Here is a 72,089-nt window from a genome sequence, read left to right as displayed (position 1 = left end):
CTGTGTGAAAATGTCTGAACGGATTCTCAAGCCTGACATCATAAAATGCCCCTAGCGATTAGGCCTTTCAAGTTCTAAAACGTATTTTCCCCCATTTGAAATTAGTGAGATAGACCAGCGGCACATATGGAGGATGCATTCAAGGTAATATCAGGGCGGCTGGTAGCCTAGCGGTTAAGAGCGTTGGGCCAGGAACCAAAAGATCACTGGTTTGAATCTCAGAGCCAACTAGGTGAAAAATATGTTGATGTGTCCCTGAGCAAGGCACTTAACCCTAATTGCTCCTGTAAGTTTCTCTGGATGAGAGTGTATTGTAAATGTAACATTAAATGTTGATGGAAAAGAAATGCATTATGATGACCATGCATACAACACTTTTGCACTTTCTGTGACTTGCCCTACATTTCATACTCTATAAATATGACTGTAGTGCATGATTTATGGCCTGTAGAGGGGGGGTCATTCTTATAACTTATGACATATGACATATGACATATGGGTGCAGTGAGATACCCGATGGGTTGAACGTCAATCATCTTGAAAAAACGTTTACTTAAAACTAGAAATCAACCAATCCTCCATTGTCAACACAATGGAAAGGTCAAATGCTTTATTGTCTAAATGTTGAAAGTGCGTGGGCGACGGATAGAAACAAAATGGTGCAGTTTGAGGCCATGTGGCGGAGAATGATGCGGGCACTGGTGATGGTGGTGTGAGCTGGATCTGGGCAGGTGTGATGTCGTTGATGTTTGTGTGCATCTGTATGTTGTTAGTATGTGTATGTTTTGTTAAAATATATATATGTTTAAAGTCATTCAAAAAAATACCAGAGATTTTCACATGGCCCCTTATATTAGGTAATCAGTACCACAGGAAGAGTCATAATACCCAAATAACCCTGTACATCTCTCTAGGATRAGTTGACTTTTATTAATATATGATTTATCGCCTCTATTTACCCCCCAAAAATGAAATGCAAATTAGCTGCTGATGTGGCTATCATAAAGAACTACAAATGCCATAATGATCTGGATGAGGACTGCCGAATCGAGGCAAAAATAAGAATCTCTGCATTAACTTTCTAATGTTAGCTAAATGTAATAATGAATAAATTACCAAAATGTCTTTAAATTGACAAGTTTGTGAACTGTTTTGTGCAAAGTTTTATATTGACACAATACCTGTTAGCAAAGGTGTCAGCTAGAGATGACGTGCAGGAGCTTGCAGGGATTTGTACTTTTGTTTGATTTTACTTTGACGCTAATTAGCATTTTTCGATTCTGAGAGTAAATAGAGACGATTATATATTGATAAAAGTCACCTTGTCCGAGAGAGAATTACATGGTTATCAAAACATCACGCCATGGTAAGCCTACACGAAACACAGCCCTTATTTAAGTGTTTCTAAAATCCCCTATGGGAAAATGAATGGTGGAAAAACAATTAGAACCATTTCCCTGTTTGACCACTAGGTTTTATGAGTATTATGACACCTCCACCGTGGGACTCTATTGGGCTACATCAGCCAATAGGGTAGACGTAGTTTGAAAGACAAATTAAAATAGGAGACCGGACACTTACTTGACCTGAGCAACGTTTTACAACTTTTAGGAGTGGGATGATTTGCAGATAAATGTGTTATCAATATATTTTTCTATGAATGTCGGAACCTAAACTATAGCCTATCATACAGTATTTAGGAAGTTAATTGAATTGCTTCTCTGCCCATGCTTGCATAGCCTACAGGCTTTTTAATTGAGACCACACATAGGCACATTTCTGGCTGTTAAACAGCCATCACTGGCACAGTGAGGCTGCTGCCTACATACAGACTTGAAATCATTGGCCACTTTAATAAATGGAACACTAGTCACTTTAATAATGCCACTTTAATAATATTTACATACCTTGCATTACTCATCTCATATGTATATACTGTATTCTATACTATCTATTGCATCTTAGCCTATGCCGCTCTGACATTGCTCATCTATATATTTATATTTATATATTCTTATTCCATTCCTTACTTAGATTTGTGTGTATTAGGTATTTGTTGTGGAATTGTTAGATTACTTGTTAGATATTGCTGCACTATCGGAACTAGAAGCACAAACATTTCGCTACACTCACAATAACATCTGCTAACCATGTGTATGTGACCAATATAATTGTATTTTATTTTACTTCATCTCACATGCTCACCAAGTTTAGGTAGGCTACTGAACTTGAAGCAGAATGATCCTATGAGAGTTTGTGATAGCGCGACAAAGAGGTGTTTTTATAACAACACATTCAAAACAGAAAGACCGTTCAAAATAATCTGCGGGACAAAATATTTTCATCCCAAAGTTATCTGTCTGACCGCCCGCTCCCGCCCGTAGCATGAAAATGAAAAATGCAGACTGAGCCACATCTCAGGTCCCACGGGATGCATCTCTCTACTTGAAACCACAACACATAGCCAAATGCTTCCTCAGACATTCACCGATATTTTTTTTATTTTTTTTACCTAGGCAAGTCAGTTAAGAACAAATTCTTATTTTCAATGACGTCCTATGAACAGTGGGTTAACTGCCTTGTTCTGGGGCAGAACGACAGATTTTTACCTTGTTAGCTCAGGGATTTGATCTTGCAACCTTCCGGTTACTAGTCCAACACTCTAACCACTAGGCTACCTGCACCCCAAAGATCTACACAGTCAAAGTGTAATGTAGCCTACAGTTGAAGATTGATTTCTGAAAGTCTGAAGTCTTTGAGTGGATGGACCACTTTAACTACTATAAGTCCTGCACCACTCAGCCCCTTCCAATACCCTTTACTCTCCCCACCACCCCTTTACAGCACCCCTAACTCCTGTTCCATACTACAGTTACCCCTTCTCCCTACTCCTGCACCCCTCCTCCCATCACCTACCCCCTCCACTGGACCCCTAATAGCCTGCTCTTAAAATGTCCCATATGTTTATATTTTAACAAGTTGTCCAGCCCTCGTTAGGCACAAGTAGTCCTGGCATTAATCATCCTCCACTCTCTCAGCACCCTGGCGAGGTAAAGTTGTCCCTCTGCTGCTAAGCTGTAATGTGTCTTGATGACATCTGGAAACCAATTCCACAGGACAGATCGGATTTATGGCAAAACATTGTTACTGCCAAAAGCTGACAATGGCAGTGCACTGCCAATAGACCGCCATTACTGCCAATAGTAATGTCAATGTAATATACTGGTAATGTCTCTCATTTGCTAGGTATAACCCAAGGTAGATGCCAAGAACCACTCATGTCCTACTTCCTAGCTCCCGTCCCTTGTTTGCATCTCTCTCGTCTCTCTCTGCTTCTTGGCCTATGTCTTTCCCTTCTCCTCTCTTGCCTCACTCCTCCTATGTCTCCTCTCTCTCTCCTCTCTTACTCTCCCCCTCTTCTCCTGCCCTCTCCCTCCTCTGCCCTCTCTTGCCATCTCTCCTCTCCTCTCCTGTCCTCTCCTCTTGTCACTGAAAGACATGCTCAAGTCTCAGATGGGCATTTGACTTTGGAGTGGCGGTGGAAAAAGCTGCCTATTCTTCTGGAGCCAACTAAGAGCGCGTGGTGACAACCTTGGGAAAACATGACTCCATGCCTGGACCTGTCCCCATCCCCGACACTAAACTCACACTCTGTAAATGAAAGCTATACAAATACACACATACACACACAAACAGACACAAACACACGCACGGAAACACACACAACCCACACCCTAAAACTGTATATTAACTCCTACACACCAGGTATGAGGAAAAGCGAGGTCCTTAATTCTCCATGAAAGGCACAGTTGGGCAGTAAAGCCATGTAGAGGCCGAACACAGACGACAATGGCTCATACAGGACACCCATGGGACGGATCGTACTACACTGTACTACACTGTAGTAACTACAGCGTTCAAATTAAACACGACAGTGGGAAAAAGATCTAGGTCTAGTCACAGTCAAACTCTCTGTGTTTCTGCTTCTGTCTAATAACCTTGTCTCTCTCTCTCAGATTGGTTGGCTAAGTAGGTTAGTTGTAACTCATGTCACCCTATACACATTTGACAGTTTATACAGTGCATTTGGAAAGTATTCAGACCCCTTGACTTTTTCCATATTTTGTTATGTTACAGCCTTATTCTAAAATGTATTCAATTGTTTTTTTCCCTCGTCAATCTACCCAAAATACTGCATAATGACAAATCAAAAACTGGTGTTTAGACATTTTCGCAAATTAATCATAAAAAATAAATAATGAAATATCACCTTTACATAAGTATTCAGACCATTTACTCAGTACTATGTTGAAGCAGCTTTGGCAGTGATTACAGCCTCGAGTCTTCTTGGGTATGACGCTGCAAGCTTGGCACACCTGTATTTGGGGAGTTTCTCCCATTTTTCTCTGCAGATCATCTCAAGCTTTGTCAGGTTGTATGGGGAGCGTCGCTGCAGAGCAATTTTCAGGTCTCTCCAGAGATGTTCTATCAGGTTCAAGTCTGGGCTCTGGCTGGGCCACTCAAGGACATTCAGAGACTTGTCCTGAAGACACTCATGCGTTGTCTTGGCTGTGTGCTTAGGGTCATTGTCCTGTTGGAAGGTGAGTGAGAGATTTACCAACAACTATGWGACAGTCTACAGGGAGGAGGTGAGGGCTCTGGATGTCTGGAAGCCTTGGTGTTCCAAACTTATCCCATTCCAGAATAATGGAGWCCACTGTGTTCTTGGGGACCTTCAATGCTGCAGACATTTGTTGGTACCCTTCCCCAGATCTGTGCCTCGACACAATCCTGTCTCGGAGCTCTACGGACAATTCCTTCAACCTCATGACTTGGTTTTTGCTCTGACATGCACTGTCAACTGTGGGACATTATATAGAGCAGTGTGTGCCTTTCCAAATCATATCCAATCAATTGAATTTACCACAGGTGGACTCCAATTGAGTTGTAGATGATCAATGGAAACAGGATGTATCTGGGCTCAATTCTGAGTCTCATAGCAAAGGGTCTGAATACTTTTGCGCTGTATAATACACACACAGCTGCAGACATATTTGAGAAAAGCTCACTGAAAAGCCMGTGGAATTTGTGAAAAGCTCATTTTGTGAAAAGCGCCAGTAACTGGATTGGATTGATTCATTGATTGATTCGTACATTGTAGCAAAGCTGGACATATCTTAGTCTCTCCTCTCTAACTCTCTAGTCTGTATCAGAGACTCTGGCTGGGTGATAGATTCGCTCACATGGAGCTCACCTTGAGATGAGAGAAGCAAGATGAGTGCTCCATCATTCACTGTCAACGTAGATGCAAGCACACACATACTCTAGCGAACTACAAGATACACGCACGCACGCACGCACGCACGCACGCACGCACGCACGCACGCACGCACGCACGCACGCACGCACGCACGCACGCACACACACACACACACACACACACACACACACACACACACACACACACACACACACACACACACACACACACACAATGACGCCACATACACACAACCACAGATATATGAGAACATAGAAAATCGATGTCCACACACACACAAACACTGCCTGTGTGTGTACTGGGGCCCACCCTCCTCTCACAGGAAGCAGCTTGCCTCAAGTTTGTGTAAATTTAGTCAGGGAAGAGGCCTGAGTGCTGGCAACTCACACACACACACATATGCACGCAAACATTCAGGCACACCAGCATTACCGCACTGCTGCATGTGAGGCTACGGCTACTCTCTACAAAGAGGAGAGAAAGAGGGAGTGACAGCAGATAAATGACCAGACATGGGAAAGAGGGAGAGAATGGAGATGTAACAGGAGAGATAGATAGATCACGTCTTTTGTTTTATTTCACTAACTAACATGTAACTCAATAATGAACCTCACAAGGATAAAAATCCCACGTTCATTAATGGGTATAAAGCATCTGAAAATAAGGGAAGGGAGATTTACATATTCTTAACTTTGTCTGCGAGTTTGATGCTTGAATTGTCCCTGTCTGTTTGTCCAGGTGGCTATTGTCTGAATCAAAGTGGAGTGGTATTTTGGGGCAAAGTGAGCATTTCTCATTTCTATTCACCGAGACAAATCAAGTGGCACGGCTTCAAAGCTTCTCCGGGACTAAGAACATTTGCACAGAACCGCTCAGAACACAGCCACATAAACTCATGCACGGACGCACGCACGCACGCACGCACGCACACACACAGACATGAAGTGTCCAGGACTTCTGAGGGAATCCAAGTTTAGCTTACAAACTGACTTAGCTCACAGGTTTGGGCTTATTCCAAATGACTTCCAGTTCATAGCAAAGGAAAACTGTTCTGAGCCACAATCAAACAAGTCGCCAAGTATAAAATGAAAACCAAATGAGGGAAATATAGAGAGGAAATTGATTCCATATGATGATGACTATCATAATGTGTATGATTACAGTACATTACACTTGATTCACTCTATGGTGCAAGTGTTCCAAACTATTATCTCACAGTTCGAAGGCTAGTTCACCCTTACATTGCCTACACAGAAAATTGGCCAGTGTTGCCTAGTGTTGATTTTTCAGTGAAACATTTCTAGTGTTGATTCAGGTGTTAAATTAAATCTGTAAGTGTTAAATTAACACTCATTGGTGTAAAAGAACCCCAGTGTTGGTGTTAATAACCAGTAATAAACCATAACCACGAGCATCATTATCATATTTCCCAGCATGTTCTATTGCAGGTTGATTTTTTAACCTTTTTTTTTTCAATAACTATGTTTTTGCATGTAAACTGATTGATGAATTAATCTTATGCTACTCAAATATAAGTAACATACATTTTGTTAAACTAATCCAATGTGTTACTTTGACTTATTGCACCCGTTACGGAAATGGTTCCAGTTTAGATGCTTTAGGTAGTCTCATTTCTTAGTCTTTCCAATCTGGCAGTCATTCTGAATGCAGGTTGCTGGTGAATAAAAATGTCAAATGTTGGATATCTCCACGCTGGATGGATTCCAATAGGAATTATATATCGCTTTGCAAGTCTGCACAATGTGACTTGCGGGCCTTATGTTGCCTGTAAACCATGAGATTCAGGCTGATTTATTAGGGTAAACTATGCCCTCGAAATAAGGCCTTGTGAAATACACTACATGACCAAAAGGATGTGGACACCTGTTTGTCGAACATCTCATTCCAAAATTATTGGCATTAATATGAAATTGGTCCCCCCTTTGCTGCTATAACAACCTCCACTCTTCTGGGAAGGCTTTCCACTGGATGTTGGAACATTGCTGCGGGGACTTGCTTCCATTCAGCCACAAGAACATTAGTGAGGTCGAGCACTGATGTTGGGCGATTAGGCCTGGCTCGCAGTCTGCGTTCCAATTCATCCCAAAGGTTTTTGATGGGGTTGAGGTCAGGGYTCTGTGCAGGTCAGTCAAGTTCTTCCACACCGATCTCAACAATCCATTTCTGTACGGACCTCGCTTTGTGCATGGGGGCATTGTCATGCTGAAAAAAGGAAAAGGCTTTCCCCAAACTGTTGCAACAAAATTGGAAGCACAGAATCGTCTACAATTTCATTGTATGCTATAGCTTTAAGATTTCCCTTCAGTGGAACTAAGAGGCCTAGCTCGAACCATGAAAAACAGCCCAGACCATTATTTGTCCTCCACTAAACTTTAGAGTTGGCACTATGGTAGCATTCTCCTGGCATCTGCCAAACCCAGATTCGTTCGTCGGACTGCCAGATGGTGACACGTGATTCCTCACTCCAAAGAACTGGTTTCCACTGCTCCAGAGTCCAACGGCTGCGAGCTTTACACCACTCCAGACGACGCTTGGCATTGCGCATGGTGATCTTAGGCTTGTGTGCGGCTGCTCGGCCATGGAAACACATTTCATGAAGCTCCCGATGAACAGTTCTTGTGCTGACATTGCTTCCAAAGGCAGTTTGGAACTAGGTAGTGAGTGTTGCAACTGAGTAGAGATGATTTTTACACGCTATGCACTTAAGCACTCAGCAGTCCTGTTCTGTGAGCTTGTGTGGCCTATCACTTCGCGGCTGAGCCGTTGTTGCTTCCTAGACATTTCCACTTCACAATAACAGCACTTGCAGTTGACGAGGGAAGTTCTAGCAGGACAGAAATTTACGGAACTGAATTGTTGGAAAGGTGGCATCCTATGACGGTGCCACGTTGAAAGTCACTGAGCTCTTCAGTACGGGCCATTCTACTGACAATGTTTCTCTATGGAGATTGCATGGCTGTGTGCTCGATTTTATACACCTGTCAGCAACGGGTGTAGCTGAAATAGCCAAATCCACTCATTTGAAGGGATGTCCACATACTTTTGTATATATAGTGTATGTGCTAAACCTAACCCTAACCCTGAACACTGATCTGAGGTCAGTTCTGTGTCTTTTACCCTTAAATGGTTAGAGTAAGTAATTGGGGAGGGTATGCTGATCCTAAACCAGTGCTAGGCCAGACATGCTAGGTTATACCGTATGCTGCAGCAGCACTGTAGATATGTGTTTACATTAGAGTGAATGGAGTCTCCAAACATTACCAACCTCTCTGGATGTGTGTAAACATAAACACACGCACACATGCACACACAGTGATGCAACAATAAACCATGCATGAGAGCACCAGCRGTTCCGTATGACTGTCTGAGCTCGCTCTCCTTAGTCGATGTGAGTAGGACCTTTAAACAGGTTAATATTCACAAGGCCGCTAGGCCATATGGASTACCAGGACGCGTACTCAGAGCATGCACTGATCAGCTGGCAAGTTCAATCTCTCCCTGACCCAGTCTGTAATACCTACATGTTTCAAGCAGACCACCATAGTCCCTGTGCCCAAGAACGCCAAGATAACCTGACTGTCGCCCCGTAGCACTCACATCTGTAGCTATGAAATGCTTTGAAAGGCTGGTCATGGCCTACATCAACACGATTATCCCAGAAACCCAGGACCCACTCCAATTCGCATACTGCCCCAACAGATCCACAGATGATGCAATCTCTATTGCATTCCACACTGTCCTTTCCCACCTAGACAAAAGGAACACCTATGTGAGAATGCTATTCACTGACTACAGCTCAGCGTTCAAAACCATAGTGCCCTCAAAGCTCATCACTAAGCTAAGGACCCTAGGACTAAACACCTCCCTCTGCAACTGGATCCTGGACTTCCCAACGGGCCACCCCCAGGTGGTAAGGGTAGGTAACAATACATCCGCCACGCTGATCCCCAACACGGGGGCTCCTCAAGGGTGCGTGCTCAGTCCCCTCCTTTACTACCTGTTCACTCATGACTGCATGGCCTGGCATGACTCCAACACCATCATTAAGTTTTCCGATGCCACAACATTGGTAGGCCTGATAACCGACAATGATGAGACAGCCTATAGGGAGGAGGTCAGAGACCTGGCTGTGTGGTGCCAGGATAACAACCTCTCCCTCAACATAATCAAAACAAAGGAGATGATTGTGGACTACAGGAAAAGGAGGACCGAGCACGCCCCCATTCACATCGACGGGGCTGTAGTGGAGCAGGTTGAGAGCTGTTCCTTGGTGTCCACATCACCAACAAACTATCATGGTCCAAACACACCAAGACAGTCGTGAAGAGGACACGACAAAGCCTATTCCCCGTCAGGAGACTGAAAAGATTTGTCATGTGTCCTCAGATCCTCAAAAAGTTCTACAGCTGCACCATCGAGAGCATCGTGACCAGTTGCATCACTGCCTGGTATTGCAACTGCTCGGCCTCCGACTGCAAGGCACTAAGGAAGGTAGTGCGTACGGCCCAGTACATCACTGGGGCCAAGCTTCCTGCCATCCAGAACCTCTATACCAGGCGGTGTCAGAGGAAGGCCCAAAAAATGGTCAAAGACTCCAGCCACGCTAGTTATAGACTGTTCTCTCTGCTACCACATGGCAAGTGGCAAGTCTAAGTCCAAAAGGCTTCTTAACAGCTTCTACCCCCAAGCCATAAGACTCCTGAACAGCTAATCAAATGGCTACCCAGACTATTTGCATTGCCCCCCCCCTCCCTCTTTTACAATGTTGCTACTCTCTGTTTATTATCTATGCATAGTCACTTTAACTCTACCTACATGTACATATTACCTCTATTACCTCAATTACCTCGACTAACTGGTGCCCCCACACATTGACTCTGTACCGGTACCCCCTGTATATAGCCTCTCTATTGTTATTTTACTACTGCTCTTTAAGTATTTGTTACTTTTATTTTTTATTTATCTATTTTTTATTTAACATGTCTTTTTCTTCAAACTGCATTGTTGGTTAAGGGCTTGTAAGTTGTATTTGGCACATGTGACAAATAATATTTGATTTGTTTTTAAGRCAGGACCCACTAATTTCATTCATACTGACAAATAAGAAATGCCACATTATCCCTGTCAATAGTTGGGAGAAGAATGATTGCAGAGCACTCTGCCTCAGACTGTCAGGATGTTCATTTTCTAGCTCACAAACTACATTCCTTTGCTGTGATGATTTCTTTCATTCATTCTTGCCTGTCACTTTTGTCTTACATGATCTATTTAGTGCTCCTGTGTCCTGCTCCTAGAGATCAAGCAGTGGTGGAAAAAGTACCCAATTGTCATACTTGAGTAAAAGTAAAGATTACTTAAAAGAAAATGAAAGTCACCCTGTAAAATACTACTTGATTAAAAGTCTAAACGTATTTGGTTTTAAATATACTTAAGTATCAAAAGTAAATGTAATCGCTAAAATATACTTAAGTATCAAAATCCAAAGTAAAAGTATAAATCCTTTCAAATTCCTTATATTAAGCAAACCAGACGGCACGATTTTCTTGTTTTTTTTTATTTACRGATAGCCAGGGGCACACTTAGACAGTCAGACATAATTTACAAACGACGCATTTGTGTTTAGTGAGTCTGCCAGATCAGAGGCAGTAGAGATGACCAGGGATGTTGATAAGTGTGTGAATTAGACAATTTTCCTGTCCTGCTAAGAATTCAAAATGTAATGAGTACTTTTGGGTGTCAGGGAAAATGTAAGGACTAAAAAGTACATTATTTTCTTTAGGAATATAGTAGAGTAAAAGTAAAAGTTGTCAAAAATATAAATAGTAAAGTAAAGTACAGATACTGCCAAAAAACTACTTACGTAGTACTTTAAAGTATTTTTACTTAAGGAATTTACACCACTGCAACCAAGTGCTATTCACCAAGCATTGGCTGATTCACTCACCTGTGAGGAAAACCATCCTACTCTAGTTTGAACTAGCACTGCAGTCACTATTTGGACATTGGGAACACATTTGCATTTGCCTGTTGTCTTTTCTTTGTGGGTTTTGTCTTAAACAGTCCTGTGCATTTTAGAGTTGAAGAACACCAACTACAGATAGACGTGCTTGTTTGAGCATCTCAAAGACTAAATTAAATGTAGAATCAGTGTAACAGGTGACAAACAGATTATTTTACTATTGTAACTAGCAGTGGGGAGAATTATATTGTCCCTGTCAAGAGCCCAGGCTTTTGCCAAAGATGGTASAGTTCTCGTCTCTGGACCACAAAAGCTTTAGATTGCATTCTGTTAAGGCACTTGTCTCTCTCTACATCGGTCAGCTACCTTGGTGACCAGAGTGGGATCCTTTCGATACGCCTATGGGGCCTGGGCACACAAATGCTCCTAGAGAGAAGGGGGAATACTGAAGCATGCGTTGATGACAGCTATACAGTCTCCATCAGAGGCCCAGGCTTTTGGCATAGATGGTAAAGCTCTCATTTCTGTACTGCAACACTGTACGATTGTGCCCTCTACGGCACTTGATATACATTGATTGGTAGGTTATACTATACTTAGATACTACAAATACTGCCTGAGACACCTTTGCTATTTGTCTCACTAATCAACAAATACTATTTGATATGGAGTACTTTGTTTGTATGTACAGTATATGCATGAAATGTACATTTTGGGAAAAATGTCTCACACTCAGTTAAAAAGGTTCTGACTCTTTTTTTAAATTTTCGCCTAAAATGGCTTACTCAAATCTAATTGCCTGTAGCTCAGGACCTGAAGCAAGGATGTGCATATTCTTAATACCATTTGAAAGGAAACACTTTGAAGTTTGTGGAAATGCGAAAGTAATGTAGGAGAATATGACACATTAAATCTGGTAAAAGATAATACAAAGAAAAAAAACGTGATTTTTTTTTTCATCTTTGAAATGCAAGAGAAAGGCCATAATGTATTATTCCAGGTTAGGTGCAATTTAGATTTTGGCCACTAGACGGCAGGAGTGTGTGTGCAAAGTTTTAGACTGATCCAATGAACCATCGCATTTATGTTCAAAATGTTGTATCAAGTCTGCCCAAATGTGCCTAATTGGTTTATTGATAYATTTTCAAGTGCATAACTGTGCACTCTCCTCAAGCATGGTATTATTTCACTGTAATAGCTACTGTAAATTGAACAACAATAATTTAAGCTTTCTGCCCGTATCAGATATGTCTATGTCCTGGGAAATGTTATTGTTACTTACAACCTCATGCTAATCACATTAGCCTATGTTACCTCAATCGTCCCGCGGGGAGGACACCAATCCCGTAGAGCAGGTATTCCCAAAGTGTCGGGAGTACGCCAAATAAAAATGTGATTCACAGCCTCTCGGGTGGCGCAGTGGTCTAAGGCACTGCATCGCAGTGCTAGCTGTGCCACCAGAGACTCTGGGTTTGAGCCCAGGCTCTGTTGCAGCTGGCTGTGACCGGGAGGTCCATGGGGTGACGCACAATTGGCCTAGCGTCGTCTGGGTTAGGGAGGGTTTGGCCGGTAGGGATATCCTTGTCTCATTGCGCACTAGCGACTCCTGTGGTGGGCCAAGTGCAGTGCACGCTGACCAGGTCACTAGGTGTACAGTGTTTCCTCTGCCACATTGGTGCGGCTGGCTTCCGGGTTAGATGCGCGCTGTGTTAAGAAGCAGTGGTTGGTTGGGTTGTGTTTCAGAGGATGCATGGCTCTTGACCTTTGTCTCTCCTGAGCTCGTATGGGAGTTGTAGCGATGAGACAAGACAGTAGCTACCATAAAAAAGGGGGTAAAATATATGTGATTCACATTATTTATTTTTAAGGAAAAAAWWAWAATAATAATAATAATAAATTCCTTCACATTTTCAAACAATACATTTATATTTTCCAACGGGGCTATACATTTGGGTGAGTTTTTTTTCTTGCCTGAGCAGCCTCGTTTCACTGCCAAAAATAAAGCGAAATAACAACACAATGTCAAATACAGGTAGCCTAGTCAAATAATTAACATCCAATCACATTAACTCTCGCGGGAAACCTTCACTCTTGCACAGACATTTAGAAACAAAACATGACAATGACAATTTGAAAAAAAAGCCAGTTTTTTGAGTGAGAATAAAGACGATTTTCGAGTAGTAAGACATGTATAAAAGCAACATATACCATTAATAAGAAGGGGCTAGAAGCGTCTTATATGGTGAGCTACCGAGTGGCTAGGACAGGCAAGCCCCATAGCACTGTGGAGGACTTAATTCTTCCTTCTGCCGCGGATATGGCTGGGACAATGCTGGGGGAAAAGGGCCAAAAAAGTATACAGACAATGCCTTCATCAAACAACACTGTTTCAAACGCATCAGTGACATGGCAGGAGATGTTTTGAAACAATTACTGCTTCGCATACAAGCCAGTGAATTATATGCGTTACAGCTGGATGAGTCAACAGACGTGGCAGGTCTGGCACAGCTCCTGGTATACAGTTGAAGTCGGAAGTTTACATACACCTTAGCCAAATACAATTAAACTCAGTTTTTCACAATTCCTGACATTTAATCCAAGTAAAAATTCCATGTCTCACCACTTTATTTTAAGAATGTGAAATGTCAGAATAATAGTAGAGAGAATGATTTATTTCAGCTTTTATTTCTTTCATCACATACCCAGTGAGTCAGAAGTGTACATACACTCAATTAGTATTTGGTAGCATTGCCTTTAAATTGCTTAACTTGGGTCAAACGTTTCTGGTAGCCTTCCACAAGCTTCCCACAATAATTTGGGTGAATATTGGCCGATTCCTCCTGACAGAGCTGGTGTATCTGAGTTATGTTTGTAGGCCTCCTTGCTCGCACACGCTTTTTCAGTTCTGTCCACAAATGTTCTATAGGATTGTGGTCAGGGCTTTGTGATGGCCATTTCCGCAATTACTTGACTTTGTTGTCCTTAAGCCATTTTGCCACAATTTTGGAAGTAGCTTGGGGTCATTGTCCATTTGGAAGACCCATTTGCGACCAAGCTTTAACTTCCTGACTGATGTCTTGAGATTTTGCTTCAATTATATCCACATAATTTTCCTACCTCATGATGCCATCATTTTTGTGAAGTGCACCAGTCCCCCTGCAGCAAAGCACCACCACAAGATGATGCTGCCACCCCCGTGCTTCACAGTTGGGATGGTTTTCTTCGGCTTGCAAGCCTCCCCCTTTTTCCTCCAAACATAACGATGGTCATTTTAGCCAAACAGTTCTATTTTTTGTTCATCAGACCAGAGGACATTTCTCCAAAACAACTTGTTCTGGGATTAATTGCACTTTTCTCACCAAAGTACGTTTATCTCTAGGAGACAGAACGCGTCTCCTTCCTCAGCGGTGCGACGCTGCGTGGTCCTATGGTTTTTAGACTTTGCGTACTATTGTTTGTACATGAACGTGGTACCTTCAGCGGTTTGGAAATTGCTCCCAAGGATGAACCAGACTTGTGAAGGTCTACAATTTTCTTTCTGAGGTCTTGGCTTATTTCTTTTGATTTTCCCATGATGTCATGCAAAGAGGCATGTCATGCAAAGAGGAGTTTGAAGTAGGCCTTGAAATACATCCACAGGTACACTCCAATTGACTCAAATGATGTCAATTAGTCAATCAGAGCTTCTAAAGCCGTGACATCATTTTCTGGAATTTTCCAAGCTGTTTAAAGGCACAGTCAACTTAGTGTATGTAAACTTCTGACCCATTGGAATTGTGATACAGTGAATTATAAGTGAAATAATCTGTCTGTAAACAATTGTTGGAAAAATTACTTGTGTCATGCATAAAGTAGATGTCCTAWCCGACTTGCCAAAACTATAGTTTGTTAACAAGAAACTTGTGGAGTGGTTGAAAAACTAGTTTTAATGACTCCAACCTTAGTGTATGTAAACTTCCGACTTCAACTATATGTCCGTTATGTTTATAGGGGGGGTCAATAAAGGAAGACATCCTCTTCTGCAAACCATTGGAAACCATGACAACATGAGAGGATATTTTTATAGTACTGGACAGCTTTGTGACATCAAATGAACTTTGGTGGTCAAGATGTGTTGGCATCTGTACTGATGGCGCAAAAGCAAAGACAGRGAGACATAGTGGAGTGGTAACATGCATGCAAGCATTTGCTCCCGATGCCACTTGGGTACACTGCAGCATCCACTGAGAGGCTCTTGCTACCAAGGGAATGCCTGACAGCTTGAAAGACGTTTTGGACACTACAGTGATAATGCTTAACTTTGTTAAAGCAAGGCCCCTGAACTCTCGTGTATTTTCTGCATTATGCAATGATATGGGCAGCGACCATGTAACGCTTTTGCAACATATAGAAGTGAGCTTGTTATCAAGGGGCACAGTATTGACCCATTTTTTTWAATTGAGAGACAAGCTTAAAGTTTTCTTTACTGACTATAATTTTCACTTGTCTGACCGCTTGCATGATGATGAGTTTCTCACACGACTGGCCTATCTGGGTGATGTTTTTTCTCGCCTGAGTGATCTGAATCTAGGATTAGAGGGACTCTCCTCAACTATATTTAATGTGCGGGACAAAATTGAGGCTATGATTAAGAAGTTGGAGCTCTTTTCTGTCTGCATTAACAAGGACAACACACAGGTCTTTCCATCATTGTATTATTTTTTGTGTGCAAATGAACTCAAGCTTACGGACAATGTCAAATGTGATATAGCGAAGCACCTGAGTGAGCTGGGTGTGCAATTTGAGTTTGAGTTTATTTTATTTTTACAGGTACAGTGCACATTAATCAACGTTTCAGTAAAAGTGCCGGTTTTARACAGCCGGACAATTTTCAACCGCAGTCCCTGGGCAGGTAATTACGCAGGTACTTTCCTGCGTAATTTGGATTTGTTATCCCTTTCATGCCCTACCTCCAGTCCACTTACCAATATCTGAACATGGGAGCCTCATCAAAATTGCAACAAGCGGTTCTGTGAAATTTTTATTTAATCAGAAGCCACTGCCACATTTCTGGATAGGGCTGCGCTCAGAGTTTCTTGCTTTGGCTAATTGTGCTGTTAAGACACGGATGCCCTTTGCAACCACGTACCTATGTGAGAGTGGATTCTCGGCCCTCACTAGCATGAAAACTAAATACAGGCACAGACTGTGTGTGGAACATTATTTAAGACTGAGACTCTCTCCAATACAACCCAACATTGCAGAGTTATGTGCATCCTTCAAGCACACCCTTCTCATTAACCTGTGGTGAGTTATTCACAATGTTTGATGAACAAATAAGGTTTTATATGTAAGATAGCTAAATAAAGAGCAACATTTTTGATTATTATAATATTATTATTTGTGCCCTGGTCCTATAAGAACTCTTTGTCACTTCCCACGAGCCGGGTTGAGACAAAAACTCACATTCACTCTTATATTTAATAAATGTATCGTATAGTGTTTGTGTGTGCAGGCTTACAAACAACACCCTGGTGCTAGAGGGGGTACGCAGCTGGATGTTGAATGTTTGAAGGGGTACGGGACTATAAAAAGTTTGGGAATCACTGTCGTAGAGGTTAATAGAATAATGAACGTATTGGCAAGATTTTGGCACCATCAACTTTTATCTTAGTAGGAAAGGTAATAATTTAAACCATCCTAAAGATACTCACATTGACTGAACATTTATCTATATTCCTACAGGCTCTTTATCATTTTCCATACCTTACATTCCAATGCATCCAACATTATGCATGTCCACCATGGTATTGGGCAGCTGCTATTCGAGAACTCTTCTGCTTAAGAAATCAAACTCTGATTATCTTATTGCAGAGCACATTGTACAACTGTTTTTAGATAATATTTTATTACAATGTATGCTATACAGTGAGCTCCAAAAGTATTGGGATAGTGAATTTGTTTGTTTGTTGTTTTGGCTCTGTACTCCAGCACGTTCGATTTGAAATGATATAATGACTATGAGGTTAAAGTGCAGACTGTCAGCTTTAATTTGAGGGTATTTAAGTCCATATCGGGCGAACCATTGAGAAATTACAGCACTTTTTGGGGACCAAAAGTATTGGGAATAATTCACTTATATGTGTATTAAAGTAGTAAAAAGTTAAGTATTTGGTCCCATATTCCTAGCACGCAATGACTATATTAAGCTTGTGACTGTACAAACTTGTTGGATGCATTTGCTGTTTGTTTTGGTTGTGTTTCAGATGATTTTGTGCCCAATAGAAATTAATGGTAAATAATGTATTGTGTAATTTTGGAGTGACTTTTATTGTAAATAAGAATAGAATATGTTTCCAAACCCTTCTACATTAATGTGGATGCTACCGTGATAATGGATACCCCTGAATGAATCATGAATAATGATTAGTTAGTTACAGACGCACAAATGTCATACCCCCAAGACAATCTAACCTCTCACCATTACAATAAAAGGGGAGGTTAGCATTTTTGGGGGGTATGAAATGTATGCCTCTGTAACTTTTGGTTCCCTAATATAGAGGGACTATGTACAAAAAAGTGCTGTAATTTCTAAACGGTTTACCTGATATGGACGAAAATACTGAGTCTGCACTTTAACCTCATAGTCACTATTTAATTTCAAATCCAAAGTGCTGGAATACAGAGCCAAAACAACAAAAAATGTGTCACTGTCCCAATATTTTTGGAGCTCACTGTACTTTTTATGAGAAAATGTGCAAGAATAGAAGGTGCCAACAAATGTTATAGTCATCATAAGAATGGTTTACTGCCATATACAAAAAATCAGCTCCCCCTCGACGGGGATCGATCAACGTCATCATGTTTTAAGGCCCTTGTGGGTGGAGGACAGCCGCAGGGACCCGGGAATCCCTCCTTATGTCACCTCCTTCAGTTCCCACAATTTGCGAGCACAGTATCCCTTTCTTTGTCATATAGTATATCAATGCAATCTCACCATCCAGTACATTCTATCCTCTCCAACTCTCCATCCTTTTTCTATCCTTATCCCTTTACATGCTCTCTATGCTCCTACTTCATTCCATATCTTATAGAGAACCTAGAGCAGACACACACACACACACACACACACACACCAAAAACTGCCACAGACCAGCAGACTACGCCTCACGTATTCTCTCAGTCAGTCCATAGCATAGCATCGCTAAAGGCATGACAACCAGGCCATGACAACTTCAAGAATTAGTGACAATAACAAGCTGTCTCTAGACTCTATGTGGCTTTGGGGTCATGTGCATTAGTGTTATAACTATGTTTCTTTTTCAGCACGTACAGTATTCTCTAAAGAAAAGTAAATTGTCTTTGTCAATTTTACTTGAAGTTCTGCTTTTAAACTGCTCATAACAGTTATAAACAAGTTAGTGAACCACAAAAATAGGTAAAAAGTTATGAGGTTTATAAGTAGTTTATAAGCAGTCTTTTCCAGTTTTAGCCTAAAGTCTACTCTACACCTTAGAGAAGCCTTACCTGAGCAGATGTTAGTGTGAGCAGTGACATGGGCCTCCTCTTCCTCAGCTCCATACACTTCCTCAGCTTACAGATCTGGTGTCCAGTCCTGCGGTTCAGACAGCAGCTACACTGGCCACAGTTGATCTTCCTCAGGCACGGCTCACACCCTCCACAACTACTCCTCTTTTTCCTCTCCCTCCTCTGGTTGACTCGTGGGGGTCGGGGCAGAGATGTGCCCTCCTCCAGGGGTCTCGGGCCCAGGCTAGGGTGTCCAGGGGGGCTAGGGGCCCCATAGCCTTGCTCTGACTCTGTGTCGAAGGAGTAGGAGGATTGGGTGCTCTCCGAGCTGCAGGAGAACTTGGAGGTAGAACTCTCCTGGTTAGGGATGGAGGAGGTCTTTGGCACTGAACCCAGATCAGATACAGAGACCGATGCAATGTCTGTGTTTGGTTCAGATCCAGTGTTTGTGTATGGGAGTGATGGTGGTGGCTCGTCTTGGTTGTTCTTGTTGTGAGTCTTTGGTACAGAACCTAGGTCAGATACAGAGACACACACGGTGTCTTTGTCTGGTGCAGATCCAGTGTTGAAGAGGTCTATCTTTGTGTATGGGAGTGATGATGATGATGGTGGCTCTTCTGGGTTGTTGTTGTAGTTCTTTGGCACTGGACTTAGGTCTGGTACAGACACAGTGATATTAACGTCGGTGTTTGATTGAGACAGAGTGGTGGGAACCTCCGCGTTCGTGTTCAGGTGTGACGAAGATGATGCAGATGATGAAGATGACATATATTTTGTGTTACTGTGATTGGATGACTCTTTGGTCTCTTCGTCCACTGGTCTGAGAAGTTGTCTAGCCTCCAGAGAGATAGGGATCTCTAGGCTCTGACTGGGTATTGGTTTCGCTGGGGTTACACACAGGGCCTTGTGGGGTTCACTAAGGAAGGCAACTGAGAGACTTAGTGATACTGGATGTATTGGGCTCGCCTGTGATGTCTCATGGCAAGTAGTTGGGCCTTTTAAAGGTTTATGGATTTCAACAGTTTGGGTAGGTTGGATTGGTTTAACACCTTGGTTCAGAACCTTCATACCATGTGACACTGTGGGGTGAGGCGGAGAGGGCAGATGAAGGAGAGGGGGTGATGCCAGATCTGAGGTAGCTGGTTCAGAGACAGGTGAGGCATGGACAGGTGATTGCATCATCAACGCGTCATCCTGCGGAATAGGCTTTTGGGGCTGAGCGACAGACATAATGGTGCTTGTGTCTGAAGGTCTGCTGATAACCTCTCCCTCCTTCTGTCTCTCATTTTTCTCTTTTCTTTGCTCCGTCTCATTCACCTTGACTCTCTCCACTCTCTGCTTACCGTCTGCTTCCTTCTTTTCTTCATCTCTCTCATCTTCCTGCTTCACTGTTTCCTCTCCTTCCTTCTCCAACCTYTCCCCTCCTCTCTGCTCTCCTGCATGGGTATCTCTCTCTCTTTGCTCCATCTCAATCTGCACAGCTCCGAGGTTTATCTTGGCGTTGTCTTCACATTTAGGGCCAACTGACTCTTCCTGCCTGTCATCACTGGTAGAGTCACCAAGCTCATGGCTCAGGTTGAAAGAATTGCCCTCAGCAATATTGTTGATTAGCTTTTCCTGTTGTTGTTCAACACTGGTGGGCTCATCGAGCTCATAGTGGTTGCCCTCACCACTATGGCTGAYAGGCTTATCGTGTGAGTCAGTCCCAAACGTTTCACCATTATGGGCAACTAACTCTTCCTGTTTGTCATCACTAGCCGAATCATCAGTCCTCAGGCTACGAGGTTTGCACTCACTAGCATGGCCGACTCCCAGCTCCTGCTGGTCAACACAGGTAGTTACATCAAGTTCAGTCCTCAGGTTAGGAGGTTTGCCCTTACCAACATGGCCAACTACATTATTCCCTTGGTTAATCTCACTTGGGTCTATACTAACAGTGTCAGACTCCTCAGATCCTTGCTCAATCCCGCTCTTGCTCCCYCTCTGACCCACCGCTCCCCTCCCTCCCCTCCCCCTTGCTGTCTTCCCTCCTGTTCTAGGCTTTATTGCCAGGGGAGGAAACTGCTTGGCGCCCCCCATGCCCCTTAAGGATATCCTGCGCCCAGGGGGGTCCTCTCCCACACCATGCTGGAGCAGAGGATTACCCCAGCTCCTTAGCCTCACTGATCCTGTTATACACACAGGGGCATGGTTAACCCTAACAGGGGATGCCCCCGGACTCTGACCGCCAAGCCTGCCAACCGCACTCCTCCCTGGGCTTCTGGCCAGCTGGGCCTGGGTCCTGGTTGTGGATCTTCGGGGTGGCTCTAAAGTTGACTGTGGACTCTCAAAGGCTTTTCCTCTGGGCTTGCTGGAGTTCAGTCTCTTGGCGGTGGAGGTGGCGGTTGTTGTGGGTATCACCTTGCGGCCATTCCTTGTCAGTGGTGGGGGTTGTCTCTTAGGGGGTTTGGGGGTAGGAGGCATAGTGGATGATATGAGAGGGCGGAGATGGGGCAGTCGGCATGGGAACCAGGTGAATGGTTGTTAGCCCTGCTCCAACTTTCACTTTTTTCTGTCTCTTCTTAATTTTTTTTAGACACCATAATTCTGAGTTATTTTCCCACCATGTTGAAAAAGCCGTACAAGTACCTGGAGGGAATTGACAAAGAAAATAAAAATATGTTAAAATAATTGGTTCCACCTCTAGTGCCTGCACGTCCATGTTTGATTGACAACATAACTTTTTTTATTTCCTGAAAACATGCACGTTTTAGTTTTTTTAATGTACTGTGTACAATAGCACCAAATTGTATAATTTGTAGCAAATGTTTGGAAATCTTAAATTGCATGTTGTTGCATTAGGGAATTAAGTGTGTGACTATTCAAATAGGAAATGTATGAGGTATCGGGTGTGACAATACGGGTTAGTTGGTTAGCTTGTCGAGTTACCAGCCATGTATTTCACTTTTAATTTATAATTTTCAATAAACAGGCCTTGTGAACCCACTCACTTCCTTAACGGAAGGAATGGCGCGGGTCTGCCATGCCAAATAGAGTCAATTTTTGGCTAGGCACACACCGTCACAAGTTCACAACCTTCAAGACCTTGTCAAAGCAATTATCCGTGAAGTAAACACATGCAAGAGATTACACAATTTCCTATAAATAAATTGTTAATTGCAATATATATAGCTTTTATTATTCATCAATATATATGCTAAAGATCCTACTTCCGTCTGGCGGTGGTATTTATTTTCTAATTAAGCTAAGTCCTTTAACAGTTAAAACGCAGAGGTGAAGCTCTTTAAAAAGTATAGGTTGCTACACGGCACCGGACCTGGCTAGCTGGCTAGTTCTTTTCCGCACGAGTTTCGGACGGAAGCGTAATGACAATGTTGTAACCAGCTTGAGTAGATTAGATCGAGTAGATTTTCTTGCAGTTGACCGAATGTCCGAAAAATATCGAGTATTTGACACTCGTGGCATTGGATGGCTGACTAAGCTATTCGTGAATGTCACCAAGAACATAGCCTAATTACGTGATGTTGGTGTGGATTTTATTTACACGTTGACTTTAAAAGGCAGCTCAAATATTTTACATACCAGAGACAGTTGCACTGTCTGAATCGCTAATAATACTCCACTTCTGTTAGACACTGACGATCATTGTATTGGTTTCCCTCKGAAAATATGTCTGGTTCTTCTTTACCACACTGATACATTGACACAATCTAGCAATACTGTTTATATCAAGCGGCTTTTGATAGTGTAAAACATGCATGTAGCCATACTGGATACAACACAATTTAAAGCGTAAATCCTTCTTGTGTCAATCCCTTCAGGGCAGCCCTCTCTCCCTCCTCTCCCAGATGCAACCTATGGTCTCGAGTCAACTCAGCTCTGGAGTAAAGAGTTATCGGGAAAACATGGAATGGAATTCACGTTTGTSCACTTTCTCTAATTAGTATAAGTATCAAACTTCTATCAAACTACTTCAAACCCTAGACAACCCTTAAACAAGCTGATGTTCTGCTTCATAGTCTGTATTAAAGTTAATAACTGTTTTACAACTGTGTAATAATAACACCTTTAAAAACACTAACCTGCTCCACACAAGTGCTATATGACCCGATATTTAGCAAATGATAAAGTGTTTGGGCAGTAGTTGACATGTTATTATTAATTGACACGTTTATGGTTTTATTGTGCACTTTTATTTTATTTTATCAGTGACGTCATTGACATGCGCCGGTGCAACTCTCGATCTGTGCACGATGAAGGGCACTAGTGGTTGGTGATCATAAAAACACGTGCCTTCACCCTTCATACATTTAACCCAAGTAGCAAACTGGTTTTGTTGCTGTTTTTCTAATAACTTTTGGCTATTAATTAGCTACGGATGACTCTCAAAAACAGGGACCAAAAACTGAACTCACAGACTTGTCGCTCGGTGAAGTTGTCTCCGCGAGCGCCCGCTAAGCATGTTTGTTTACTTGGGGAATCCGGAAGGGCCTGAGGCTGCCTGCAAATGCTAACGCGCCCGCTAGCTCCATTGTGCAACGTTCGTTCATCTGACAGTGTTGACCTTGCAGCGGGTAAGATGGCTAATATACGTTATCAATACAGCAACAGTCGATTGAACTGTGAGTAACTGTTTGAACAGTCCATTCAATGGGGGATTGAAAATTGTATTTAGCTAGCTAGTTAAAAGTTAATCTGCTAACGGTAACACGATAACGGTTAGGTCGACTTCAGTGATAGCTAACGTTAGCTACGTTCAATGACAGTTACTACTAGCTACTAGTGCTAGTTTTGTTTTGATACGTGACTAGCCGGCTAGTAGCTACTTAGCTAGCCAAACCACACCATGTCTTGATTTATACTTTGTTTCAGTGATCAACTGACGTTAACGTTACATACAATGTTATGCCTCATCATCATTATGTGCCTCCCCGGCAAGGYAATAATGTCTTATTGGCTGTCCAATTGTGATGTCGAGTGATATCCTTTTTAATTGTGGGTGAAAAGGTAATTATATATCTGTTGTTTTTTATTCCTTCCATAGTTATGGATGCATTAGGGTCCTGATTGAACACACACATCATGGCAACTGAGGCTGCAGTCTCCACCCCTGGTCGTCCTGCAATCCCCAACCACTCTCAGGGGGACTATCACTTTGTCCGCTCCTTCGTAGCTGGAGGTAAGTGTGGCTGCAGACTTAACTAGTGATTATAATACAGAAATGCAATACAGAACATATAGTAGTACACATCCAGTGACACAAACCCTGGTTCTGATGAGCTGCATGGCGTGCAGGCTTTTTGTCCAGCAATAACAGACTACTATAATCTAAATCAGGGATGGGCAACACCACCACATCGAGAGCAAAACATTTTAGCAGCCCCCCTCTTGAAGGAAGAGATTTTTTTGTTTTTGTTAATGTTGTGCAATTCTAGACATTTTGCCATGGTGCATAGAGACAATTTTGGATTTTTAAAGCAAGTTTTCTGCAATTCTACACATTTCAACATGTGTTGGAGAGGAAAATTGGCTGTTTTACAGCTAATTTCCTGTAATCCTACACATTTTGCCATAGAGTGGAGAGAAATGTTTGCAGTTTTTAATATTATATCTGAGTGAGACTGACTAACAAAATCAATGTGGTCCCCCCGGCCGATTATTCAACCATGAATACTAMGTTTAGATAGCTGGCCACTAGACTAATTTACCAATCTAAAAAGGTTAGCTGACATGGGCTAATTGAGTGTCTATCAGTGACTGACATAACAAGAGAGAAACTGCTGTTGCACAACCAAATTTCAAAATTGCACCCTGTGTATTTTTGGGCCTTCCGTGGGCCACCAGTAGCCAATCCCTGATTTAAAATAATGGTTTAACCTCACCAGAGATCCAGAAAAGAAATAGGTACAGTCTAAGGTTGAATAACTGGAACAGGGTTATGAAGATTCACAGATATTTCCTGACAAAACCCACTCCCTTTTCCTGGAGTAAATAACTGCGTCAAGCCGGTATATTATAATTCTTTATTTGAACAGTGTAACAGTATAGCTTCCGTCCCTCTCCTCGCCCCTACCTGGGCTCGAACCAGGGACCCTCTGCACACATCTACAACTGCCTCCCATGAAGCATCGTTACCCATCGCTCCACAAAAGCCGCAGCCCTTGCAGAGCAAGGGGAACAACTACTTCAAGGTCTCAGAGCGAGTGACGTCACCGATTGAAACGCTATTAGCGCGCACCTCGCTAACTAGCTAGCCATTTCACACCGGTTACAACAGCATGACGTGAAATGGAACTGTTCAATTATATGGAGTGGCTATGGATACAGAGTTTCTCTATCTCAATTTGCCCAGACWAAAAATATGGATATTTCTGTGCATGTGTAGGATTTTTATTTTTACTTRGCCGATTTCCCACTCCGGTGCCTACTTAGCTGCAGTGCTGAGTGCTCCACAGCCGCTACCACCTCCTTGATCGTTTTTGTCTGGTCACTGATGTAGCCTACAAACTTCATGTTGTACACACAACTGTTCGACCTATTGCATTCCATGCCTCAGTAAGCATAGGCACTATTTCATGTTATATTTTCAGGAGTTCTTACAAACTTTGTTGTCAGTGTTACAAACATAAGTACGACACAAACAGGCAGTCTAGTGATTACATCTTCTTAGCTGCTGAGTTACATGCAGCTATTTACTCTCGCCACGATATCAGCATATATGGCATAACTATGGCACAGGGCGACGCACAACGAACTTGCCAATTGTCAGACTCTTTTTAGGCAGACAGGCAGTCAAGTAATGTTCTTTTTTCAGGAACTGATATATGGCAGCAGCTATAAAGATGATCTTACAGCATCACACAAAATGTGTCAATCGTGTAGGGACTGCGTCCTGCTTGTGCAACTGCAATATCCATTACAACAGACAGAGAAGGTTGTAGCCTTCATAAAGTATTTACACCCCTTAACTTTTTTCACATTTTGTTATGTTACATGGTGGGATTACATTTTTTAAATTTAACTATCATTTTTTTGTCAACGATCTACACARAAATACTCTGTCGGAAGTGGAAGTCGTCCTGCTCCTGAGGCAGCAAAGCATCCCCAAACCATCACACTACCACCACCATGCTTGACTGTTGGTGTAAGGTTCTTACTGTGGAATGCAGTGTTTGGTTTTCGGCAGGCATAATGGGCCCCTTGTCATCCAAATAGTGAGACCTTTGACTCATTTGACCATAGAACTTTCTTCCAAGAGTCTTGGTGATCATCCAGATGCTTCCAGGTGCTTTTTGACAAACTTCAAACAAACTTTTTGAGTCAACTTTTTGGCCTCACGTCCTGGATGACTTGCCTTAAAGAGCAGAATTCATAGTTCCTTCTATTATCAGATAATTCTACAGGAGAATGTCAGGCCAGGCGTCTGTGAGCTGAAGCTGTAGCACAGCTGGGTCATGCAGCAAGACAATGCTCCAAAACACACAATGAAGTCTAAATGAAATTGTTTTTTTAGTTTTGGAATGGCCTAGTCAAAGTCCCGACCTAATCCTAATTGAGATGTTGTGGCAAGACTTGAAACGAGCAGTTTTTATACTTGGAAAACTCACAAATGTCGCTAAGTTAAAGCAGTTCTGCATGCAAGAGTGGGCCAAAATTCATCCACAGCGATGTGAGAGACTGATCAACAACTRTAGGAAGCATTTGTTTGCTGTCATTGCAGCTAAAGATGGCACAACCAGTTTTTGAGTATAAGGGGGAAATTGTTTTTTCACACAGGGGATTGAGTGTTTCATAACTTTGTTAAATAAAATAAGTATACTTTTTTTGTTATTTGTGAACTCAGGTTCCTGTTATCTAGCACTGTATGTAAACGTTATAATAATCATGGTCGAATTACYGGCCAGGGGGGCCCCACTTGATTTTGTTAGTCAGCCTCACTCAGATATCATATTCAAAAATGCAAAAGTTTCGCTCCACCCTATGGCAAAATGTGTAGAATTGGAGGAAATTTGCTGTAAAACACTTGAGTGTTTCCATTGATCTGAGGTCCTAGCAGTATGAATGGGTGTCTGAGCTGTGTTCTAGTAGTTTAAACAGACAGCTCGGTACATTCAGCATGTCAACACTTCTTACAAAAACAAGTAGTGATGAAGTCAATCTCTCCTCCACTTTGAGCCATGAGAGATTGACATGCATATTATTAATGTTAGCTGTCCCTGTACATTTAGGGCCAGCCGTGCTGCCTTGTTCTGAGCCAATTGCCGAGGTCCCTCTTTGTGGCACYTGGCCATACGACTGAACAGTAGTCCAGGTGCGACACAACTAAAAGGCAGAGCAGCGCTTTATTATGGACAGACTTCTCTCCATCTTAACTACTGTTTTCCGAGAATTTACAGCGCAGCTTTTGATAGTCCTTGGTTGGTGTCCAACTAAATTATTTGTTGCGATTGGAAACGTAATAAGATCGTGGTCCRATTGTCCAGGCTTAAGGAAAAACATTTAGATCCACTATCAATTTYATGGGCCAACTTGATCCATGACCAGAAACTTCATGACAAGTCCAAAGTGATCTATAGTGAATATAAATATACATGCAAAAATTTCAAAGATTTTACTGAGTTACGGTTCATTAAAATAAATTCATTAGGCCCTAATCTATGGATTTCACATGACTGGGCAGGGTTGCAGCCGTGGGKGGGCCTTGGAGGGCATAAGCCCACCCACTTGGCTGTCTGGCCCACCCGCTGGTGATCCTGGCCCAGCCAGAATACGTTTTTCCCYAYAAAAGGGCTTTATTACAGACAGAAATACTCCTCAGCACCCCCCCTCAGACGATCCCGCAAGTGAAGAAACCAGATGTGGAGGTACTGGGCTGGCGTGGTTACACGTGGTCTGTTGTTGTGAGGCCAGTTGAACTTACTGCCAAATTCTCTAAAACATAATTGGAGACAATTTAATGTTGATTTTTCTACCATAAAACTATGTGGCAATAGCTCTGGTGGGCATTCCTGCAGTCAGCATGCCAATTGAACGCTCCCTCAACTTGAGACATCAGTGGCATTGTGTTGTGTGATAAAACTGCACATTTTAGAGTAGCCTTTTATTGTCCCCAGTACAAGGTGCACCTGTGTAATGATCATGATTTTTAATCATCTTCTTGATATGCCAAACCTGTCAAGTGGATGGATTATCTTGGCTAAGGATAAATGCTCACTAACAGGGATGTAAACAAATTTGTGCACAAAATTTGAGAGAGAAAAGCTTTTTGTGCAAWTGTTGTTCAGTGTAATATGCACTAATTCAAACTAACGCGTCTCGATTCCGGTTTGAGCAAACATGCATCTAACAGATTTGGCACAGCACGGAGATTAATTTAATGTTTATTATACTCAGTCAAGCTCAGAGATGCTCATGTTKTGGGTGTCTGTATCTCTCTGGGTGTGTTTAGGTGTAGCTGGATGCTGTGCCAAGTCCACCATCGCTCCTCTGGACAGAGTAAAGATCTTACTGCAAGCCCATAGCCCCCACTACAAAGATCTGGGTAAGGTTTGGATAACTCTGCTGTTCTGAAATGGAGTGTTTCTCTTCCTGTAAACTTGTCTGTTGGTTGTCAATTGGTTTGTCAGTGCCACTGATGTATTCCCCCTCCCATGTAAATGTTGTATCATGTCCCGTTTAATTAATCGGAGATGTTTTATCTTACACCAGATGGCACCGGAAACTAGGCAATGACATCACACTGATCTTTCTTCTTTTTGTCCTTTGCTCTCTCTCCCCTCCCTCCATCTCTCCTCTCTCCTGTAGGAGTGGTAGCCACTCTCCGTGCTGTGCCAAAGAAGGAGGGTTACCTGGGGCTGTATAAAGGCAATGGGGCTATGATGGTCAGGATATTCCCCTACGGAGCCATCCAGTTCATGGCCTTCGACAAATACAAGAAGATCCTCAGTAAACAGCTGGGCATCTCTGGACACATCCACAGGCTAATGGCCGGTTCTATGGCAGGTGAGAGGATCAGTGGGAAGAATCCAAAAAAAGACAATAGGAGGCCTGTATAATGCAGAGAAGATACTTCCTGATTATTTTTCAACAACAATAGTTTCCACAGTAGATACAACAACAGTTAAGTATATTTTATCTGACCATGTTGTTTGTTGTTGTTGCTTAGGGATGACAGCAGTGATATGTACGTACCCTCTGGATGTGATCAGAGCCCGTTTGGCATACCAGGTGAAAGGACACCATCGCTACACAGGCATTGGAAATGCCTTCCAGACTATATACCTAAAGGTGCCTTTTATTTGTTCCTCTCAGTTTAAAATTATACCTGTAATTTGAGAGCGGTGTGCAAGTTTCCCTCCTGTGTTTGTGTTTATCTTGAGTTGAGGCTCAGCTGTTGGTGTTCTCTTTTTAAAGGAAGGAGGCATCCCTGGCTTCTACAAAGGTCTCATCCCAACCCTTATAGGCATGGCTCCATACGCAGGTGAACATACACACACACACACGCACATACAGTGTTGTCAAGAACTTTCTGTTGAGTTTTGTGGGCCTCATTTCTTCTGCCCTCATCTTCCAGGGTTCTCGTTCTTTACCTTCGGCACGTTGAAGAGTCTAGGTCTGGCCCACTTCCCAGAGCTACTGGGGCGACCGTCCTCAGACAACCCAGAGGTGATGGTGCTGAAGACCCACGTCAACCTGCTCTGTGGAGGGATGGCTGGAGCTATCGCACAGACCATTTCGTAGGTTGATTGATTGACTGATTGATTGGGTGTTTGACTGATGGATTCATTGGATTTTAAAGACCTACGTCAACTGCTCTGTGGAGGGGTGGTTAATTGGTTGGTTGATCGATTTGGTTGGTTAACTCATTTGCACTCTCTTTCTCTCTCTGTCCCCCCCTTCTYTTCCCCGTCTCCTCTCCCAGCTATCCTCTGGATGTTGCCAGGAGAAGGATGCAGTTAGGAGTGGTGCTTCCTGATTCTGACAAATGTCTGTAAGTGGCACCATTTACCCCTTCCTCTCCAAACCCAGAGCTCCTATTACAAAATGAAGTGCTGATCTAGGATCAGGTTTCCCTTTCCATATAATCCAATTCTAAAAGGCAAAAAGACCCTGGACTAGACTTAGGGGGTGTAATGGATATACAGTATACTGGGGTACTTTGAAATAGCTGTATGATTTTCAATACCCTCCCCAATTTCTATTATTTACATTTTTATTCATAATGTCAATTGAACCAGTCGCATGGTATGTTTGTCTACAAAGAGCTACATGGAGCAAATGGAAGTTTTGTGATGTGATGATCCACTGTTGTTCAGCAGAAGAGAGGTGATCAAGTTACACTTGAAATTCACTACTAATATTTGCCAGCAAAATATCTTATAACTATGTTAACTATCTAATTCTCTAGTCAGGGTTTCAGCCATGCATTTGGTTTGCTAACTTGCTAGCTATAGGTGGCTAGCTTGCAAGATCTTGCTTCTTGGTTACAGCGGAGACAATCATCCCCTCCTGGATCAAGTGTGAGTAGTCTTTTGAGATAGTTGTATAAGCTGGGTTCTTTGTCCTTGAAATCACATTATATTCGCTTGATCTTGTTAGCATTTAGCTAGCGTCCGCTTTGGGAATTCACTAGTACTTGGTTAGCATTTAGCTAATGTCCGCTATTGGGAATTCACTAGTACTTGGTTAGCATTTAGCTAATGTCCGCTATTGGGAATTCACTAGTACTTTGCTAGTGCCTTCAGAAAGTATTCACGCACCTTGACTTTTTCCACATTTTGTTGTGTTCAGGACTAAGGTTCAAGAGTAAAAATGTGCTTTACAAGTCACATAGTAAATAGCTTGGACTCCCTCTTTGTGCAATAATAGTGTTTAACATGATTTTTGAATGACTACCTCATMTCTGTACCCCATACATACAATTATCTGTAAGGTACCTCAGTTGAGTASTGAATATCAAACACAGATTCAACCACAAAGACCAGGGAAGTCTTCCAATGTCTCGCAAAGAAGGGCACCTATTGGTAGATGGGTAAAGCAGACATTGAATATCCCGTTGCGCATGGTGAAGTTATTAATTACACTTTGGATGGTAAATAAATAGACCGAGTCACTACAAAGATAAAGGTGTCCTAACTCAGTTGCCGGAGAGGAAGGAAACCACTCAGGGATTTCACCATGAGGCCAATATTGACTTTAAAACATTTACAGACTTTAATGGCTGTGATAGAAGACTGAGGATGTGTCAACAACACAACACAACAACACATTGTACTTACTCCACAATAGTAACCTAATTGACAGAGTGAAAAGGAGACCTGTACAGAATAAAAAYRWTTCAAAACATGCATSCTGTTTGCAACAAGGCACTAAAGTAATACTGAAAAAGATGTGGCAAAGAAATGTTTTTCCTAAATACAAAGTGTTATGTTTGGGGCAAATACAACTCATTACTGAGTACCACTCTCCATATTTTCAAGAACAGTGGTGGCAGCATCATGTTATGGTATGCTTGTAATCTGAAAGACCTGAAAACGGTTTTCTAGCAATGACCAACAACCAATTTGACAAGAGATTGAAGAAATTTGAAAAGAATAATGGGCAAATGTTGCACAATCCAGGTGTGGAAAGCTCTTAGAGACTTACCCAGAAATACTTACAGCTGTAATCACTGCCAAAGGTGCTTCTACAAAGTATTGACTCAGGGGTGTGAATACTTCACTCTGATTCCGTATGTGTTATTTCATAGTTTTGATGTCTTCACTATTATTCTACAATGTAGAAAATAGTAAAAATTAAGAAAAACACAGAAATGAGTAGGTGTATCCAAACTTTTGACTGGTCTATATTTATTTGTTTTATTTTGGGGGAAAACACCCCTTGTGTGCACTGCTGGTTATACCGCATAGCCCAGTATGGTACAGGAACGGTATGAAGGTATGGAACTCTGGATACTGCCCAACACTACCCTGGACCTTGTTTGAATACTTAGAAAAATCACTTAGGTATACGAGTTTTGTGGAGTGTCGGGTATTATTGAGTCCTAAGGCCTGGTTGGTCTTCCAGAAGACTGCAGCTGTGTATCAGGCATGCCTTTCAAAGTTTGCCTGCTTCACAGTGGCAGTAGAAATACTTCACCACCTGACACTATGCTTCTAGAATTTATCCTCGTAATAATGATTTTCTCGAGGTGGACAACCTCTGGGTTGTCAGGGCAAGAATAGACTACTCACTTAGAGTAAGACTGAGTTACTATGTTCTACTCCATACAATGAGAGCTTGTGTTTTAGATGATGTCAGTCCCGAGCCTGTGTACTGTGTCTGTATTAAGCAGCTCTGTCTTTGAGGTGTAGAATGCCGAAACAGACTGGCACTGGCAGAATAACCTATTCTGAACATCTTTAACAAATATATTTTTTKGGGGGGAGGGGCAACATTTTATTATTATGAATTAACATATTACAATGTAATAGATAAGTACCTGGTAAGCCCCGCACTGTAAAATAAAGAGTAACTTTGTCTTCCTACTTGTCTCCCTCTACAGTACCCTGACCAAGACTCTGAAGTATGTGTACAGTCAGTATGGGATGAAGAAGGGTCTGTACAGAGGGCTGTCTCTCAACTACATCCGCTGTGTGCCCTCTCAGGCTGTGGCCTTCACCACCTATGAGTTCATGAAGCAAACCCTCCACCTCAACTAGCTGCTCCCTCCCCATCCATCCAACTCCACCCTTCATCTCTGCATAGCTGGATTGGGGCACGTTCACTAAGGCTAAACACTCTGAAACGTTTAGAGAGAGACCGCTACGAGAGATCTTTCTATCTCAAAACAGCCTGACCGAGAGCATTCACTGGGGYTATACATTCTGAAATGTTTAAGAACTTCCTTAGAAACTCCCTGCGTCTCAACACAAACTGACCGGGGAACTATTAATTGGACAACATTTTTCTGAACGTCTTTCAGTGCCCTGAATATTCCTTATTAGATGTGTTAATTTACCCTAGTAAAGCTTTTCTGTTTTAAGGAGGTCGGCATCTGCTTGGAGGTATTGAACCCTGCTACCAGAGGAGGCCATTGGGGCTCAGCCACTGGAGCCATGCTGAGCCCAGTCGCTCTTTGCCGAAGTCGGAAAGCAGATGAAGGCACTGGGCMCCATGGCAATGCCTCAAACAACTGGCAGTGCCAATCCAGTGCCCCCGTCTGTTCTCAGCTCCTGCTTTTGTGATTCTCTCCCTCTTATAATGTCGTTCTAAAACCGCCCAACCTGTGGCTGTGGACAACACCCCGGCAACTATTGCCATGGATACCTATGGACAATGACTCCCTCTGCTTCGATGGGTGGCTATGTGCAATGAACCCCTAACAACTGTCGTTGGTAATGCCATAGCAACCCAATTCTGTACACTGCCTCCCACCCTACCTAAGAAGTCACACAGACAATAACGGAGGGGAAAGTCACACCGGGCAATCTGCCTTAACATAATCGGAGGTCTTCTTTTCCTCATGTACCTACCTGACACTTGTGAGTACAAACCTAGACACATAAAATAATGAAACAAGGATTTAAATGTGTAWTATGTCTGTTTTTATAAGTTATAGGACAACTCCTACATTTTATGAGAATTAAGAACACTCTCCCCAAGCTTGTGTTTAACACAGAACTGTGCTTTATGAGCGTCCTGAGTTTAGTAGAATCCAAAGGATAAAATCCCAAAACATCACATTCAGTTTGTTCAAAACTGAACATCAAATTGTATTATTTTGATGGTCTCCAAAAAGTCTTATTGTCAGACATTGAAACAGGTTTGCCCCATGCAGTTTAACAGATATAACAGGTGTGTATCTGTAGGAGTGTTGTCTTTGGTATTGACGTGTGTGTGTTTGTGTCCATTCAGGGTTTAGTGTGTAGTAAGTCTCTTCTCTACTGTGCAGGTTTGGGGTCCAATGCCTTGTTGTATACAAGTTGCTATTTATGTATTGTGTTCMTATCCACAAAGCCTCTGTGCACTTTGCCAATCTTTTACCCGTATAACCAACAGATCTATATAGATAGATATCTATCTAATTGCAACAGAGACATAGAACACATAGTGTCTGAAATGCCAACCTATTCCCTATATAGTGCACTAGTCAGGCTCTGGCCTAAARTATTGCACTATATAGGGAAAAGGGTGTCATCTTGGACATAACCATGGCTGCTAGTCAGTTTTTACTTTAACCAGGCCAGCTTGTCATTGGCTACGACGTAACAATGTAGGCTAACGTTGGGTACAAGGCAGTGGTGTAGGGTGCAGAAACAGTCATGTCCTAATGATGGTGTGTACCTACCTGAAGAGGATTTTGAAATGATAGAGATTTCTGTTGAGGAAAGAGTCKAGCAGGGTTGCAAAATTCAACTTTCCCAAAATGCCCTGCTTTCCCAGATATTCCGGTTGGATGATTTTGATATTGTTCCTGTGAGATGACAATGAACTGAGGTAGGCTGTGGACTGACAGTGGTGGTTTTAACATGTTGTGTTTTCTTTACCTCTTGCCTACATTTCCCTGTGTTCAGGTGTGTGTCACGGGGTGTAGAAAGCATTTGTCAGCTACTGATCAAGATCTAGACACTAGTATTAAAAGATATGCTATATAATGTATCCTATGTAAGAGTTGCTATATAGTTTAAGCACCCAAATGGAAACCTGAGTTAAGTACTTCAAGGGGGGAAAAAACTAGCACTTTGGAGCCTTTGGCTTTTTTGTGTTAATTTATGAAAGTGTAGTGTGACTGTGTGGCCATAAGGTGTCCACAATGAGTCAGTAATAAGTTTACCGACAACAATCATCTGTAGCCTGCCCTGCATGTAACTAGACATACATTACCATGCTGAAGCCTTCATAAACACTACTACAGCGACGTATGTATTCTGATCTGTCCATGTATCATCATAATGACTTTGGATATGTCATTTTCCTCTTGGTTTGAATGTACATTGTGCAGCATCTGTGTTCTGTACCTGTATTCATGAAGTGTCAGTTTTGCCTTTTCAATCATAATGAATAAGAGGGGGACCTGATGTCAGTACTAGTGCTTCGTGACAATATGCCCTGTTCTTCTCTTGTTTAGCAAAATGATGTAAGGAAGTCATAAGAATCATAATGCACATCTCACTGGTCTCAAGTCACTTCCTTTCCCAATCTACTGTACTTTCCGTCACCTGCACTGAACGAGCTGGATAGGTAAAAGCTACTTCCTGGTAGGCACATTGTTTTCCCAGACTTATTCCACTTTAAAAATGAACTACTTTTGATTTATAAAAGTTTAAATTCGCTATTCAGAAAAGTCTGTTGARCCCTCTCCCACTAGAACAGTGTTGCCCGAACTCTGTCAAAAACATTTAGTTTTTTTTGCACTGCACAGCTGATTCAAATAATAAACAAATCATTAAGCTTTGATTATTTCATCTGCTGTGTAGTGCAGGGGCAAAAAACTAAACGTCCCCCAGGACCGAGTTTGGGAAACGCTGCGCAAGAATGAACAATATTGATAGGACAGGCGCTTGTCAGTCACAATGTGAGCGATGACCGGGAAACACTGCTGGTTTGACAATCTGCTGTCTGTCTCACCTCCAGGTACCTGTGGGATTTGTGTGCGCTGTAGTTGGTTTGAAGTCAAATTTCTTACAGATAGCAAGATGCGCCTTCATCGTGGTAACGATGAGTCGAAATCCACTGAGCCTAATTATTGTTTTCTTGCACATTTGTTTTATTTTGTGTGTTTCCTATAGCCAGCCACGTAATCGTGACGCATAGACTATTTACTGTGCTTTGATTGACGACCGAACAGAAAATGTTGACTAGTTTATAAAACGTGTCAAACTGACTGAATAAAAGTGAGCTCCTATATCCCTTTGGAATTCATAAATCAAACAACGTAGTTATATGTTCATGGGATCGCTCCTGGACAATTTATCCAAAGATCTCGTTTGTATTTTCCTAGGATATGAAGTCCATGTCGGGACTTTCCAGATAGTGGTGCAAAATTGAGTGTGACTAGTCAGTGTACCGAATCGCATCAGTGAGAGAACTGTTAATTTGGCTCCCTCTTTTGCATACTGGTATTTAAAAAAAAAAAAATCTGAGAAGTAGGTGAATCCTCGCTGCAGGAACAATAGGTAGTGGAGCGAGAGCCTCATTTTGTTCTAAATATGCTAATTTTTCTTTGTAATTAATTTCTGTAAAATCAGAAATATATAATACTTGACTGATATAACCCTTTTTTATTTATTTTTTTAAATTTATTTTTCAAGATAATGCCTTATTTACTTTATCTTGAACAACAAACATTCTGCCAATTTATATATTGCAGTAAAACTGTAAATACAACTTTAATCTTAAGGGAAGACAGGTTTAATGTTAAAGGTTTTAATGTTTGCCACTTARAAAATAGTCCTGATCATATAGGCCTAGAAAATATCCAAAACAACTAACAATACACTGAATTCACACATTTTCAGTAATTTAAATTGTAAAGTCATGTCTTTCTACACAATACCACAATTAATTTTACCAATCTGGGATGTATACTCAAAAGTATTCAATCATTTGGCTGTGTATTTGAGATGTAATCAAGGCATTAGAATGTACCAGAGGCCACCAAAATGGAGCTCGTTCGGCCAGGGATGGCTACTTTTTCTACTTGGCTGGCTAGTCTGTGTAGTGAGGGAAAACACTATAGGCAGCTTTACATATTGCTTTCACCCATCCTGTGTTTTCAGATCAGTGCAGATGAAGGCGAGGAGAGGAAGCCACTAGACTATTGAGATGCACCCTCAAACTTTCACAGGTGGTGGATACATGAATGCCAAGCGACAAAGGGGGAGGTAGTACTTACATGTTACAGTGCTATAACAAAAAAGTAAAACCATACTTTCTTTGGAGCACTAATGCCCTGTCCCAATGCTCATCTCTCTCCTATGAGATTATGTTTACCTATGATTTCTCCCAGCCCTTTGCTTACACTTCTAAGCCCATATCATTGATGCTCAGACTTTATCCTCTATGGTGTTTAGTTCTTTTGGAGCTAGAAAACTTTACACAACAGTGCATAGTTGACTGAAACCGGGGTTGTGTTCAGTATAAACGGGAGAAAGATTTTCATTTGAAAATGTTAAAGATTTATGATTTTATTAAGATTCCCATTAGCCGACGACAGACAGTCTTCCTGGAATCCGACACATAACGAAAAATACTTTACAATGTACGTACATTTAAAACTTTAACATAGACATGACAGACTTATATATAAAACATTAAATAAAAAAATTTAAAACACCAAAAAATATGAAAKAATTATGTGTGGGTGTGTGTGCACATCTATCAGTTGCACATACAGTACCAGTCAAAAGTTTGGACACCTACTCATTCCAGGGTTTTATTTTATTTTTACTATTTTCTACATTGTAGAAYAATCGTGACGACATCAACTATGAAATAACATATGGAATCATGTAGTAACCMAAAAAAAAGTGTCAAACAAATCAAAATATATTTTATATTTGAGATTCTTCAGTAGTAGTAGCCAACCTTTGCCTTGATGACAGCTTTGCACACTCTTGACATTTTSTCAACCAGCTTCATGAGGTARTCACCTGGAATGCATTTCAATTAAATGGTGTTCCTTGTTAATTTGTGGAATTTCTTTCCTTAATGCATTTGAGCCAATCAGTTGTGACAAGGTAGGGGTGATATACAGAAGATAGCATTATTTGGTAAAAGACCAAGTCCATATTATGGCAAGAACAGCTCAGATAAGCAAAGAGAAATGACAGTCCATCATTACTTTAAGACATGAAGGTCAGTCAATCTGGACAATTTCAAGAACTTTCAAAGTTTCTTCGAGTGCAGTTGCAAAAACCATCAAGCGCTATGATGAAACTGGCTCTCATGAGGACCTCCACAGGAAAGGAAAACCCAGAGTTACCTCTGTTGCAGAGAATAAGTTCATTAGAGTTAAATGATTGCAGCCCAAATAAATGCTTCACAGAGTTCAAGTAATAGACACATCTCAACATCAACTGTTCAGAGGAGATGGTGTGAATCAGGCCTTCATGGTCGAATTGCTGCAAAGAAACCACTACTAAAGGACACCAATAAGAAGAAGAGACCTGCTTGGGCCAAGAAACACGAGCAATGGCCATTAGACAGGTGGAAGTCTGTCCTTTGGTCTGATGAGTCCAAATTTGCGATTTCTGGTTCCAACCACCGTGTCTTTGAGACGCAGAGTAGGTGAACGGATGATCTCCGCATGTGGGGTTCCCACCGTGAAGCATGGAGGAGGAGGTGTGATGTGTGGGGTGCTTTGCTGGTGACACTGTCTGTGATTTATTTAGAATTCAAGGCACACTTAACCAGCATGGCTACCACAACATTCTGCAGCGATATGCCATCCCATCTGGTTTGGGCTTAGTGGGACTTTCATCATTAGTTTTTCAACAAGACAATGACCTAAAACACACCTCCAGGCTGTGTAATGGCTATTTGACCAAGAAGAGTGATGGAGTGCTGCATCCGATGACCTGGCCTCCACATTCATCCGACCTCAACCCAATTGAGATGGTTTGGGATGAGTTGGACGGCAGAGTGAAGGAAAAGCAGCCAACAAGGGCTCAGCATATGTGTGAACTCCTTCAAGACTGTTGGAAAAGCATTCTAAGAATGTGCAAAGCTGTCATCAAGGCGAAAGAATCTAAAATATATTTTGATTTAACACTTTTTTTGGTTACTACATGATTCCATATCTGTTATTTCATAGTTTTGACATCTTCACTATTCTACATTTATAGAAAAAAAAATTAAGAAAAACCCTTGAATGAGTAGGTGTGTCCAAACTTTTGACTGGAACTGTAAATGTCAGTACATACATACACACAAATTAAGTCAGATGGGGGAGAGGTGTTGCTTTATTTCTTTTTTTTCTTTTATTTAAACCCGGTTTGCTGTTTACTTRCGCTATGAGATGAAAGGGAGTTCCATGCAATCGTGGCTCTATATAATATTGTACGTTTTCTTGAATTTGTTCTGGACCTGGGGACTGTGAAGAGACCCCTGGTTCACAATCGCAATCACACGGCACACTGCCCTAACCCACCTGGACAGGAGGAATACCTATGTAAGAATGCTGTTCATCGACTACAGCTCAGCATTTAACACCATAGTACCCTCCAAACTCGTCATTAAGAACCTGAGTCTCAACTGCGCCCTGTGCAACTGGGTCCTGGACTTTGACGGGCTGCCCCCAGGTGGTGAGGGTAGGAAACAACACGGCCTACAGGGAGGAGGTCAGAGACCTGGCTGTGTGGTGCCAGGACAACAACCTCTCAACATGAACACCTCTCCCTCAACATCAACATGATCACCGCGGAGTGTGGTGTCAGGAAAATAACCTCACACTCAACGTCAACATAACAAAGGAGATGATCGTGGACTTCAGGAAACAGCAGAGGGAGCAGCCCCCATCCACATCGACGGGACAGTAGTGGAGAAGGTGGGAAGTTTTAAGTTCCTCGGCGTACACATCACGGACAAACTGAAATGGTCCACCCACACAGACAGCGTGGTGAAGAAGGCGCAACAGCGCCTCTTCAACCTCAGGAGGCTGAAGAAATTTGGCTTGTCACCAGAAACACTCACAAACTTTAACAGATGCACAATCGAGAGCATCCTGTCGGGCTGTATCACCGCCTGGTACGGTAACTGCTCCGCCCACAACCGCAAGGCTCTCCAGAGGGTAGTGAGGTCTGCACAACGCATCACCGGGGGCAAACTACCTGCCCTCCAAGACACCTACACCACCCGATGTCACAGGAAGGCCAAAAAGATCATCAAGGACAACAACCACCCGAGCCACTGCCTGTTCACCCCGCTATCAGTACAGATGCATCAAAGCTGGGATAGAGAAACAGAAGCTGTTTTTCAATCTCAAGGCCATCAGACTGTTAAACAGCCAMCACTAACATTGAGAGGCTGCTGCCAACATACTGACTCAAATCTCTAGCCACTTTAATAATTAAAAATTGGATGTAATAAATGTATCACTAGTCACTTTAAACAATGGCACTTTATATAATGTTTACATACCCTACATTACTCATCTCATATGTATATACTGTGTTCTACACCATCTACTGCATCTTGCCTATGCCGTTCTGCCATCGTTCATCCAAATATTTATTTGTACATATTCTTATTCATTATTTTACACTTGTTAGTTGGGAAATTGTTAGGAATTGTTAGATTACTTGTTAGATATTACTGCACGGTCGGAACTAGAAGCACAAGCATTTTGCTACACTCGCATTAACATCTGCTAACCATGTGTATGTGACCAATAACATTTTATTTGATGTCTGGTGGGGTAAGTACAGTGCATTCGGAAAGTATTCAGACCCCTTGACTTTTTCCACATTTGTTTACATTACAGCCTTATTCTAAAATGGATTACATAGTTTTTCCCCTCATCAATCTACATACAATACCCCATTTTAAGACGAAGTAAAAACTTTTCTTTTTTTTTAGCAAATGTATTAACTGAAATATCACATTTATATACAGTTGAAGTCGTAAGTTTACATACACTTAGGTTTGAGTCATTAAAACTCGTTTTTCAACCACTCCACAAATTTCTTGTTAAACTATAGTTTTGGCAAGTCGGTTAGGACATCTACTTTGTGCATGACACAAGTAATTTTTCCAACAATTGTTTACAGACTGATTATTTCACTTAATTCACTGTATCACAATTCCAGTGGGTCAGAAGTTTACATACACTAAGTTGACTGTGCCTTTAAACAGCTTGGAAAATTCCAGAAAATTAGGTCATGGCATTAGAAGCTTCTGATAGGCTAATTGACATAATTTCAGTCAATTGGAAATGTACCTGTGGATGTATTTCAAGGCCTACCTTCAAACTCAGTGCCACTTTGCTTGACATCATGGGAAAATCAAAAGAAATCAGCCAAGACCTCAAAGAAAACTGTAGACCTCCACAAGTCTGGTTCATCCTTGGGAGCAATTTCCAAACGCCTGAAGGTACCATGTTCATCTGTACAAACAATTGTATGCAAGTATAAACACCATGGGACCACGCAGCCGTCACACCGCTCAGGAAGGAGACGCATTCTGTCTCCTAAAGATAAACGTACTTTGGTGCGAAAAGTACAAATCAATCCCAGAACAACAGCAATGGACCTTGTGAAGATGCTGGAGGAAACKGGTACAAAAGTATCTATATCCACAGTAAAACGAGTCCTATATCGACATAACTTGAAAGGCCGCTCAGCAAGGAAGAAGCCACTGCTCCAAAACCGCCATAAAAAAGCCAGACTTCGGTTTGCAACTGCACATGGGGACAAAGATTGTACTTTTTGCAGAAATGTCCTCTGGTCTGATGAAACAAAAATAKAACTGTTTGGCCATAATGACCATCGTTATGTTTGGAGGGAGAAGGGGAGGCTTGCAGGCCGAAGAACACCATCCCAACTGTGAAGCACGGGGGTGGCAGCATCATGTTGTGGGGGTGCTTTGCTGCAGGAGGGACTTGTGCACTTCACAAAATAGATGGCATCATGCAGCAGGAAAAATGATGTGGATATATTGAAGCAACATCTCAAGACATTCAGGAAGTTAAAGCTTGGTCGCAAATGGGTCTTCCAAATGGACAATGGACCTCATGCATACTTCCAAAGTTGTAGCAAAATGGCTTAAGGACAACAAAGTCAAGGTATTGGAGTGCCCATTAAAGCCCTGACCTCAATCCCGTAGAACATTTGTGAACAGAACTGAAAAAGCGTGTGTGAGCAAGGAGGCCGACAAACCTGACTCAGTTACACCAGCTCTGTCAGGAGGAATGGGCCAATATTCACCCAACTTATTGTGGGAAGCTTGTGGAAGGCTACCTGAAACGTTTGACCCAAGTTAAACAATTTAAAGGCAATGCTACCAAATACTAATTGAGTGTATGTAAACAGTGGAATGAGATGAAAGAAATAAAAGCTGAATAAATCATTCTCTCTACTATTATTCTGACATTTCACATTCTTAAAATAAAGTGGTGATCCTAACTGACCTAAGACAGGGAATTGTTACTAGGATTAAATGTCAGGAATTGTGAAAACTGAGTTTAAATGTTTAAACTTCCGACTTCAACAAGTTTTCAGACCATTTTCTCAGTACTTTGTTATAGCACCTTTKGCAGTGATTACAGTACGAGTCTTCTTGGGTATGATGCTACAAGCTTGGCACACCTGTATTTGGGGAGTTTCTCCCATTCTTCTCTGTAGATCATCTCAAGCTCTGTCAAGTTGGATGGGGATTGTTGATGCACAGCTATTTTCAGGTCTCTCCAGAGATGTTCGATCGGGTTCAAGTCTGGGCTCTGGCTTGGCCATTCAAGAACATTCGGAGACTTGTCCCGAAGCCATTCCTGCGTTGTTGTAGCTGTGTGCTTAGGGTTGTTGTCCTGTTGGAAGGTGAACCTTCGCCCCAGTCTGAGGTCCTGAGCGCTTTGGAGCATGTTTTCATCAAGGATTTCTCTGTACTTTGCTTTGTTCATCTTTCTCTCGTTCCTGACTAGTCTCCCAGTCCCTGCCACTGAAAAATCTCCTCACAGCATGATGCTGCCACCACCATGCTTCCCCGAAGGGATGGTGCCAGGTTTCTTCCAGATGTGACGCTTGGCATTCAGGCTAAAGAGTTTAGTCTTGGTTTACTCAGACCATAGGAATCTTATTCTCATAGTCTGAGAGTTTTTAGGTGCCTTCTGGCAAACTCCAAGYGGGCTGTCTTGTGCCTTTTTACTGAGGAGTGGCTTCCGTCTTGCCACTCTACCATAAAGGCCTAATTGGTAGTGTGCTGCAGAGATTGTTGTCCTTCTGGAAGTTTCGCCCATCTCCACAGAGGAACTCTGGAGCTCTGTCAGTGACCATCGGGTTCTTGGTCATCTTGGTTTTTGCTCTGACGTGCACTGTCAACTGCGGGACCTAATATAGACAGGTGTGTGCCTTTCCAAATCATGTCCAATCAATTGAATTTACCACAGGTGGACTCCAATCATGTTGTTGATCATCCTTGAGATGTTTCTATGTAAACAGGATGTACCTGAGCTCAATTTGAGGCTCATAGCRAAGTGTCTGAACACTTATGTAAATAAGGTGTTTTTGTATTTGTAAAAACCTGTTTTCGCTTTGTCCATTATGGGGTACTGTGTGTAGATTCAGGATTTTCTTATTTATTTAATCAATTTTAGAATAAGGCTGTAACGTAACAATGTGGAAAAAGTCAAGGGGTCTGAATACTTTCCGAATAGCTCTGTTGATTATACAGACATTTTGGCATTTTTAACACATTGTTTCTCACAAAAACAAGAATTGATGCGGTCAATTTACTTTGAACTTAGAGAAACTGACGCGCATGCTGTTGACATTTTCCCTCTGTGTACATTGAAGGGCAAGATGTGCTGCTCTGTTGTGGGTCGGCTGCCGCTTTTCTAGGTCTTTTGCAGCACTTGACCATATCACCGGACAATAGTAAAGATTTGATAAAACTAGAGCGTGCAGGACTTTTAGTTGACTGTGGTGTTAAAAATGCTGAACATCTCTTTATCACACAGACTTCTCCCCATCTTTAAAACAAATTAATCAATATGGCTTGACCATGAACATTTACAGTCTAAGGTGACACCAAAAAGTCTCCTCAACTTGCTCAACAGCTGAACTTAGGGAATGATTTGTACCAAATGCAATGCTTTTGGTTTTAGATATGTTCAGGACTAGTTTATTACTAGCCACCAATTCCCAAACTGACCAACWCTTTGTTTTAGGGTTACAGTGATTTTACTACCTGTGGTTACTGACATGTTACTGACATGTATAATGTTGAATCATCAGAGTACATAGACACACAGGCTTTGTTTAATGCTAGTGATAGATCATTAGTAAAAATGTAGAACAGTAAAGAGCTGCCTTGYGGAATACCACACTTTACTTGTTTTACATTATAGAAGCTTCCATTGAAGAAAACCCTCTGTGTTCTATTGGATAGATGGCTCTCAACCCATGATATGGCAGAGGATGTAAAGCCATAACACGTTTTTTCAGTAACAGATTATGGTCAATAATATCGAAGTTTGCACTGAAGTCTAACAACATACAATATCATTAATGTCATTTCAGTACATGTTGAGTGCCCTACTCTATAAGCAAGCTGAAAGTTTGTGTTCATTTGCCCAGAGAAATAGCATTGTATCTGGTCAAACACAATTTCTTTCCAAAAGTTTGCTAAGAGCTGGCAGCAAGCTGATTGGTTGGCTGTGAGAATCAGTAAAGGGCGCATTACCAATCTTGGGTAGTCAAATAACTTTAGCTTCCCTCCAGGTCTGAGGACAAACACTTTTCAGATTGAAGTAGCATCTCCTTTTCCGTTTCAAAATGTTTTATCCTATTTGGTGTTTACTGAACGTGGCCCTGTTAACTGTTTTGTTAACCCCCACATGGGTTTTAGACATAATGTATGCTATTTAGCTTAGGATAAAAGCAAATTAGTCCTGCGTGCATACATTTTACATATGGGTGGTCCTGGGAATCGAACCCACTACCCTGAGCTAAAAAGGACCATAATTGTCTCTGTAAATGTCTAATTAGAGTGAGATTGGTTGCATTAATAAGTGGAGCGCCTGTAATGAATGTAGTAATGTGTTTATTCTGTAGGCCTAAATCATACTGTTGAAACGCTATGGTCCGAAATCCTAACTTGAGATCTAGTGCCAGGAAAAGTATTTGAACCCTTTGGAATTATTTGGATTTCTGCATAAATTGGTCATCAAATTTGATCTGATCTTCATCAAAGTCACAACAATAGAAACACATAGTGTGCTTAAAACTAATAACACACAAATTATTGTATTTTTCTGGTCTATATTGAATACATAATTTAAACATTCACAGTGTAGGTTGGAAAAAGTATGTGAACCCCTATACTAATGACTTCTCTAAAAACTAATTGGAGTCAGGAGTCAGCTAACCTGGAGTCCAATTAATGAGATGAGATTGAAGATGTTGGTTAGAGCTGTCTTGCCCTATAAAAAAAAAAAAAAAAACTCATAAAATGTGAGTTTGCTATTCACAAGAAGCATTGCCTGATGTGAACCATGCCTCAAACAAAAGAGATTTCAGAAGACCTAAGATTAAGAATTGTTGACTTGCATAAAGCTCGAAAGGGTTAGAAAAGTATCTCTAAGGGCCTCCCGGGTGGCGCAGTGGTCTAAGGCACTGCATCGCAGTGCTAGCTGTGCCACCAGAGATGGCACAGCTCTGGTGGCCGCGACCAAGAGGCTCATGGGGCGACGCACAATTGGCCCAGCGTCGTCCGGGTTAGGGAGGGATTGGCCGGCAGGGATATCCTTGTCTCATCGTGCACTAGTGACTCCTGTGGCGGGCTGACTAGGTCGCTAGGTGTACGTTGTTTCCTCCGACACATTGGTGCGGCTGGCTTCCGAGTTGGATGTGCGTAGTGTCAAGAAGCAGTGCGGCTTGGTTGGGTTGTGTTTCGGAGGATGCATGGCTCTCGACCTTCGCCTCTCCCGAGTCCGTACGGGAGTAGCAGCGGTGAGACAAGACAGTAACTACTACTAATTGGATACCACGAAAAAGGGGGGTAAAATKTTAAAAATTAAGTTAATTAATTAATAGAAAAGTATCTCTAAAAGCCTTGATGTTCATCAGTCCACGGTAAGACAAATTGTCTATAAATGGAGAAAGTTCAGAACTGTTGCTAGGAGTGGCCGTCCTGCAAAGATGACTGCAAAAGCACAGCGCAGAATTATCAATGAGGTTAAGAAGAATCCTAGTGTCAGCTAAAGACTTCTCTGGAACATGCTAACATCTCTGTTGACGAGTCTACGATGCGTAAAACACTAAACGAGAGTGTTCATGGGAGTGCACAATGGAAGAAGCCACTGCTGTCCAAAAAAACATTTCTGCACGTCTGAAGTTTGCAAAAGTGGACTTGGATGTTCCACAGCGCTACTGGTAAAATATTCTGTGGACAGATAACTACAGTTGAGTTGTTTGGAAGGAACACACAACACTATGTGTGGAGAAAAAAAGGCACAGCACACCAACATCAGCCTCATCCCAACTGTAAAGTATGGTGGCGGGAGCATCATGGTTTGGGACTGCTTTGCTGCCTCAGGGCCTGGACAGCAAGTTTATCAATACATTTTGCAGGAGAATGTTAGTGTATCTGTCCGCCAATTGAAGTTGGGTGATGCAACAGGACAATGTTTACACGGTGTGTTCAATAAAGACATGAAAACGTATAATTGTTTGTGTGTTATTAGTTTAAGCAGACTGTGTTTGTCTGTTGTGTCCTAGATGAAGATCAGATCAAATTTGATGACCAATTTATGCATAAATCCAGGTATTTCCAAAGGGTTCAAATACTTTTTCTTGCCACTGTATGTTTGTAACTCAAATGTTCAGGTAAATCCCCCATTTTATATCGATACATGGTTTACACAGAAGTCCAAGTCAATTCCATTTCAATTCAGGAAGTTAACTGAAATCCCAATTCCAATTATCCTCATTGAAAAGCAATGACGAGAATTAGAATTGAATTGAGCCAAACCTTGTCAGGATTCAGGCCTAAAGAGTACAATCAACTCACTGCTGCTCATTGTAACCTGACAGTAGACTACACATGAACTATCCTAGCCTGGTTAAAACAGACTAAACGCTGTGCTCACCTTACAGTCTGGACAATGGTGAGCACAGCATTATGTCTGGTGTAACCAGGCTAGAACTACCCTGTCTTCAGGTTTGTCTATTTTTGATAAATGTATATGACGATATTATAATATATCAGGAAGGGAATTTTGGTTTTGTCTGATATGGAAATCATTTGTTTGGTACTACTGAACAATTATTATATATATATATATATTATATATATATTTTTTTTTTACCAGTTTTATTTGTCCATTTAGGCAGAAATGGACAGTTTTGCTTGTTCTGATTTTATGAATTATAAAAGATCTGAATTGCGCTTAAATGTTGTCTTATTGAGTCAATATGAAAATAAAGGCTCTTATTTCTCATACAGTACTTATGATTTGGTCATGTGGTTTATATTAGTCATTTAACAGACGATCTTATCCAGAGTGCATACATTTTCGCTTACTAATCAAGTAAGAAATGTATTGTGATCCAACAAAATTAGCTACATAAATATATAATTTGAWTATGTAGGCTAAACCTGTTATTATGTTGCAGTTCCCCCTAGTAGGACTGCTGTGGGTGTTGTCTTGCCCATTKCTTTACACACAACTGTAACATTAAGGTTAGATTGCTGCATAACATCACAGAGTAAGCTGGATATTATTGAGCTTCTTCATTCCTCCATGGCTTGAGGTAGAAGCTGCCTGTAACTGAACTAGGATCAGTTTACCCTCCACCAATCCAATCGACACACAACTGACTTCAGATGACTGTCTAGGCAGTGCAACTGCAGCCTACTCCTTGGTTGTGAGTGAGAGACTGGAACAAACCAAACCACATACAGTACTGCTACAATATGGAAGTATATTAGTATATCATACTGTATCCAGCAGTGAAATAGTGGGATTCCATATTTGCATGTATTTTTCTTGACACCATCCAACACTTGTTGTCTGACATTAGCACATTTGACTGGTAAATATATGTGTAGCCTATTACATTTACATTTAAGTCATTTAGCAGACGCTCTTATCCAGAGCGACTTACAAATTGGAAAGTTCATACATATTCATCCTGGTCCCCCCGTGGGGAATGAACCCACAACCCTGGCGTTGCAAGCGCCATGCTCTACCAACTGAGCCACACGGGACCACATATTACTGGCTAGAGAGCTGCTTTCTGCCTTTCTGAGTATTCACTGTCAATGGAATGATCGCTGCACCCTTGTTTTCCCCATCCTTTATTAAACCTAGCCTTGTCCCAGATCTGCTGTCTTGCCACCTTTCTATAGTAATTTTTTATTGGCAAGAYGGCACAATCAGTTCTGGGACCAGGCTATATTAGACCTATTTAATGTAATCATTTTGGAACACAGAGGCATTTCCCTCTCCCATATATAGCATAACATATTCCATTAGACCTATACGGCCTGTTTCTATCTCCTCTCATTGGTAATGGAACATTGGGAGCATTAGTAAAATGAACCCTGTAAGTACAGATATTTGGTTGAATATTGACATTGGAAGTTCCCATTGGCTCCTCAGTGATTGTGTGGGTGTTCCCGCAGAATAGTCGGCTTACCTATACAGGTGTGCACTACTCATGATTTGGAAACCAATAGCTGTGATGTTTTCATCAAATAGAAAAAGTATTCACTGTGATGGGGAAAAGGAAGTGGATTTGATAATATGATGTCTAAAACCTTTACTAATAACTTTCTGAAGCTTTTATACACTGAGTATACCAAACATTAGGAACACCGTCCTAATTTGATTTGCACCCTCCCTTTGCCCTATGTTGACGCCAATGGTTCCCACAGTTGTCAAGTTGGCTGGATGTCCTTTGGGTGGTGGTAAGCTATTATTGATACACACAGGAAACTGTTGAGCGTGGAAAACCCAGTAGAGTTGCAGTTCTTGACACAAACCAGTGCGCCTCGCACCTACTACCATACCCCGTTCAAAAGCACTTAAATATTTGATCTTACCCATTAACCCTCTAAATGGCAAACATACACAATCCTAACTTACTTAGTCCTCTTTGTCCCGGGTAGGACATACAGTGTACATGTAACACTGCAACAATCCTGTTTTATTGCTTCTTTAAATCAGCACAACAGTTTTCAGCTGTGCTAACATAATTGCAAAAGGGTTTTCTAATGATCAATTAGCCTTTTAAAATGATAAACTTGGATTAGCTAACACAACGTGCCATTGGAACACAGGAGTGATGGTTGCTGATAATGGGCCTCTGTACGCCTATGTAGATATTCCATTAAAAATCAGCCTTTTCCAGCTACAATAGTCATTTACAACATTAACAATGTCTACACTGTATTTCTGATCAATTTGATGTTATTTTAAAAATAGACAAAAAATGTGCTTTTCTTTCAAAAACAAGGACATTTCTAAGTGACCCCAAAATGTTCAACGGTAGTGTATATAGCACCAGTCAAAAGTTACTACTACTACTAATTGATGTATTTTACTTTATTTTTTACTATTTTCTACATTGTAGAATAATAGTGAAGACATCAACACTATGAAATAACACATGGAATCATGAATCTTGAATGAGTAACACAAACAAAGCTGTAACACAACAAAATGTGGAATACTTCCTGAATGCACTGTATATTGGTATTGTCATAAACATTGAGAGAGTGAAAGAGGGATCTGGCCGTTCCTTCAGGCATGATAAGAGGGTGGTTTCAAACACTCAAACAGTACATCAGCCAGTGTGAAACATTATCCAATGCCTCTGCATCCTCTAGCTAGCTGTTTAACAGCATTTGCATTACATGTGTTGTGTCAGTGTATAAGGGGTGTTTATGAGAGAGTGAGCTAGAGATAGAGGGAGGGAGGAGCGAGAAAGAGAGACCGAGAGTAGGAGATCTAGAAAGGGGAAATCTAATTTTGTCCAGACTCTGAGTCAACAACTGACACACTTGTAGGAGGCTATCATATCTGCCTGCAGACAACCAGTGGATATCAGTTCTCCTGTCCATCGTGTGTGTGTGTGTACCACCATGCCATCCTACACAGTGACGGTGGCTACAGGAAGCCAGTGGTTTGCAGGGACTGATGACTACATCTATATCACCCTGGTGGGAACAGAGGGATGCAGTGAGAGGACTTTACTGGACAAACCGCTCTACAACGACTTCGAGAGAGGGGCGGTGAGTTGAGTTACAGTGGCAAGAGTCCGTTTGAAAGTTTCACAGTGTGTGCATTACTTCAAATACACTCAGAGGTGACCTTGTTAATGATAGAGAGAAAATATTTCCAATAACTATCAGATTTGAAATTCTGGCTGCATCCTGATTCTTCACTCTTCCCCCAATGTGCACGTGCATACTTCTCATCACTTCTCAGTCAATGCTTAATAAAAAGCACACTTCCTCTAGTATCTGTCCTGAAGCCTCAACTCAAATTATGCATATTAATTGGACTGATTACTAGTTTGTGTTGAAAATGACATACATGTTAGACCACAAGATATCTCCGTCTGGAAGCCCTCACAATACCTCGGTCTGGGTGAATGAATTGTACTGTAACAATAACATTTGACATGCCTTTTGGACATATTCATATTTATTACAACAACATTGTATTATTCATTTTTWAATTATTTTAACGTAATTAAGGACTGACATTTGACAGAAAATGTTGTGCAATGTTTTAAATGCATACTGCTAATAACTGCACAAAGTTCCTTAACAAATGTACAAATAAATAATTTGTTTTATTTTACTGTTCCCTGGTGTAAGATCTGCCACAGAATGTATTGCAGGATCACCCCAGTCCCTCTATTCTATTTAATAAATAGTGCTTGAAACTGTACTGCAATATGAGGTAATGGGAGTAAATCCATCGCATAAAGAGGAAATAAATGGTCATTGCTCTCAATACTACTATGTGAGGGACTGTGATACTCAGGCACGCAATAAGAGCCATTTACAGAGTGCTTTTTACCTGATTTTCACTTGGAAATACAATGGATTGGATTCAATAAAACACTTCTCCCGGTGCTCAAATCACTTTACATTGTCTTGTAGAAACTTGCCTTATCCACTACCAAGTACAGTGACAGATGAAGAGGCTAAACTCCAGTGCAGAGTGCGCCCTATAGGTGCCATCACCATTTCTGTGTATGAGTGTATTTCTCTGTGCTTTTACTCTAATGAAGCAAAATAATAACATAAGGCCTATTGCCAAACCTCTATTACAGCTAATGGCCCATGAACACCACATGAAAGATCAATACAAAAGCTTCCCTATCTAATAAACTGTCAATTGATTCTGATATTAAAATCTTCACCAGTGTCTGAATCCTGTACACTACATCCAGTTGTACTCTTTAGTTCATGATGCAAGTGGCTGAATATTGCACCAACCATCAATGACTCATGAGCTGCTACTAACCTCATGTTGTCTCTTTCTTGCTGTTTTGGGCGGTTGTGTCAGGACCGCAGAAAAAGTATCTGGTGCAAAAGGAACAGCTAATGGGCAGCCAAACAAACACATTGATAAAGTCATTAATAAAAAATGCACTTTATGTAACAATTACAACTTGGTAACGACCATTGTCCGTCCTCAGGTTAGTCTTAATCTGGGTCCGGAAAACTGTCCCCTTTTGTCCACTTTGCTCAAATCTCTCTAAACCTGGTTGTCTGTTCTCAGGTGGACTCGTATGATGTGACGGTGGGKGAGAACCTGGGGGAGATGGAGCTGGTGAAGATAGAGAAGAAGAAGTACTGGGTTCATGATGACTGGTACTGTAAGTACATCACAGTGAAGACCCCCTCTGGAGACTACGTAGAGTTCCCCTGCTTCCACTGGCTGGTGRACGACAAGGAGGTGGTCCTCAGGAACGGCAAAGGTACCTGTCTGTCGGGTCTGTGTCTGCCGGTCGGTCGTGTCTGTCAGTCAGTCAGGTCTGTCGGTTGCTCATGTCTGTCTGTCGGTTGCTCATGTCTGTCAATAAACTGTCCCCAGTCTTTAGCTTAAGGAACATAGAAGTGAATGTAAAATCATCCTCATTATCGTTGTTCACCCTTTTCTTTAAGCACTGCTGCCAAAGGATGACAAGACCAGACAGGTGAAGCAACACCGACACAAAGAGCTGGAGAGCAGACGGAAAACCTACAGGCAAGAGCTGGGTTTATTGTGTATCACACATCTACCTCACAATGACGTATTGATGTTATACCAAGATGCATTCAACAAATAAATGTATGTATTGAACTAGTAAATGTTTTTCTAGTGTTTATTTAATGCATTGAAACTACATATAGTGTAGCCTACCAACATTAAAAGACCTGTACACAGTGTTACGTAGTAGTGCTTAACCTGATTCTATGATGTCCTCCTGTGTATAGATGGAGGGAGTGGCAGCCTGGAATTCCTATGAGTATAGATGCCAACACTCACAAGGAGCTTCCCAGAGACATCCAGTTTGATAGCGAGAAAGGAGTGGACTTCATACTCAACTACAGTAAGGCGTAAGTACTGCATYCACACTACACTCTGTAACCTAGTGTAGACTCCCTTTATTTGTTATATGCATTGCGGACTCTGCCAATAGTTCTGGGGTTTTATGGCAGAGTAGTGTCATTGTCCTGTCACTACACTCTGCTGCAACTATTTCCCCTTATTTGCAAAATTGTCCATACAGTCTTTTACTCTGTTCCATTTTTACACTCATGCAGTGTTAAACCTAMAGTCGGCCTCTATCTAATGTGGAGATTTCCATGTAGAAAGCCCATACTTGTCATGGTAGGGATTTTCCGTTCATTGGGGTCAGTATTTGTTTATTACAGTGATGGTATTTTCTAAATGTCAGGACTTCCTGGTTTGAATAAAAGCTAAACGGCAAACAGAAAGAAGCGTTTAGTTCAGTAGGTGGGTGGTTGGTGAGTAGTATGTGGAACTACTAGTATTTAAAAATATATATTAAATATTGAACCTTTATTTAACTGGGCAAGTCAGTTAAGAACATATTCTTATTTTACAATGACGGCCTACCCCGGCCAAACCCTCCCCTAACCTGGACAACACTGGGCCAATTGTGTGCMGCCCTATGGGACTCCCGATCACGGACGGTTGTGATACAGCACAAGATCGAACCAGGGTCTGTAGTGATGCATCTAGCACTGAGATGCAGTGCCTTAGACCGCTGCGCCACTCGGGAGTATATGGATGTGACTAAAAGGAAGCCTGTTTTTAAGCTCTGTATGAAATCATGTTGATCAGCTCTGCATGAAATCATGTTGATCAGGAGAGTCATTGTATGAGTAACCAGGGACATTTGCATGTATCCTACACACCAACAGGCAAAACACATACACATATTGTCTCAATGAGACTGGCTGTGTGCTCTGACAAATACTTTGCTTCAAACCTATCAGCGTACTAGTATGCTTTTTTTCTTCTTTTGATTGCTTAGGAGGGATAATAACCTTCCAGACAGGATGTGTGTCTTTGCTCTGTAGTAGTTCAGTTATGGGATAGTAGTCCGCTATAAACATCTATAATAGACTTGCCATGTATTGATGAGGAACTAGAGGAAGTGGCTGGGGTTAGCAAGACACGTACTGACGTGTATTAATAGAAGTGTTATGACTGACTGTGGTTCTGCTGCTTACTTGTGGCTTGTTTGTGCAGCTGAATTTGCATTAATAACAGCTCATCTGCAGAGAGCACAGGGTATAAACTATTATGCAGTACATTATGCTATTCAGGCATTGCTTGATGTAGCATTAACAGACTGGTAATGGATAGGATTGGATTTAAAGCATAATAACCTACATTGACAGTATCAATGTACTGCACCAATGACCAGCAGACTTTACTCACCAGCAGGTTAGCAGCAACATCCTTAGCATCCCAAGTGTTGAGCACTGGCAAAGTACTGCACACGTGTGTGCGAATCATAGACAGGAAGGGAAGCAGAAACTCTTTTTCTTAAATTCATCCCTGGAAAGTGGCAACCAACGCTGCTAACGATTGAAAATAACGTGGATAAGTGTGTAATACATGTTCAGTAAACATCAACTCCCTGTTGTCAGTAAGTCAGTGACTGACATTTTCTGAATCCATAATTTTTTCACAGTGAAAATGGAAGAAAATAACTCTAGACATAAATCTTAGCCTCGTTCGACCATCCTGATCTCACAAAATGACATTCTGTTTTTCTATGATATTGCAGCGGTCAAGATGGTGGCTCATGCTACTTAAATCTTTCCCTGCAGTTTGATGATGTTGTTCTCTCCTCCCCAGGATAGAGAACCTCTGTGTGAACCAGTTCATGCACATGTTCCAGTCCTCCTGGAATGACTTTGCTGACTTTGAGCGGATCTTCGTCAGGATCAAAAACACCATCTCAGGTGTGTGGTCTCAGTTTTCTCCATAGAATGTGGAATCTGACTCCTCTCTCCTCTTTGAGCAGCTGCTGCTTTAGCAGTAGCTAATGCGGATCCTAGTAAAAAAAATCATCCTCTCCTCTCCATATTCCTATCCTAGAGTATGTGATGCAGCACTGGAAAGAAGACTTTATGTTTGGCTACCAGTACCTGAATGGCTGTAACCCAGTGATGATCCAGAAGTGCACCAAGCTGCCAGAGAAGTTCCCCGTTACACATGACATGGTGGCAGATTGTCTGGAGAGAGAGATGACTCTGGAGGAGGAAATTGAGGTAGAGACAGACACACATATGCACATGTCACATGCACGCAGTTATTCAAGCTTATACACATGCATGCATACATCACATCCACTCACAGAATCTGTGACCTATTGTACACACAAACAGACAAGACATGCAGAAAGACAGACCGACTCCAAGGTTTACAGGTTCATATTGTAAGACATTCACCCTCGCCTGGTTCACCAACTACTTCTCAGACAGAGTTCATTGTGTCAAATCGGAGGGCCTGTTGTCCGGACCTCTGGCAGTCTCTATGGGGGTACCACAGTGTTCAATTCTCGGGCCGACTCTTTTCTCTGTATATATCAATGATGTCGCTCTTGCTGYKGGTGATTCYCYGATCCACSTCTACGCAGACGACACCATTCTGTATACATCTGGCCCTTCCTTGGACACTGTATTAACTAACCTCCAAACGAGCTTCAATGCCATACAACACTCCTTCCGTGGYCTCCAACTGCTCTTAAACGCTTGTAAAACCAAATGCATACTTTTCAACCGTTCGCTGCCCACACCCGCACGCCCGACTAGCATCACTACTCTGGACGGTTCTAACTTAGAATATGTGGACAACTACAAATACCTAGGTATCTGGCTAGACTGTAAACTCTCCTTCCAGACTCATATYAAACATCTCCAATCCAAAATTAAATCTAGAATCGGCTTTCTATTTCGCAACACAGCCTCCTTCACTCACGGCGCCAAACATACACTAGTAAAATTGACTATCCTACCGATCCTCGACTTCGGCGATGTCATTTACAAAATAGCTTCCAATACTCTACTAAGCAAACTGGATGCAGTCTAGCACAGTGACATCCRTTTTGTYACCAAWGCCCCWTATAMYACCCACCACTGCGACCTGTATGCTCTCGTCGGCTGGCTACATATTCGTCGCCAGACCCACTGGCTCCAGGTCATCTATAAGTCAATGCTAGGTAAAGCTCCGCCTTATCTCAGCTCACTGGTCACGATAACAACACCCACCCGAAGCACGCGCTCCAGCAGGTATATTTCACTGGCTATCCCCAAAGACAACACSTCATTTGGCTGCCTTTCTTTCCAGTTCTCTGCTGCCAATGACTGGAACGAATTGCAAAAATCGCTGAAGCTGGAGACTTATATTTCCCTCACTAACTTTAAACATCAGCTATCTGAGCAGCTAACCAATCACTGCAGCTGTACATAGCCCACCTGTAAATAGCCCACCCAATCTACCTACCTCATCCCCATATTGTTTTTATTTACTTTTCTGCTCTTTTGCACACCAGTATTTCTACTTGCATATCATCATCTGCTCATCTAGCACTCCAGTGTTAATTTGCTAAATTGTAATTACTTCACTACTATGGCCTATTTATTGCCTTACCTCCTTACTCCATTTGCACACACTGTTTATAGATTTTCTTTTTTTTCTATTGTGTTATTGGCAGTAYGCTTGTTTATTCCATGTGTAACTCTGTGTTGTCGCACTGCTTTGCTTTATCTTGGCCAGGTCGCAGTTGTAAATAAGAACTTGTTCTCAACTAGCTTACCTGGTTAAATAAAGGTGAAATAAAAAATTGATAAAAAACCTTGTATWACGTGTTGTTTGCAGGCAGGTAACATCTACATAGCAGACTATGAGTTGATGGAAGACATCAGTCCCAACAGTACAGACCCCTGTACTCTACAGTACCTGGCTGCTCCTATCTGTTTGCTGTACAACAACAGCCAGAGCAAGATCCTGCCTCTGGCCATACAGGTAGGCTATTCTGCATGGTTAGAAAAAGAGCATGGAACAGTGTTTCTTCACCATCTAACAAAACATACTCCTCCTCCTCTCTCTCTCCCAGCTGGGTCAGACTCCAGGGAAGGACAACCCTATCTTCCTGCCCAGTGATGGTCAGTATGACTGGATGCTAGCTAAGATCTGGGTCCGCTCCTCTGACTTCCACATCCACCAGACAGTCACACACCTGCTGAGGACTCACCTGGTCTCTGAGGTGTTTGGAGTGGCCATGTTCAGACAGCTGCCTGCTGTACACCCTGCTTATAAGGTACACCAAGTACACTTCAGTCTGTGCCTGTGTTTTGTGGCTGATTAGTTGATTCATGGATTGTTTAGTTAGATGGTTGGTTGATTGGTTTGTTTGTTTATTTATTTATTGATGGTCTGTCCTCTAGTTGCTCCTTCCTCACATTCGTTTCACCATCGCCATCAACACCAAGGCCAGAGAGCAGCTCATCTGTGAGTTTGGCATCTTCGATAAGGTGAGTGTGTGAGAAAGGGACATTGAGACATATTCAGAAGTGCATCTACACATGGTACTAAAATCTGTCTCTTATCTGTCTTCATTGTGACTAGATTTCCTGGTCCTTCCCTGTATGTAAATTACACTGAAAAAAAATATACACTCCACAATTTCAAAGATTTTACAAAGATGCAACAGTTCATATGAGGAAATCAGTCAATTGAAATAAAAATATTAGGCCCTAATCTATGGATTTCACATGACTGGGAATTGGTCACAGATACCTTAAAAAAATAAATAGGGGCGTGGATCAGAAAACCAGGCAGTATCTGGTTTGACCACCATTTGCCTCAAGCTGCGTGACACATCTCCTTTGCATAGAGTTGATCAGGCTGTTGATTGTGGCCTGTGCAGTGTTGTCCCACTACTTTTCAATGGCTGTGTGAAGTTGCTGGATATTGGCAGGAACTGGAACACGCTGGAGTACACGTTGATCCAGAGCATCCCAAACATGCTCTACGGGTAACATGTTTTGTGAGTATGCAGAACTGGCACATTTTGAGCTTCCAGGAATTGTGTACAGATCCTTGCGACATGGGGCCGTGCATTATCATGTTGAAACATSAGGCGATGGCGGCGGATGAATGGCACGACAATGGGCCTCAGGATCTCGTCACGGTATCTCTGTGCATTAAATTTGACATTGATGAAATGCAATTGTGTTCATTGTGTGTGACACGCCTTTCTATACCATAACACCACCATGGGGCACAATGTTCACAACGTTGACATCAGCAAACCGCTGGCCCACATGACCCTATACACGCTGTCTGCCAACTGCCCAGTACATTTACGACCATTATTCATCCATGAAGGGCACACTTCTCCAGCATGCCAGTGGCCATCGAAGGTGAGCATTTTCCCACTGAAGTCGGTTACAACACCGAACTGCAGTCAGGTCAAGACCCTGGTGAGGACAACGAGTACGCAGATGAGCTTCCCTGAGACGGTATCTTAAAGTTTGTGCAGAAATTCCTTGGTTGTGCAAGCCCACAGTCTCATCAGCTGTACGGGTGGCTGGTGTCAGACAAACCCGCAGGTGAAGAAGCCAGATGTGGATTCCTAGGCTGGTGTGGTACATGTGGTATGTGGTTGTSAGGCCGGTTGGACGTACTGCCAAATTCTCTAAAACGACGTTGGAGGCGGCTTATTGTAGAGAAATTAACATTAGATTCTCTGGCAACAGCTCTGGTGGACATTCCTGCAGTCAGCATGCAAATTGCATGCAAATTGCCTTATGGGACTCCCGATCACAGCTGGTTGTGATACCTTTGACCGCTGTGCCACTCGGGAGGCTCATATTATTGGAAACTTTTAAAGTTTACCTGTAAATTACCTGAATTTGTGTAACTTTCAAAGATTTTATGTAATTTATCACAAGACATCTAGTGGCCCTTGTGGGTACTTCAGTTTATCACAGGTGCCTAATTATCTCTGACCCTCTATCTGGCCTTATCGCATGTAAAATATATAACATAATCAAATAAGATGATTTTTAAATAAAACAAATAAAGCTGTAAAACCTTATCCTAAATATAAACCATAGACATAGTAAAATAAACAAGTGTGTAAAAAATGTAATATATAAAAGATATTTCATGTTGAAACCCTCATATTAAACACCAATGTTATTCATGAGTTTATATCTTGGTTGTAAATGTTTTTACACTGAACTGGTGGCAGTTGTGGAAAAAGTAAATAGTTGGAAGAGTTGCAGTTGAGTATAATGCCGTTGTTGATTAGATGCTTTTTCCCATTAATTAGGCTATTTTCTCTTGAACTATACGGTCTATTCACAAGAAACTCATGGACAAAATGGACACAAAAAATAAATACTATATATGAATAMATTTTTTTTTTAGTTATTCAAGTATAAATGACCATAGATTACCTGTTAATTACAAAAATTACAGAAGCTTTGCAACCCTAGTCTTTATACTATGAGCACCGATTGATAACGTGCAGTAATAGTTCCTGTGTTTTAGAGGGCGGGATTATTATGATTTAAATGTTTTGCTGTCCAGATCTGTCTACACTTGTAAGATCTCCAGACACAATTTGGGCCTGATTACTTCCGGAGGTGGTCAGGATGATCTGATCACAATCAGATCAGAATGTCTTTTAATCGTCTAAACCTGTCTAAAAATGTGGGCCCAATCAGAATGTGGACACGATCAGGACAAAGGATGCATGTTAGCACCAGGTAAAAATGGGCCTAGAGACGGAGACATAGAGAGCTAATGTGTACTGTCTCTCCCCAGGCCAATGGTACAGGAGGTGGAGGTCATGTAGAGATGATCCAGAAGGCTATGAGGTCACTGACCTTCAGGTCTCTGTGTTTCCCTGATGCCATTAAGGCCCGCGGGGTGGACAGCCCTGAGGACCTACCCTACTACTACTACAGAGACGACGGGAACCGGGTCTGGGATGCCACCAAGAGGTCAGTGATCATGGGGGAGTGGGGGGTCTGTGTGTGTGTCCTTCTTGACACTTTTATAGGAGGAGGAGAACCAGGCCAATCACCAGGAAAAGATGCCATGAAATGGCCATGAGATGGCTAACCCTAACCCTATAGCCATAACCCTAAAGCCCTAGCCCTAGCCATTACCCTAACCCTAGCTTCATGTCCACACCCCGGCTCAACCCACCCCTATAGCCATAACCCTAAAGCCCTAGCCATTACCCTAACCCTATAGGCATAACCCTAAAGCCCTAGCCATTACCCTAACCCTAGCTTCATGTCCACACCCCGGCTCAACCCTAACCCTATAGCCATACCCTAAAGCCCTAGCCATTACCCTAACCCTAGCTTCATGTCCACACCCCGGCTCAACCCTAACCCTATAGCCATAACCCTAAAGCCCTAGCCATTACCCTAACCCTAGCTTCATGTCCACACCCCGGCTCAACCCTAACCCTATAGCCATAACCCTAAAGCTAGCCATTACCCTAACCCTAGCTTCATGTCCACACCCGGCTCAACCCACCCCTATAGCCATAACCCTAAAGCCCTAGCCATTACCCTAACCCTAGCTTCATGTCCACACCCCGGCTCAACCCTAACCCTATAGCCATAACCGTAACCCTAAAGCTCTAGCCATTACCCTAACCCTACATTTGATTTGCCGTTTCCCTAGTTTTGTGTGGGACGTGGTGTGTATCTACTACGACAGTGATGACACAGTACAGAAGGATGAGGAGATACAGGCGTTTGTTAAAGATGTCTGCAGCTTTGGGATGCAGGACTTTGACTGCTGTGGTGGGTACAAACACACTATAACCAACAAACACTACAATGGCCTAGCCTGCTTTAAAATGCTGTTTTAGTTATCTGCAATACAAATACACACTTCTTATTTCTCTGGACTGTGTTGAAAGACATAACTGACCATGGAGTAACATTATCAATATTTAGCTATGCAGAAATGTACTTCACTTTTAAATTGGTCAAAAGCCTCTGTGCTTATCTGTTGCTGTGGTAACAGTGGAGTGCGAGTGATGAACTCAGTCTGGTCTGATCAGGCTAGTAGAGGCCACAACTCCACTCTTCGAGGGCCACTCTGCTGGTTTACATCTGACAGAACCACTGAGTAACCAGGTGTATATACACCACTGCCCAGTCAACATGAATTGCCAGGGGACTCAAAAACCAGCAGGAGATGCAGCCTTCATAGACTGGTGTTGTGCATTTCTAAGCAATACTGTAGTCTGTGATTGCATGACAATGTGTGTCTAGGGACTGACCTTAGTGACTCACTGGTGAAACAAGTGTCAAAAAAACATGTGTTGCGCAAAAAAACCTTTCTGCAGGGTTTCCCAAGTCCCTGAAGACACGCGAGGAGCTCACAGAGTATCTGACTGTCATCATCTTCACTTCCTCTGCACACCACGCTGCTGTCAACTTTGGACAGGTACGGCTCGGGGCTCGATATGATCAGATAGCAAACATCCGTTTAGCAGTTGTTTTGACGGTGTCTGAGGTGGAACTGCATCAGAGCTGTCAACTCCAAGTGGCTCCAGGCATTATGAAACGGACATTGCCTTTGGCTGCACTGAGTCGCATTAAAAGAAATCCCATCTAGCCTTGTTTCCAAGTTCGAACACTGGAATGTGAGATTTAATCTACACTTCAATTAGGATAATTGAAATCCTCATTATTTGTTTCATGATTTTTCAATTTGAGCATAAATATGTCTATATAGCCTACACTTTCTCATTCTGAACTTTTAATGCAAGTGGGGCGGGTGTGGTTTCGTTAGCAACTGTTCACCGAATTTGACGGCTCCAATGCAGTTCCACCTCAAACACCCGCTATGTTGGTGTCTGCAACGCTTGATCTGATTGAATCTAGGCCTTGTAAAGGTAGGCTTTGGACAGGTAAGACTTGGTCAGGTAAGCTTTGGAAATGTAAGATTTGCTCAGGTAGGCTATATATAGTCGGGTAGCCTTGGGACAGTTGGTCAACATTCCTGTAGATGAGCTTGATCAGTGCTTGCAGACAAGAGCCTGTAGATTGTCAAGAGCACCACCTAGCTTCCCTTAGATGTTAATGTCTGCCTACTCTGTGTATTTCAGTATGACTGGTGCTCGTGGATCCCCAATGCACCCCCCACCATGCGTAAGCCCCCTCCCAGACAGAAGGGGGTGGTAGATGTGAAGTTCATCATCCAGAGTCTCCCTGACCGCGGCCGGTCCTGCTGGCACCTAGGGGCCGTCTGGGCCCTCAGTCAGTTCCAGGAGAACGAGGTACACACACCACATGCCCACGTACGGATAAACACACATGGTGTTTGTCTGATTTTGTTCTTAATAATAAAGACATCCCTCCAATTCCTGTGTGTCCTCTCTCTGTCAGCTCTTCCTGGGGATGTACCCAGATGAGCACTTCATAGAGAAGCCGGTGAAGGAGGCCATGGAGTCGTTCAGGAAGAGACTGGCAGAGGTCAGCAGTGTCATCAAAATTCGTAACGAAGGCAAGAAACTACCCTACTACTACTTCTCTCCCGACCGCATCCCTAACAGTGTGGCTGTCTGAGAAAGGAATGAAGGGGAGAGAGCAAGGAAGGGAACAAGGAGGAGGGATAGCTATATTGTCTGATATACACTGAGTGTACAAAACATTAGGAACACCTGCTCTTTCCATGACAAGCTGACCAGGTGAAAGCTATGATCCCTTATTGATGTCACTTGTTAAATCCACTTCAATCAGTGCAGATGAAGGGGAGGAGATGGGTTAAAGAATGATTTTTAAGCCTTGAGACAATTGAGGCATGGATATGTGTGCCATTCAGAGGGTAAATGGGCAAGACAAAATATTTAAGTGCCTTTGAACAGTGTGTATCAAGTAGGTGACAGGCGCACCGGTTTGCATCAAGAACTGCAATGCTGCTGAGTTTTTCTCACTCAACAGTTTCCCGTGTGTATCAAGAATAATCCACCACCCAAAGGACATCCAGCCAACTTGACACAACTGTGGGAAGCATTGGCGTCAACATGGGCCAGCATCCCTGTGGAAAGCTTTCGACCCCTTGTAGAATCCCAACCTGGTCTCAGAGAATTTCATATTATTCTGTATGTAACCTCAAGACACTCCATTTAGAATGATACGTTTGGTATGGTTACATTAGAAAGATGGTTACTTAAGTATTTTTTTAATTAACTAGGCAAGTCAGTTAACCCTTTTAGATACCCTTCCCCTAACCCTTTAACCTAACTCCTAAACTTAACCCCTAGCCTAGCTAACATTAGCCACCTAGCTAAAATTCGTAACATATACATTTTTCAAATATGAAACATATTGTACTTTTTGCAAATTCATAATGCAAATTATAATTCATAACATATCATAAAAAATGTGACATCTACAAATTAATACATACCATACGAAAAGGAGTGTCTTGGATTTACATACAGGATAATACAAAATGCTCTGAGACAAGATTGAGAGCCCATGCCCCGACGAATTGAGGCTGTTCTGAGGGCAAAAGGGGGTGCAACTAAATATTAGGAAGGTGTTCCCAATGTTTTGTATACTCAGTGTGTTGTTTCTTACATACTGTGCTGTAAGTATCGTTTGCTATGATAAGCACATACCCACTGATGCCATTCAACTTTTTTGCTAGCTATTTCTACAGATAGTCCCACATTTAAATAATGTGGATTTATCTATTAAACTTCATTGGTGTACATTTCAAATGTCAAATAAAAATGCTCAAAATGTTATTTTCTATTTCTCCCTATAGTAGTGTAAAACTGTTGGTGACAATGAAAATATAAGCATATCCAGTAGCTAAAACTAAGACATTTAGGTTTTCATTTTTATTTGGTTGGTTTTTCATTCTACATACTTTGTTCAAACATTTGGGAATTAAACAAATGAAAACACATCAATATTTATTTTCAAAAACAAGTACTTAAAAAATATATATTTACAGTTACCATTCACAAGTAAACTCAGACAAACGTGTGGAATGATATCTGAAGGAGGGAAACAGTCTTGTTTGTTCAAGTCGAGTCCGTAGTAAAGCACTGTAGTTTTATGCAAGTAACACTTTCTCAGCACAACAAGCGTTATTATGAGGGGGGATGGAATGGCTGCTTATGTCATGTTCTGCAGAAGAGCTGTGTTTTCTTTTACATTTTAAATGACTTTGAAAGAACACACAGACCTCTGACAGGGTCATCCCCAAAATAAAATGTAATGTTATACAATATGGCTTAGGGTTGCAAAATGTTGCTGACTTTCCCAAAATTCTCAGGTTTTCAAGAAATCTGGGAATCTTTCATCTGTGACAAAACCTGGGAATTTGGGTAAAGTTGCTGGAATTTTGAGACTGTAGCCATTACAAAGTTATTATAGAGCTTAGCAATAAAAACTGTTCATGTAGCTAAGCAAAGCCTTGTCCATAAAAGTCTTAAGGTAAAAAATGCAAAGAAGCATGAAGGGACAACATCAACAAGTCTCTTCTCTCAAAATCACAATTATAGGAGCCAGTTATACATAATCAAACATCAATAATTTAAATAAATGTATCAATCATGTACATTCAAATATTTCTCTCAATACAATAAAAGCAATGATCATTTGGATCCATTGTATTCATTGGGTACAGTGGTGATAAAAGCTGGCTGAATATCTTATAGGGGTAGAACTATAGATGACAGCTGAAGTGTAAGTTACCTTTAAAAGTCAAGTGCAGTGCAGTTTGAATGCTGGCCTCACTGTATTAAGTCTAGCCCTCTCAAAGACTCTTGCCTCTGACAATAACTAGGACAGTGTGAGAAAGTCACGTACAGAAGAAGTAGAATTGATTTCTAGGGAGAAAGCTCAAATAGCTCATGTCTGGAATTGGATACTGATAGTGTTAGTTGCATAAAATCACAATTTGAAGTGGTATCTTTTGACGCAAATATAAATACAACACAAACAATTTAAGCAATATTGTATCCAGAGAGTGAACCTCTGGATGAGAAACAGCGACAGTACTAGAGAATTGACCAGGTSAACTAAGGTAATTGCACTTTTTCTGTCTAATCGTACAGAGCGTCTTGGGGACTGGTGAGGGTGTCCTAAAATGTACACTGTACATTGAAACTGTGTCCACAGATATAATACAAATATAATATGTATTAATACATATCTGTGCTGGTCCTGAGAAGCATTAGGCCCTTATCAAACATGCTTCTCAAATACTACACTACCCACAACTCCAAACCTGACTTTTACAATTGGAGAATACAATGGAGCTTTACATTTCAGGAAATACAGATGTTGAAAGAACAATTTTGTTTGTCGTCATTGTACAGTAGAAGTGTCATGGACGCCGCATTGGTTGGACCTCTTGTTATGTATATTTACACTGGTATCAAAAACATCGTTGTTAAAAATGTGTGTTTGCTGGAATGGCTGTATAGGGCCTGAGAGGACCCTGGGAATGTGGTTCTCCCACAGATACAAAAGCACTTACACAACAGACTGTAAGCCCAAAACCGTGCTGCCTTGAGAAGGCCACAACTCCCCTGTTTAGACTGCACTTCCCTACTCCCAACACTAGATGGCAACCCAATCAGGTCCTTACCCCCACACTTTTTTGCTGACAGTTCCAATAGTTCATGTTCTGTCATGCTCTGCACTTTTACAGTATTGTAATTAAGTCAAGAAATCATGTTCTTGCATTTCTGTGCAGCTTGAATTTTACATTATATTAGACTCTTACCAAGTTACATTTAACCAGTGGTGGAAAAAGTACTCAATTGTCATACTTGAGTGAAAGTAAAGATACCTTTTAATAGAAAATAACTCAAGTAAAAGTCAGTGACCCAGTAAAATACTACTTGAGTAAAAGTCTAAAAGTATCTGGTTATAAATGTACTTCAGTACAATGGTGGATAAAGTACTCCTTTCTCATACTTGAGTAAAAGTAAATTATTTAAATTAAATGTATTATATTACGCAAATCAGACAGCACAATTTTTTTTACTTAAAAAAAAAATACAGACAGACAGGGGCACACTCCAACACTCAGACGGTTTATAAACGCAGTATTTTTGTTTAGTGAGGCCGCCAGATCATAGGCAGTAGGGATGTTAACCATATTGCGGCCCTGCCTGAGCAGTTGAAATGCAACGAGTACTTTTGGTTGTCAGGAAAAATGTATGGGAGTAAAATGTACATATTTTCTTTAGGAATGTAGTGGAGTAAACGTTGTCACAAATAAAAAGTAAAGTACAGATACCCCCAAAACATACTTAAGCAGTACTTTGAAGTAATTCTGCTTAAGTACTTTACACCACTGCATATGACTAACAACACAAGGCATTTGGCTCAGGGAAACAGTGTCTTTATTGTCAACATATGGCAACTCTGCTTTACTGGAGAGAAGCCATCAGATGTTACTTTAGAAAACATTATCTGGACTGAAACTGATCAATTTACAAATGCATCTAATCAAACCCTCATAATGCCAGATGTGATCCAGAACGATACATTAAGTTACATTGAATAATAATTAGTGAAACAGCAGGTGGGTTAGGGACTGATCGTTGTAACGTAATACATCGGAGTTATCGTGGTTGGAAACTGGAGCCTGTCTGACTGTGCAACAGAGACTTTAGCTCGACTGAAAAATGTATGTTGTGTCGCGGGTCTCTGTATCAGGTGATTGTCCGTTGCTCACCTGAGTCTCACTGACTGACTGTATGTATAAAACTAAACCAAAAAGACATGCTACAGTATAACCCACCCACGATCATCACCATAGTAAAAATAGGCTCAGTATTGTCTCATAGGGCCTCTCATAATAATGATAATAGGCCCTGTATCCTATCTCTTACTGCCTCTGATCAAATTCACATAATCTTATGTAAATTTGGATTTGAATAATCCCATCTGCATGATCATTATTAGTGTGGTCAGAGAAGTCAATAGGAGGATAAGAGAACAGTCTAAATATAGCAGGCTGTAGCTTCCTCAAGGCATCGTAAAACCCATGATTACTATTATTAAAAACTGCACATGGAATACCACAAGTACTGTATCATTCGCACAATAGAAAAAACATGACCGATTGGTTGGTTTTGGTTGGTGTTATGATGATGACTGACATGGGAGATTATTTAGCGATTTCCTGTGAATGAATGGTTGGTAGAAAATGCTTTTAAAAACGTTACATTCTCAGAGCCTTCAGAGAGTTCTTATGGTAGAGGGAGGTAATGTCAGGTGGATGGCTGTATCTGATGTTATCGCAAAGTTGTGTTTTGGTTGTATTAAAAACCACAGGGCTTGAGTAACCAGTAGGCCATATTTACCATTACTTTTAGTCTTAAGTGAAAAGTGCAAAGATCATTTCATCAGAATTCCATTTCCCCCCATCATTCATTGCTTTTCACGATTTCCATCCAAGGGAGGGCAGGTCTGTGTGTGGGACAGAAATGTCAAATATAAAACAAGGGATTTTTACACAAATCTTCCTATTTGTTGCTGTACAATTTCCCACACTTATCCCTGCAAACAAAAGTGTCCATAGGACATCCCCAGAACGTCAGGATATTGTATCCTAAATTTGTCAGGACCTTGTGTCATGGTCTTGTGTTTTTGTCTACTTCCCGGTTATCGAAACCTATTTGTAATGTTCCCTATTGGACATCAAATTACCTTATTATTATTATTATTATTATTATTATTATACCAAACTGGGATCAGTACTGAACGTCCCCTTATCGTCCTGATGTTAATGCCATGTTTTAATATTCCTAGAATGTTCTCAGAACGGCAGTGGAATAACATTTAGCCAAAACCCTAAAAGGGGCCTAATGGCAATGTTGCTTAGGACGTCCCCTGTTTGCTGGGATATACTATAAAGTACTTTATTCATATTAAAAGAGAAGAGGTTTGAGAGGGGTATTGGTAGAAACCAAAAAGTGCTTCAATGCATGGTCAGATCCGGTCCAATCCAGTCAGATCCAGTCTGATCCAGACCCAAACTCAGAGAGGCGGGGGAGCGGGCCTTAGCAGGCTCTCGGACGACAGCAGTACGGTGGCAGTAGTTGGAATGTTCAATGTTCCAGAATGTTCTAAAATATTCCAGAGAAACGGCGGCGCTACACACTGATCCATGATGGTTTAGCCCATGTTTTACAGGAAGTAAAACAAATAAACCAAACAAACAAGCTAACACACTAAGCAACAAACAAACAGCTCAACAGAAACACTGAAACCTCTGGAGCCGAGTGAGATCATCTGCCTCAGTCCTGTTCCCCCAGGGGGGGCGTGGGGGGTGTGTGTTGTGTGGTGTGTGTGTGTGTGTGGTGTGTGTGGTGTGTGTGTGTGGTGTGTGTGTGTGTGTGTGTGTGTGTGTGTGTGTGTGGTGTGTGTGTGTATATATCTATATTATATATATATATATAGAGGGGTCAATTGGCCCAGTGAAGGAGGTCTAGTCCTGGGAGAGGGGAGGGGACTGGTCCATATTGTTTCAGACTGTGTGGAGATGGGTGCAGGGTGAAGGTGGGTCACTCACACCTTAGTACAACCCCCATACTATAGTCTTATGCATGTCTGTGTGTTTTTTACTCGGTTTGCTCGTGTTTGTGTGTGTATATGTTGGTCAGCCAGAGTGTGCCTGTGTATTAGTATATGTAAAATGCTGTGGGCGCTTCAGTAATATGTTGGTTAGACATGTAGCACTTCCATACTGTAGTCCTCTGTCTCTGTGTACTGGGAGGAGTTTGTGTCAGACTGGATGAGGGCCAGAGCCTCCTTGTGCTCCAAACTGGGCTCCATGAGGGGCAGCTTCTCGAACACTTGTTTTTTACACATCTCTGGGCGGTTCTGGACGTAGATCACCCGGTTGTAGGCCTTGAGTCTCCTCCACAGCTGGATGTAGACTTTACACTGGACATACATGAAGACCAGGCCACCCGTGAAGCCGATGGCTACCACCACCAGCTTGGTCCAGAATGGCCACTCCAGGATACCTGGGGTTAGAATCAGAAGAGCGAGAGCGAGAAGAAAGAAAGAGGGAGAGTGAGAGAGAGACATGTAAAATACATTGCCAACAGTCACAAATATGTATATGCTTATCTAGGATGCAGATGCTACAAGAGATGGAGGGTGAAAGAATTGGATCAGTTCTACCATGAGGAGGAGARGAGGGTAAAGAAAGGGAGGGTATTGTACTGTAGGAAGGAGGAACAGGAACTAGGCTCTATCTCAATTCCTCTTTCTGCAATTCCTTGCGTCCTATCTCCTCACCTCCTTCCCAAACAGATTGGAGAAGAAGGTCCAAGGTCCCTCCACTCTGGCCTTCTCCAATGCGTTTTAAAAACATTTTACATTTTAGTAGGCACTCTTATCCAGAGCAACTTTTAGTGCATTCATCTTAAGGTAGCTAGGTAAGACAACCACATATCACAGTCATAGTACAGTAAGTACAACTTTTCCTCAACAAAGTCAGTGCTGGGGGGAGGGCAAAGAGGGAGGATGACAGGAATCAAGGTAAGATTCAATTAGAAAAAGACCTATACACCAAAGCCCAGTCTCACAGGAAATTACATAAAACATGGTTAACGGTCAAAGGTGAAAAATTTACCTGGGATTCTTCCGGCTGCATGGGTGAAGAGATTGCCATTACAATGTATTACCAGTGATAGACAGAGAGGGTGGAGAGTTTATAACTCAGTTTATCATGCACTTATACTGCTTATTCACTTACACTGGTGAAAAGGGGGTGGGGCTCTATCCCCTCCCCCCACTCCTCTCTCTAGCAGTACAATAACAGCTTAAAGGGGAGCTGAACTTCCTGATTTAGCCTTGGTTTCAATTCTCCTCATTAGGAAATGTGACTGAGATGGAGATTTTTTGGAGGCGTGCTTTGATGTGGGTGTCTCTTGTGTATGTGTTCGAACGTGGGAAGCGTTTTGTCTTTTTACTCTGCCAAAACAGTGCACAGTTACAGCCACTCACCCTTCTAGACAACTTGAAACAGTCTAACCAGGTCTTGTGTCTGGAAGTAGCCAAGACTACCAAGCAAGATAGGCAACTTCTTTCGCCAATTAGCTTMATCCGGATAGCCTATCTATGGGGCTAGTTAGGGACCATCAATACATTTCACAATGTAAATGGAACAATATTTTCATGTTGCACACCTTTAAGTTGTTTTATTAAATGCTTTCAGTATTTGTATATGCATTTCTACAATTTAGAGTTGGTTTGAGGTTAATTCATTGAAATTTGGAGCTATTGACATTTAAATATATTGTCCCATGTATATTGTGTAATTTACTGATGTTCCCTAACTAGCTCCATAGGGATATCGAATTTCAGACAATTTTGACCATGGGCATTACGATCAGGTCGCGTGCAGATGCTCTAAGAATTGATGATTACTTGGATGATGCCAGCTGTGGACATGTGGGCAGGATTAGAATCAACCAAATTCAAGGAAAACTGTTACGATACCCTTCATTCAGTGACATACCAGTTTTTCCTAATTATCTCGCAAATCTCTGTTTTGAATGAGACTGACTTTATGACCAAAAGTATCATATTTTGTATATTTCACACTAGAATACATGTTTCTGACTAATATCATAGGCTGTTTTCTACCGAAGAAGTTGTTTATTGCCTTCAGTTACTCTTTACCAGACCCAGAAAAACAGTTCTAATTGTCTTGCACCATGCTAAGAGTGCTGTCTACCAAATGACTTGATGTAATAAGAGAGAGATAAAGAGAGAGATACAGTGGGTACTTACTCATTATTACAAATAAATATCACAAACACTGACTTTAGATTTATAATGATCAACACAACATGTCAATCTGCGTGAACGGGCCTGACCCGAGAGTAGGGAAAGGGGATACCTAGTCAGTTGTACAACTGAAATGTGTCTTCCACATTTAACCCAACCCTTCTGAATCAGCGCGGGGGGCTGTCTTAACTGACAACTACGTCATCGGCGCCCGGGGAACAGTTGTTGTTGGGGGTTAACTGCCTTGCTCAGGGGCAGAATGGCAGATTTTTTTCACCATGCCGGCTCTGGGATTCAAACCAGCGACCTTTCAGTTACTGGTCCAAAGCTCTTAACCGCCAGGCTACTAGAGAGAGTGTGTGTGTGTGTGTGTGTGTGTGTGTGTGTGTGTGTGTGTGTGTGTGTGTGTGTGTGTGTGTGTTGTGTGTGTGTGTGTGTGTGTGTGTGTGTGTGTGTGTGTGTGTGTGTCACGTTGTACTGTACTAGAGTTGTGTGGTGTGGTGCTTTGGCATGTTATGACTGTATTGAGTGAGGGGTGTAATGGGGTTTTTGCCATGCAGTGAAAGTATTTAAGGGTGTGCAGTGTCCACTCTGAGGGGTGTTGTGATGGTTTTGGTGCCTGTGATGACCTGCTCTGATCTCGTCTGCAGTGCGGTCAGAGCACGTAGAGGGACCACACCACGCAAGTTATGGCGATGACATGGAACGTCACAGGAACACATGATCTTCCTCTCTCACTAGACGTCATCTGGAGCTTCTCCCACTGAGAGAAAGAGAGGGAAGGAGGAGGGAGGGAGGGAGGGAGGAGGGAGGAGGGAGGGAGGGAGGGAGGGAGGGAGGGAGGGAGGGAGGGAGGGAGGGGAGGGGGGGATGGAGGGAGGGAGGGAGGGAGGGAGAAAAAACGAAAGCGTTTAAGTCAGATACACACACTTAAATACTCCATTGTGTTCTCTCGGACAGGGTTTGGGCGATTGACCATCAATGGACTATGAGCAGTCTGGCAGAAAGTGCTCGCATGCCCCTCTTCACAAGCTGCTTAAATGAGTGCTAAATATTTGATGGCCATCATTCTGTCCGTGTTGTGTGGATCATTCAGTTACACACTGATGCTGGTTAACTATTTATCAGCTGTCCAGTACTACTCAACCTCTTACAGATCCAACACACTGGACTGTTTCTTTATTGATCCATGAAACCCATTAAAATCAATGGTCAAAGTCAAATACATGACAAAAGGTTTTGCTACATTATACCTCCTGAATATCAGATGCAATCTCTCAATAACCTTCATAGATGTCAACATGCTTTGAAATGATTTATGACAAACATGAAATGAATGTAGACAATTTATTGGCATTGATTCGAGGAAAGGGAGAGATGAGAGTGGAGGAGAGGAGAGGTATGACAGAATATAGAATGGGGAGAGGACAAATTAGAGAATAGGAAGAAGAGGAGCAGGGAGGGAAAGTGGACTTCTCTTCCTATCCACTGTTCCTTGGCAGAAAGGAGGTATAGATCTGTCTTCCTTGGCGATAGAACCCAGTGTGCCAGTCCTATAAACCAATATCCTGGCACCATGACTTCCTGAATAATGCAACATTTACAGAGGAACAGAGGTAGATAATAAAGACACTTCATCCTGATGGAGAGGAGAGGAGGAGGAAGAGGAGGAGGGGGAGATAGGAGAGAGAGGTCAAGGAGGAGGGAGAGAGAGGAGGAGGAAGAGGAGGAGGAGGAGGAGGAGGAGGAGGCAGAGGGAGAGAGAGGACAAGGAGGGAGGATGAGGCGTAATGAGGATTTGGCCTGGTTTCCATGGTATTGTACTGAATTAACCCAGGATCTAAATTAACCCGGGAGGGGGGGGGGGACGGGACGACGACGATAACTATTAACAGAATTTAAGTGCTTTTGTTCAGTTTATCATTTTAATTAAAATGTTGAATCTGCAAGCGTTAAAGATTGATAAATGCCTTAAATAAGACTGTATCATGTCAAAATCACTCGAAACCAATTGCAAAAGCCGAAAACCCAATGTCACGCTACTCTTATCAGTATTAGATAAATAAAACAGCTTTCTGTCTTGTCAGTGTCTTCGAGTGGGATTCACATCTGCATGTTCTGGTCACAGTCATCTCTGGGAGTGTAGACTAGAACAGAATGAGTGTAGTATGCACACACACACCCCCCCTCTCCCCCACAAACACACACACACACACCTTCAGTCTCACCTTGCGAAGGGGTTTGAGCTTGGTCTCCATGATGAACTGGTACTTGCAGAGTTCACAGCAGCGTGTGTCCGAGGACTTGATCCACTGCTGC

The 72,089-nt window shown here is 42.0% G+C and overlaps 4 protein-coding genes across 6 annotated transcripts in view; 2 read left to right on the top strand and 2 right to left on the bottom strand.

Moving 5' to 3' along the window:
* Positions 1–18,729: 18,729 nt before the first annotated feature.
* On the bottom strand, positions 18,730–22,635 carry LOC111978184 (uncharacterized). The gene is made up of 2 exons (XM_070448576.1): positions 22,350–22,635; positions 18,730–21,395 (listed from the first exon to the last, which is right to left on the bottom strand). Exon 2 carries the CDS (start codon positions 21,228–21,230, stop codon positions 18,753–18,755), a length of 2,478 nt encoding a protein of 825 aa, XP_070304677.1. The 5' UTR covers positions 21,231–21,395; positions 22,350–22,635; the 3' UTR covers positions 18,730–18,752.
* Positions 22,636–22,984: 349 nt separating this feature from the next.
* LOC111978185 (solute carrier family 25 member 16) lies at positions 22,985–34,919 on the top strand. Of its 2 annotated transcripts, none has more exons than XM_024008101.3 (9): positions 22,985–23,389; positions 23,812–23,946; positions 28,216–28,308; positions 28,572–28,769; positions 28,933–29,054; positions 29,181–29,247; positions 29,341–29,503; positions 29,689–29,757; positions 32,311–34,919. In XM_024008101.3, the coding sequence occupies exons 2-9, from the start codon at positions 23,850–23,852 to the stop codon at positions 32,465–32,467; spliced, it is 966 nt and encodes a 321-aa protein (XP_023863869.1). In that variant the 5' UTR covers positions 22,985–23,389; positions 23,812–23,849; the 3' UTR covers positions 32,468–34,919. The 2 variants fall into 2 exon arrangements, with proteins under 2 accessions (XP_023863869.1, XP_023863868.1); XM_024008100.2 differs by having other exon boundaries at positions 22,986–23,341.
* alox5a (arachidonate 5-lipoxygenase a) lies at positions 33,199–63,610 on the top strand. 2 transcript variants are annotated; one of them, XM_024147629.2, is made up of 15 exons: positions 33,199–33,289; positions 49,564–49,697; positions 51,202–51,400; positions 51,588–51,669; positions 51,900–52,022; positions 53,800–53,906; positions 54,043–54,215; positions 55,825–55,971; positions 56,063–56,266; positions 56,394–56,480; positions 58,783–58,961; positions 59,659–59,780; positions 60,332–60,432; positions 61,097–61,267; positions 61,377–63,610. In XM_024147629.2, exons 1-15 carry the CDS (start codon positions 33,271–33,273, stop codon positions 61,554–61,556), a joined length of 2,028 nt encoding a protein of 675 aa, XP_024003397.1. In that variant the 5' UTR covers positions 33,199–33,270; the 3' UTR covers positions 61,557–63,610. The 2 variants fall into 2 exon arrangements, with proteins under 2 accessions (XP_024003397.1, XP_023864810.1); XM_024009042.3 differs by lacking the exon at positions 33,199–33,289 and having other exon boundaries at positions 49,369–49,697.
* A 3,806-nt stretch (positions 63,611–67,416) lies between these two features.
* marchf8 (membrane-associated ring finger (C3HC4) 8) overlaps positions 67,417–72,089 on the bottom strand; it is a 137,408-nt gene continuing 132,735 nt past the window's right edge. Inside the window, 4 exon segments of the mRNA XM_070448565.1 lie at positions 67,417–67,996; positions 70,400–70,428; positions 70,430–70,533; positions 71,999–72,089. The exon segment at positions 71,999–72,089 is cut by the window's right edge and continues 90 nt beyond it. Of these exon segments, the coding sequence (XP_070304666.1) occupies positions 67,692–67,996; positions 70,400–70,428; positions 70,430–70,533; positions 71,999–72,089 (529 nt within the window). The 3' untranslated portion in view covers positions 67,417–67,691.

The sequence above is a fragment of the Salvelinus sp. IW2-2015 genome, linkage group LG18, assembly GCF_002910315.2.
Source record: "Salvelinus sp. IW2-2015 linkage group LG18, ASM291031v2, whole genome shotgun sequence".
In the NCBI taxonomy this organism is placed as follows: Eukaryota; Metazoa; Chordata; class Actinopteri; order Salmoniformes; family Salmonidae; genus Salvelinus; species Salvelinus sp. IW2-2015.
The sequence above is the reverse complement of the archived record's forward strand: the minus strand, read 5'-3'. Positions and strand labels throughout refer to the sequence as shown.

Excerpts from the sequence above, each read along its gene's own strand:
- LOC111978185 (XM_024008101.3), top strand. The coding sequence starts at position 23,850 with ATGGCAACTGAGGCTGCAGTCTCCACCCCTGGTCGTCCTGCAATCCCC. Across the intron at positions 28,770-28,932 it reads AATGGCCGGTTCTATGGCAG|GGATGACAGCAGTGATATGT; the intron begins GTGAGAGGATCA and ends GTTGTTGCTTAG. Across the intron at positions 29,055-29,180 it reads TCCAGACTATATACCTAAAG|GAAGGAGGCATCCCTGGCTT; the intron begins GTGCCTTTTATT and ends CTCTTTTTAAAG.